Source organism: Scomber scombrus, chromosome 19, assembly GCF_963691925.1.
Source record: "Scomber scombrus chromosome 19, fScoSco1.1, whole genome shotgun sequence".
Taxonomy (NCBI): Eukaryota; Metazoa; Chordata; class Actinopteri; order Scombriformes; family Scombridae; genus Scomber; species Scomber scombrus.
The window spans coordinates 15,142,578-15,209,850 of record NC_084988.1 but is presented as its reverse complement, the minus strand read 5'-3'; the positions used below and the strand labels follow the sequence as shown (position 1 = coordinate 15,209,850).

Below are 67,273 nucleotides of genomic sequence, written 5' to 3'. Positions count from 1 at the left end.
CTGCTGCCAGGTGACTCCCAGGAGCTGAGACAAGTACAGTATAATGCATTTCTAACCATCCTGTGTTAGCTCTCTTAATATCAACCCAGAGTATTATTATTATTAGTAGTAGTAGTAGTAGTAGTAGTAGTTGAGATTTTTCCATGCTAGTTTTCCATATGTTATCTCTTCCATTTTATGCAAAGTATATTGAATTATTCAGATGTACATATCACAGCCCTTAAGACAGGAACCATAATGGTCCACTAACAGCTTTCAACATTCATCCCTTACCATCAGTGATCTTTTGGTACTCATCAGTTGTAAACATTTTAAAGGATGTTTTATCTGTAAAACTACCCCTTCCTTTAGTTGATGATCATATGTAGAGAAAATATGTCTTGGGTCTCCCAGCAAATCTGTGGCTCGCCTGATGCATTCTTCCAATACTGTGCAGTGCTAACATTGTTATCCTAGAGACAAAATGAAGGAAACCAGCTGATGTGATTTTCAGCACCAAGCTTAACTGTTCTATAAAAGTGGAAACCTACTGTTCATCTTTCCAACCTCAATGTGAAAGTTATGGGTTGAGTATAATAGGCATGTGGTGTGGCCACTGTGACAAAAACGTAGGCTGGAATTTATAGTTTTTAAACATTAGAGTTCTGTCATTAAGTAGGGCATTTAGACGGGGAGGGCTGTGTTTATTTTAAGCACTCTCCATCCCTTTGGTCTTTAAATTTACCTGACAAGCATCAGTGGTGTCATTTTACAGTGGGACTGACTCTCAGTACGAAGAATACTTTTGACAAAGTGAGCATGCTCTATATTTAGGGAGGCTTTTAATAGAGAGCAACTCCGTGGAAACAAACTGGCATGCAGATCAATCAAAAGGAGTCTGTACAAACGATGAAAACATGAGATAATAAAACAAACGTTAGAATAGGAATATGACACACTGCTATGACGTGTTATCAGATACTGTACAGTAAGACTCAGCATCGGAAATTTGTTTTGCATCACTGTTGCTCTGTTTTCAACAAGCACAAATACAATGACTCAGACACCAGTTCTGGGAATCCGTATTGGAAAATCCAAACCTCAGTATCATCAGTCCACTTTGGACACATTCTGTTTGGCTGTGGTGGTCATTTTCAAGAAGGGTGGGGGGGGGGAAAACAGCAAAAAAACAATGTTGAGATGAGGAATAAGGCTGTTTTTAACTTCAACAAATGACTAATCCTGTTGACAACTGAGACTGATCCTTCACCCATATAAACAGATGGGAAGGCCCTCCAGTTCATCCAGGCTGAAAAAATGTTCTATGAGGTGGCACTGATCGAGCTCACGGCTCTTCAGGGGAGCACAGGCAAGTACATTTTACATTATGAATACTTCCCGGAAGAAGCGCATATTTTGCTTGTACTTGTGGTATCTCAATTTGAAGATTTTGTTTATTTTATTCAGTTTTACGGCTGAAGCACCAAATAGCCAGTCGATCCAGTGAAACATTATTAGCTGATACCGGAGTATATTTGTAGTAGTCAGTTGTCCAAAATGACGTACATCTACAAACTAACCTGCAAATAAGATATAGATTTTTACACTATATGTTTTTATGACAGTCTGAAGATCTTTTCCTTTCTTTTTTTTGTTTTGTTTGTTTTTTGTTTTTTGTTAATATGAAATGACGACACATTTTACCCTGCTCCATCTTTGTTTACAATATACCTGGTGTAGCTTTAAGCCAGCATTCACAGCAAGGCAGGTCATTCATCACCTGCTGCTCCAGATGTCTGCCTCTCCTGCTGCTCTTCTGTCTGCTGCTGAGGCAGCAGCCCAGCAAAGCGTGGGCATGGTGGTGATCGGGGACAGACATAGTAGAAGACAAATGGCCACGATTTGCACTATTTCATTAGGAGCTGTGTGTCACTATAGTCCCTCCAGCATTTTACAGGTTTTTTGTTTTTTTGTGTGGATGTTTTGATCAAAAATGCTGTATTTTGCAGAGGCTTTTCTCAAAAATTGCAAAGCAATATGCAAAGTTTTATGTGATTTTATATTTTTTTTTGCAGTAAAATTGTGGGATTTAAAAAATATATATTTTATTAATTGTCATGATAAGACCACATTTCCGAGAAACTCCAAACTTACTGTTTTGCTGTCTTCTCCAGTCAATTTGCATGAGGTTGGTTGGTGCTAGATTGAGAAGGGTCCATCTGCAGACCTCCCTCCTGAGGCTCCTATTTCCATGAGCCAATAGTGTTTCAGAATAAGTAAGATTCCATTCCATAAAGTACGTAAACTTTCGGTTGTTTCACCTTAGCAGTCCACCAAAATCTGTTTCTGACGATTTAAGGCAAGAAATAAGTTATCCGGTTGCTGCATCTTTACCCTACTTTAAAAGTTTGTTACGACTTTCATAAGGCAAGGGGCACTACTACATTGCTAGTTGCTACTGTTTTCTTGACCACGCTTCAAGCATGTGCGGGACACCGAAGAGAAGCAGCAAAGTCACTAATGACTACAACAAATAATATTTTATGACAACACTATGATTAGTGTCTGGTTAGGTTTAGCCACGGGTAGGGAAAGATCATGGTTTGGGTTACAATGATCACTTGAAATTTGGTTAATACTTCCTTAAAGTTAAGCAATCTTCACCGTCATGGCAACTGTAAACACAATGACAATATTGTAACGTAACGGGAAGTGAGGGGTGGTCTCCCCCAGTGGTCTTTTTGCCAGGGTGATAAGACTTGCATGAGAGGGGCCTAAGGAGGGAGGTCTGAAGTCCTGCAGTTACACCCTGTTGGCTAGATCACATCAGTCAGAGAGACAACAACAAGTCTCAAGAGATTTGTACACATTGTGTTTCTTCATTGTGCATGTAACCCTAATCCTTATCTTGACATTTGCTAGCCCTAATCCTAACCCTAACCACACTTGAGAGTTAGTCTCTCCAGCTGATCCAACCTAGTATTTACCCATGTGATTTGTTTTGATAATGAGAGGAAAGATTAAAGAGGTTTTGTTGATAAAGCAATATTTAATTTGAAAGGCTTACTTTATACCATAATGCCTAGAGGTTATCAAAAGGTTAGTCGCAATTGTTTTTCATTCTCATTGCAAAGTATGGACTTTAAATTTCCAATGATATATTGATGTCAAAATCTTTCCAGTAGCACCTTTAATGTGGAGAAATTGCGGGAACTTTGCAAGATTGCAAGCCCTGCAAGTAGGTGGAATTATTATAATCATTATTATTATTATTGCGAACACAAGATCGTGTTTTCCTAGAGGAACTATACTGAAGCCTGATTAAGCATTCACTTGGACTTCTCCAGGGGCAGAGCTGGCACTCTGTCTGCAGCCTACAAGCTTTCTCTCCCCCATGTCAAATTCACTCTTCTCTCTATCTCCCTAATGACAGCTGAAATAATGGTCATTATGTTGTTTTTGTAATGCAAACAAAAGTCTTTACCTGCTCGTGGCTTGTTACAAGCCAAATTCATTTCCACTTCCACTTGTTATATGTGTGTTCATTGTGTACAGTATACACTGTTTGTGGTTTGTCACCATGTGCATACGTGTCAGTGGGCGTGGTGAGTATGTTGTTTGACTCCCTTATCCGCTGTCACCTGTCCTTATCTCTGCTCTCTTGTCTCCGGTCCTCAATTGGCTCCACTCTGCTGTTCAGGCTTAAAGTCCGCAGCAGTGCCAAACAGGCTGGTAGTGAGATACTCAGGCTATTTGGGTCTTATTTTTCAAACCCGCTGCAGCAGTAGTAGAGGTATAGAGAACAAGGGGTAGTAAGGAGAGAGGGATAGATTGACAAGCAGAGGGAAAGTAGAGTGGTTTGTTGGCGGGCTGACTGTGATTCTATGCCCTGTGTTTGTGTATCAGGGCCTCAGGAGGAGGTTACACTGGGCTCCGCAGGATGGACAATCCCAGAGGAGCTCTCGGAGCAGGCCTCCCAGGCACAGCACCTCGAACGGCTGGCCCAGCTCTGCATCATGAGCAAAAGGTAAAACTGTGTCCTGCTGTAGCTTCCTTTGTGGTGTAATTAATGGGGCGTTACATGTTCTTTGAGTTTAAGGGCTCAGTGGGCTCATTATGAGTGAATTTATTGTTATATAAATTCACTTTTATAACTGTTTTATCACCAGTTTTCTACACTAATATCGAGCTGTATGCATGTACTGTACCTTCATCATTCCACAGCAGTGATCAGCGCTGAAGTGAAAATTTAATGCTACTTGCATTTGTGTCAATTTTGTATCAGTTTTATTAATCAATCAATTTTAGTGTGACAAACAGCTCATTTGTTTATAAAGTAAAACCCTCAACTTTTAAGATCAGGCTGAAATTAGTTAAATTAGAAGTTATTTAATGAAAGTGAATGGTAGGGTAGGTGACATTCAAAACTCAAAACTCAAAAATCAAAACTCAAAACTTCAAAACCAGTATTCATTAAATTTACGAGTCATGTTTAAATATTTTGAACACAAATTAAGATAGATAGATAGGATAATGATTAAGATATTAAAGATGGCAAATAAATGCGCATGTGCTTTGCACATACACATTCACCTTTCTGAAATGGAAATTTTTTAGACTAGATATACTCCAGTTTCGAACCTTTTTGGCCTGAGTTGAATTTCCCTGTAGATGTGGAGAAAAGAGACACCGCACTCTATGTGAGTAGAGAGGAACGCTTTAACTGGATCTGGTGTCTCTTGTTGCAGGGGTACTTTGTTAGGCCATAACATGCACCCATTTTTTGTGCCTGTGTTGTCATTGTTTGGATCAAGTCATTTAACCTGATTGCCAGAGAGGGTGACGGAGGGTGGAAGGTTGGCTCGGTGGAGAGTTGGTCACGGTGCTTCATTAATGTAAGGAGCATACAGTAGTTAAACTTAAATGAGATGGTACTGATTGTGTATGATGGTACTGAGAGGCTCGGGTTTCAGGATAAATAAGGACAAGCAGGAATTTGATTCTGCTCTTTGATCTTCCTCCAAGCACTTTAGAAACCCTTGAAAGACAATAAAAGTTGTGCCAAATGATGAACACAAAAAACATAAATTGGCGTTGGTTATTTTAAGTAAAGAAATAGTCTTAAGATCCCAAAGCCCTTACTGCCTCCACCGTAAGCCTCAGTGCCAGTCTTTCTATCTTGTTGACTGGAAGTTGTAATACTTCCTGACTCTTTCAGCAAAGTCATAGGAAGTCCTTTGGGACAGTGAAAGGCTTTTTCTGTCTTTGCTGATCAGATGTCCCCTAAGACGGACCTTCTAAAGCATTGCAAACTGACACCTGGCCATTACTAATTGAAGAGAAGTGTGGGTTTGGAACAACGAAGCTGACATCTGTCACACTAAACAGAGCTTGCTCTACATCTAAAGGCACATGTGAGGGTGTGAGGGTGATGAATGTCCTTGGCTGGCCTACCGGGCCAGATATGAGCTGAACAGCTGGTAGATCCTCAGCGTACCGCATCTTGTTCACCTAGCTTAGCACTAAGTAGAAGAGTGGTGGAAGGACATGGGTTGGTAAACCAACCTGTAAGCGCCATGCCTTGTGTAATTCATGCTAGAGAAAAGACAGGTGCAGCCAGTGTTGGCAGGACTAGAAGGTTTCCACTTCCTCCATAAGGCGCCAGAGCCCCCACAGCCCTGCTGTCCGTGTCTAATCACAGCACATGCATGTTTAGATTTGTCATGCTGCTGTGCTCCAAATACTGAAACAGATATGCTCACCTGACAATCCAGCATGAGTCACTAAACTTAAGGTCAGGCATTGTTGTTATGTTTGAAAAAAAATATGTATTTATTTATAAATTTTGCCTGATAAATGTTAATTATTCTGCTTTAGTTTTCGGCAGGTATATAATATTTGCTATCACACAGTGTGTATCACATTTGTTTAATGGTGATATTTACCTTTCCTTTTCTTTCCAGACCTCATCTTGCTCTAGAATACAGTGGTAAGGTATGTAGATTTCTTTTTCTTTTTCTTTTTTTTTTTTTAACAAATAAAACATTTTAATGGCACACCTGTGTTCACTTTAACTTCCCATCTCATTGCATCTTTCAGGCTACAAAGATCCACCAGAGAGCCTTTGGTAACGACCACCCAATTACAGCCAGAAGCCTGGAGCTCATGGCTACTGTCTATGCTGAGATTGGCAAGACAGAATATTCAGGTAAAGACTCACCTGTGCCACTTTGTGTCATCCTGACTGTCAGGTGATGTTACTTGGATGACATACAGTACAGATTAACTGTATACACATTAATAGACAGTGAATACATGGTGCACCTCTCTCAGCAGTAACACTACTATATCAGTCTGAAACATAAGGGTGGAGACATGGCTGTCTCATGAGGCTTGACAATACTATAACTGTCTTGTTAATCTGAAGAACAAGCAAGTTAAGTCCTCTGCGTTAGAGAGCACACAGCACAGTGTGCGTGTGGTTTAAAGCACTTCAGTTAGCCTTTAAAATATGTTAGCCCTTAAAAATGTTAAATTAATAAACACTCCTAGTCATGTTGGACACAAGAGTGGTTTTACAGAGCAAAAAAAAGGAAAGGGCTTTTGTGACAGTTTGAGGCCACTGTTTTGTTGCACTACTGTATGCTTGACTTGCATTAAGCGGGAGCAACTCTCTGCCCAATTCTGAACTCTGCGTTTTTGTGAAGACTGCTGTGCTGTGGTGTTAAAAGCAATACGAAGCGTTGTAGTTGAGTCAGCTTTCAGAGGCAGTGGTGCTGAACAGGACCAGCTACAGTACATGAAATCCAGAGTATAGATAAAGGCAAAGCTTTAGAACGTTCCTTGTTATACAGCTTGGATGGTCATAAGCTTTAGTTAAAAAGAAAAGAGAGACAGAGAGAGAGAGAGAGAGAGAGAGAGGGAGAGAGAGAGAGAGAGAGAGAGAGAGAGAGAGAGAGAGAGAGAGAGAGAGAGAGAGAGAAAAAGAGAGTCAGAGAGCATCTGCAATTTCACAACACACGATAGTCCCTCTGCACTTTATGTGACCTTTTTATTTTGTATTGTACACAGAGGAATTCTCATTGAACCACAGTAAGATGCTTCAACAGAGGCAAGTTCAAGTGTTTACAGCTCTTGTCCTCTAGTCTAGATAACCTTCACTGCAAACTGGGTCAGTCACAACCCTCAACTAATAAGCTATTTTGATTATCTGCTAGCTCAATTTGAATATATTAATTGTAGTTTGAACAGTGTGAACCGTAGCAGTAGTTTTTATTTTTATTTTTTTTAAATTACCTAAACTACTAAGCTGTTAAGGAAGATTTTCAGCTATCCCTAAACTAGCAATACAATTTTAAAAGTGTGTCCAAAAACCTACAAAAGTGTTCTTGGCCTTAGCCCATGTACTGTAGCTTCCTCCTGTCTGATAAAAGTGAAAATCGACTAAATGAAACAAGGGTTTGTTTTTTTTACCATTGGCCTCATTGGGAAAATAATTCATCAAGCATTGGTTATAAAATTCAGTTAGTTTTATAAAGATGCAAAAAGGTTGTTCATTTAAATCCTTTCATTGTTTTTAACAGATAAAACTGTTTGCTTTTGGTTACTCGGTCAGTGAAGTTGTAAATCCCCCAGAACAGATTGAATTATCAGATGATTACATCACTGATCTGTCAGCAAGTGACATCATCAGCAATTGTTAACAGGCAGTGTTGGCAAAACACCTCCAGTATTTAGTTTGGGGAATCCACAACTTTTAGACAATACAAATGAAGGAGCTGAGACAGAATTTTAATGGTCATACACTTTTCTTTTCTTTTTCTTTTTTTTTTTTTAGAAACTATGTCATCAATTAAAAATGCATTTGGTGAGTACCACTAGAAGGATTATTATTGATGTCTTGACTTTATAGTGAAAACATGGAATTGGATGGTTTTTGACCATCTTTGCATCAGTGTTTCTAACTAAGCTCGACCTGGAACTGACAGAGTTAACACTGGCGTCTTCTCTCAGACAGATTTGCATATTTAACTTTGTATGTTTAACTGCGTCTTCAGAGCAGACTGCTGTCTCCAGTGTGAAGCAACACAGGATTGTTATACACATGTTTGGTCATGGTTCTCTTCTTAGACTCCCTGGGTGAGTGTGTGTCTGCGCTGTCCAAACGGTTTGCTGCTGCAGAGTCCATCAGAGATACCGTCAACTGTCTTCCTCATTCCCACCGGGAGAAACACTCAGAGGTCCGCCACAGAAAGGACACCCACCACCAACAAGAGGAAACACCAAAACCTATGGTAGAGAGAGCAACACCTGCAGCCATCTTTATCATTGTTAATGAAGTTATGAGCTGCTTGTTTGTAAAAGATCTGTGCCCTTTTTACTGCTGATTCTTTGAAATGTCTTGTAATGAGTCCTACTCATCCTGTATTGTATCTGATTCAGGTAACCAATGGCAAAGTTCCCACCTCCATTCTAAAGAGGCCAAGCCCCAGCTACGGGTCAGACACAGAACCCACCCACAGACGGAAAGGCGAGCGGAGGGTTCGATTCAGGGAGCCAGAGACCACAGTACATGGTGAGAAAATGTAAACAAGTAAAACATTTGTACAGTGTACAGCCTGCTCAGTCACAGTCAGTCCAGACAAAAGAGGATTTGTATGTCTTTGTACAAACCTGAGAGACCATGCTGCCCTCTGGTGCTTTAACATCTTTACCAAAGTACAGTGACTGACTGTGAACCACCAATATTTTCTGCAGCCTGTCTATGTCAGCCCTGCATTTACAGAAACATGAATATGTAAATGAAATCATACAGTAACCACATGACTTTAATTCTGGTTGTTTGTAGAATTTTCCTCGAAATCTGTGCTATAACAGCTGCAGCTGGGCTCCTTAACCCACATGTAACAGCAGTATACAGAATGAACAAAATGCATTAAAACATCCAGAGATTGCATCGTTAACTATTTTCCTTCAGGGATTCCGCACTATTTAAAAATACTGTAAGAGATCTCCAAACATGAGAAAGTGATTTACTCCTCATAATTAATTATACATGCAAATGAGGCACCATGGAGTCTGTCCCAGAGAGATAATAGAGTCTATAGGAGAACAGTAGCCCCTTGAAGCTGCTCTTGTTGACTGACTGGCCTCTTTTCTGTTGGCTTCACAGACATTCCTTACTGCGACTGTTTAGGTGGTAAGTCTATCTGGAAGAGTCACAATATGCATGAGGAAACAGCACTGCACTTTGTGATTTTGAAAGAGCACTTGATCTAGTTATGTGTGGGGGGAAAAGGCACCAAAACAAAGCTTTTAAGTTTATTGTTAAAACACAGGTTCACTTTTACTTTTGCTTAACTTTGTTGCCATGCGATACGGAGTGTAGCATCTCACTATCACACCCTTTTAAAGAATGTCTGAGGCACAGAAAGCACAGTTTGCGTGACAAGGCACAATCACATGAAATACTCCATCAAAGATTTGCCTCTCACTTTTAGGTGAGAGAAGCATGTGCCAATTCAAATGCTCGTTGTAAAACACTGGTCTTGATTGTTTGTGTGTGTGTGTGTGTGTGTGTGTGTGTGTGTGTGTGTGTGTGTGTGTGTGTGTGTGTGTGTGTGTGTGTGTGTGTGTGTGTGTGTGTGTGTGTGTGTGTGTGTGTGTGTGTGTGTGTGTGTGTGTAGCCTATGAGACAACACCGTCCCGCCCCCACCTCGCCCTGTTCACTTGCCTCTTCCTGCTGATGTCATTCCTGGGTGTGGCCATGTACTGCACGGACCGCCAGCGCCCACAGAGGGTATGCGAGGAGCTGGAGGCCGCTCTGGCTGTCTACCTGCTGCATATGAAACAGCTTCTGTGGGGCTGTTGGATATGGCTGACCATGCAATGACTGAGACCGACCACAGGTGGAGACATGGAACCTCCTCATTTCTTTCTTTTTTTTCAGACCCCTCTTTTTTCCTATCTTTGAAGGTGCCCAGGCCTATAAACACCTCAGCCATTTGGCAAGGCTCTGTAAGTTACACTGTCTGTGGTCTCTGTACACTGTCACAGTGAAAAAGGGAAAAATGTGTAATCCTAGAAATATGTAGCTTCCATGTCCATGTATCTATATACAGTAAGTACTTAAGTGGTGGGAACGCCACTCCTTATTTAAGTTGTACTGACGTTTTTGCACATTTGCAATGTTATTGTTCACATATAACGCTCACTCAAATACCACAACATTTTCAGTTCATGTCACAGTCTATTTTATGTGAGTGAATGTTTCCATGGAATGCATATTTATTTTGTTATGGTACATGGTTTCTGTATATCAGATATTACACAGAACTGAATGTGTATATGTGGTTCAATATACTAAGGACTATCACAATATTCAGCCTTGTAATTGCACATAAATGAATGTAGATATATTTGGGAACAGCTTTGACCGGCACATGCAAGAGGAGGAGGAGGAAGAAGAGGAAGATGGAAGAACAAATGTGTAAACTGTCCGATAGTGATCTGTGAGAAAGACAACACAGGGCTGCATCACTTCCCAGTCGAATGACTAACAGATGAAAAAACACCTCTTTCTTTACGGACTTTATTTTGTCTGCTCTTCTGTATGGCTGACTGTCTTCAGCCTATTCCTAGTCCCACTGAGGAGAAGATCTGCAGCACAATATTACAAATCCTCTCTCTTTAACTATCCTCGAAGAGAATATACTCAAACTGAATGAATGCTAATGCTTTTGACAGTGTTTCTCTTTATAACCGCTTGAATCCCACCAAAATATCCTCCTCTCTTCTAAATGTTATTTATTCTTCTATACTGTGTATCTGCATCTACGCAAATATCCAACTTTAGATTCTTTTAAATTTTTTTAACTTTTTGTTACATTTCTATTTCAGAACAATATTCAGGTTTTAACCGTGATGTCAAATGCTAATCAAGCTTTGGACAAATGTATGGATTGTGTGCTGGCTGGAGGACTTACGCCTTATATCAAGTTCATTACTATTATTTTGAGGCCAAACATCAAAATACAACAGAACAGGATACTGTATGTCCATGATGTGGGTCCCTTTATCAAATGAAGTGAATAAAATATTCAATAAGCCAAACCACCACACAAATGGATTAGGAATCAAAGGGCGCAGTGATGCACATCCTACAGACCTCTCATTATGAGCAATAACACACATCACATAGATTCCAGTAAAACATTATTCTTTATATAACAGGTTTCAGGGAACTCAAAGGAAAGCATAGGATTGATGAGGTTTTCGCATTTCAATGTCAAAGCAATATGAGGCTAATAATGCCTGTATAGAAGAAAGAAATACTCTTGACTCTGTACTGTCAAACTAAATTGTCATTAGCAATAAAACAATACCCAGTGAACTCATGTCCTGTATATGCACATTTAGCTCAGTAGCTGCATCTCACAGCTGTCCAAAAAACATTTATGGTCACTTTGAAAGAAGTGCCTTTATGGAGGGTTTTCTTAGTTCCTACCGTTTTATGATTTCAATTGTTTTGAATAAAACTGTCATTGCCTATCAAAGTCAAGCAGGTGACTTGTTTTCTTCCTGTAATCTCTGACAATAACTGAGTGTGTGTTATGTGTACATAACAGGGAGAGAGATGCATGCAGGCATATTTGTGCGTCTATTAACAGTAATACAGTTTATATAGGTTTGTAGCCTATAGAGTGTGAAGGAGAAGCCTGAGTTACTATATGGCACAAGATAGGATTTGTTATTTATATCTCACACAAGTCGCTAAAAGCATTTTTGGACTGGCCGCCTGATACATAAATGCTCTGATTTTTTTGATTTTTTTTTATATATAAAACATTTTTTGTAACTTGATAAAATTGTGAATACACTGCAAAAGCACATATCATTTTACTTTGCTGCAGCATGCAAAGAGTTTTCCCTTCATCAAGACGCAGTGTGCATCCTACCAGAAAAAGATGAACACATTTATTGGTGTATAAACAAAATAACATCTCTTTACATCTAAAAACCACTGTATTAATTTGTCATGCATTAGGTCCATGCAGAAGTTTCACAAAGACAACATGATCCATCAGACAATCTGTCCAAGCCATTAATACTGTGTAACTGAATATTAATTCATGAAATGAGAAAAACTGGATTTCCTTTAAATGGTTTAATACTATCAGAACTTAACTAGCGTATTGTTATATGTCTTGAAGAGGAATGCACACACAGTGGATGAATCAACTCAATAAAGCAGGACTCTTCAACGATTGATAACCATTGATGGATTTTTTTGAGAGGAAATCAATTACCTTTGGAGAACAAAGCAAAAGCCTTCAGTTTGATTCAATTCAAATGAGAGCAGAAGCCAATTGATTTTGATTGTCTACATAGGCAAACATTGGTGTTTCTTATGGCAGATGAGGGGACTGTACGGTTGTTTGGGAATGTATGTCTTTGTATGTGTGTGTGTGTTTGTGCGTCCTCTGGCTTTCTAGATGAGCCCAGTCTTGAGGTCAGAGCTGCGGCGTGAGGAGCGGCCGAGCAGCAGGTCCTTCTCGTGGATCAGGCTGTCCAGCAGATCCTCTTGTCTGTAGTTGTGGTAAACTTTCAGGAAGGCCATCACTGCAATCCCAAGCCAGGTGAGCCAGGCAGCCCAAAGGCCGAACTGCAAAAAGGAAATCATTGTAATAATGAAAGAGATTCAGGGATTTATTTGGATGGATGGATGGATGGATGGACCCAGTCTTACCTGAGCTATAGCAAACTGGTCATAGAAAGCAGAGTTGTCCACACCAAGTTCTAGATCAGTGTCCTGCAGATCCTCACAGCTAAAATACAATGCACATAAACAATAGCTTAGGAGGGAACACTCCACTTTGTAATGAGATTCACTGAAATGGGTGCTGGTCCCTCACCTGCTGGGCATGGTCCCACCCTCGGTGATGGAGTCGCACCACAGGTTGAACCCCACACTGACGATGGTGCTAGACAGGAAGACTGTGAACACGACCAGTGAGCTGATCAGCAGGTTGAGAAAGGCATTGAAGACTGAGCTGCAGGTAGGAGAGAACAGAAACATCTGAAACATGTGATGTCTCAATTACCAACATATTATTAAGGTTTGATGACATGCTTGTCCTCTTTTTCTGTCATTTGTAGGCCCATCACTGAAACATAGTTAGGCCTGTTATAGGCTGCAGCACTGATTTGTTGATGAATGACTCCTTTCATTCACACATGAAATACACTGTTGCAGGATGGATACATATCAGAAAATATGTAAGACAAGATTTTTTTGAGCCGCCCTGTCAGGCTACGGTAGCCTATGTGAATTATTCAAAGGCAACACAACACTATATTTTCCTCCATGTTTCTAAAGGAGGACGACAGTGACTAGTCGTTTTTATAGGTTAATTGAACAGCCGATCATCTTTCATAGTCTAAAACACACAGTTAAAGATGATGCTGTGATTCTGACAGGGCAGCATGCAGACAAGGGCGTGGGAAATGGATAGAAATGGCACATTTATTAGCTTTATTAGAGGGTCATATCGAGCTGTCTATGGTGGTCTAATTGTGTTGAACGATCACAAGTGAAGGGTCACTCACTCGTCGTGTCCTTTGCACAGGAAGAACAGCAGCCTCCAAGCCTGCACTGCGGACAGTATGAGGGACGCTATCCCAACAAAAGTGATGAAGCTGCAGGAGGACTCGGGTCCCCACTCCTCCACGATGAAGCGCTGCTTCGACACAGTGATGTTTTCATTTTGCCACATCCCCCGCGTGAAGAGCAGACATTTCCCCCCGAAATCCTCCGTGTTCTCCGACAGAGGCACCACGGCGATGAAACCAAATACAAAGGCTAAAAAGTAAAGGATGCACTGGGCGAAAATTAAATTATCGAGGGCCATTTTTCTGTCTTCCTCTTCGGCTTTGCGTCCTGGAGAAAGTGCGCCTGCGCAGTGGAGGCAGCGATGAGCGGAGGCGCAGCATCCGACGACGCGCTCTGCCGCAAATTAATGAGCAGACTGAGGCCTTCAGGGGCCAGGGCCCTCCATCTTATCTACAGGCTGTGGAGATTCCTCTTTCCCAAGTATTTAACAAATACCGTGTTCCCCTTAGGTAGGTGACAGTGCAGCAGACATAATGTTGGGAAAAAACAAAACAACTTCAGTATCGGGTACCTGTGCATTTCTTTATCCATCTTATTTCAGCTTGATGCGTTTATGGCTGCATTATTCCATCTAATGCACTAGAAAATATTATAAATGGCTTGTGCATCATTTTATGCAAGTTAATACAAATACCCACAAACAAAAAGAATGTACATTCACTGGGTATAATGCAACTGTGCCCTTGTACACACACACACACACACACACACACACACACACACACACACACACACACACACACACACACACACACACACACACACACACACACACACACACACACACACACACACACGGATCACACATTACTCACAAATTAGAGTAATGGTTTGTTTATACACAGTGACGGGAAGGGCAGGTAGCTGTCACATCCGTCTAACATGCTAAGCCCATCTGGTGAGTCGGCCCAGGTGTCTCTCCCCTTCCTCAGCCACCAACCCTCTGCACCACTCACACTGCCCTCCAGTGGGCAAGGTGCCTGCTGCCTGCCACCTCACTGCATAGTCTAAACCGCCCGTTTTATGTTTGAAGTATGATTATTGCCTTGCACAGCCTCCACATGCAGCCTGCTGAAGAATGGAAGGATGGAAAAAATAAAAAATGTAAAAACGTTATTAGTAATTTTGATATGATGAGGACAAAGTTGTGAACAGCACCAGTGACTCATTTTGCATTTTTCAGAAAATATTAATAGTCCTGCATTTTCCTGGGGGGGGGGGGGAACCCATGGAACACAAAGACAATAATTAATACGAGAGCTTTACAGACATCAGACAGCTATTTGTATCCATCAAACAAACGGCAGTATTTTGCATTCCCTCCCCTGCACATGATTTATGTGCCATTTTGCTGCACCATAGCACTCTGATTTCCATGATGTTATCACTTCTTAGATTAGCTTAAGTTATTGTGTGTGTGTGTGTGTGTGTGTGTGTGTGTGTGTGTGTGTGCGTGTGTGTGTGGTCTTGACCAGAGTCGCTTTCATTTCAACACTCTGAGCTGATTTGCTTTTTAACATCATTAGGTTTTTCTACTTATGCTCAGTGAGCATTTTTGCTGAGAGATCTTTTTTCTTGATAAATTGCCCAGATTATTATTTCCTGTAATACATCACTTTGCTGTTTTTATGATGTATGATATACCAGGAGGACTATACTGCTTATAAAACAGTGTTTTCTCCATTTCCTAATAGAAAGATCAAAGCACAAACCTGCAAAAAAATCTAAAAAGTAAAGCTTAATTCTTTACTGTGCTGACATACTCATCTTGACGCTGGTTAGACCCAGACATCATCTGGTATCAGAAGTGCAGCCACACCTGCAAGGTCACAGGGAAAGGCCCAACAACTCCATAAGGTATTCCCAATACACAAACAGAAGATTACATGCACATCCACACACGGAGAACTCCAAACCCCACTTTTAAATAATACAGCATGTGTGGACTCGTGAACTGGACACCCTGGGGAAACCCAGAGCAGAAGTGTGTCAAGCTGAAATATGTGTTAAGTTATTCACCCCCAGAACAAGCCACAGAGGGAGGGAGGAAGGGAGGGAGGGTTAGGGTTAGGATGCTAACCAAAATGCAGTCCCTGGGCTCTGTGCAAATATGGGGAGCGATGGGCAGCAGAAAGCACTGGGAGGTCATCCATTTTTCATGAGGTGCAATGGCAGCAAAGCAAACATCCGTTTTTCAAGAGCAGGAAACCAGTGAAGAATCTAAAGTGCAGAATCATTTTCAAGGACACCATCAATGCATTGTAAATGTTTATGCTTCAGGTTGCCCACCATGCATCCTTGCAGTGTTGGCCAGAACATTATAAAAACGCACAATGTACCCCAAAATGGTCTGTTTTATTGGAGTTTAAATTAGCAAAATATTCAATAATTTATGTTTCATCAATAATTCCTGAGAGATTTATTATTGAGTGAGCATTTTTTTGAGAAGTGCAGTGTTTTACAGTGGGAGAGAAAGGGTGTGGCAGGACAACACTGGGTGGGAACAGTTACTTATAAAAAATTAGCAGCAGCTCTCAGAATCTGACCAGATGTTTGATGTAGAGTGGATGCCTCACATCAAGGTGAAAAGTCTTCATGCTGATGATCATGTCTGTATTATGACCGGTAAATTCATTATGAGAGGAGTTAAACCAAATCAAAAACCAAACATATCTCTGGATCATCGCTGATAGAAAGTTATGTTTCTCATTTATTTCAGTCCGCTGGCCTTTGTATTACGTTCTCTTCACTCGTTTTCCTTTCCTTCTTCCACTCCTTATGGCACCCTGTGAAACCGTCCAATCTGCGAGCTCCACTTTGTCTGCCTGGAAGACAAAACAACAGCAAAAACAGACACAATTACAGCCTCATATCCTGGGCATTGATACAGAGGGTCTGATGAAATATCCTGTACCCATTAATTTTCCCCAGGGGGTTTAGGAGACTGGGAGCACTGGACCAGCCACTGATTAAATGCTCATAATAGAGGCCATTCATCTCCCCTTGAGTCTTGAATGTTTCAACATGTATCACCCAGTACTACGCTCCCCCACTGCTCTCTGTACAAATATTAGCATTCTGTATTCATAAAGACAGTAAAGTTGATATTTCATTTGGTGGTATCTTTTTTAAGTGGATGCAGTCTCTTGGTGAGCATCCAGGATTTGATCGGTGACTTTATTTTCACCACTGAGACAAAACTGTGCCACAATAATGACCATAAACAGTCATGCGTAAGGTCATATAGTACATGAACAAAATGTATACTAATAACTGTTTCATATCCTGATTTTCTTATCCTTATCTCCCTTGGCATTAATAAATGACCATTTGATCATGCACTTAGTCTTAAACTCATTTTCACACATTACTCATTACTATCTCTCAATCTGCCAATTAAGAAAATCCTTCACAGCTTCTTTTTCTGGCCTGGATGAACAATTAGATAATACTAACAGCACCTCTTTCTGCACTCAGTGTAGAGTCACACTGAGACTGAGAGGTAGGTAATGAATGTAATGCCATCACTGCAAACATGTACGTACAACCAAAATAGATAAGCCGTGAGAGACATACACTGTTTGTACAGTATGGACTAGTGAGGCCGAAGGTATAATCATCATAAATTAACACAGGCTAATTACGTTTCACCTGCCAAGCTCCATATGGTCCCCAATTTTGAACAAAATAATTAGGTGACTGCATCCCAATTAAACAATTATCTAGTCAAACCTCTGTAAAACAATTACCTGGTCATATCCATGCTATGCCCAGGCACTAGCACTAATTTGCAAGAAAGCTGTCAAATCTGGCCTTATAAAATTGACAAATAAATAATAATTGTGTACATTCTGTAGTATTTCATTGACATTTTACTCTGCATTTTACAGATGATACAACTGACTCATGTCCCTTGAAATACTAGCTTCATATTAAAAAAAATGACATCATTGTAGGAAGAGAAGCATTGATGTTTATGCTGGAGGACAGAAGAGAGGGGGGATGAAGGGTAGTAAAGAGGGCACCTGCTGGGTTGTGATGAGGCAAAATCCTCAGGGATCAAAAATGAGATCATCCAAGAGGAGACAGTGACAAGCTTCTTAACTGGAACAATAGTGACCCCTACTGTCTAATCTGGCTTTTACTGTATCTTATGATTAATACACGACAGCTTGTGTGTACTGTATGTGTTGTATGATGAGAGGGCCTTACCTGTGTGCCATCTCTGCTGTCTGCTTTTTGCTTGGAAGTGACCAGACTATAGGAATATGGTTGATTTAGTATAAGAGAAGGCCTCTTATCTGAGAATGGACAGAACACATGAATTAAAAAATGAAGATTGTCAGCACTGCTTTTTGTTGAAATGTCATAGGTTACAATGATCGCACTCAGCATTTTGAAAGAAAACAATCATATAAATGGGTGTCTGGCTAACCACCTAACTGAGACTATTCGTTTAATTTTATGCAACACTGCTCCGCTGTTATGTCTTTAACCCTTGTCCCAGTGACAAGGTTGGGGCATCAGTGTGGGGCAATAGGCTGTTGATCCCAGTGGTGATCAGTACAGCCTGGCAGATGGAGGGAGGTCTGCTTGAAGTGGTAGACAGTAAACCCCCCACAGAAAGCGTGGAAGGGGGGAAGAGGGTGTTGTTTTACGGATGAGTGACTGCATCAAGGTTAAGGGAGCCAATCTCTGACACCTCACTTCCTTCTCAATGTCCCCCTCTTAGCAGCCAAGGCCCCCTGCTTTTAATACACGTACCTGCATCCTGCACCCTGCAGGGGACAGCAGCACCTCTGACATACAATTATGTCTGGCCAAAGCACACACAAATTATTCATCCTCTGACCATTTGCTGGCAATAACATAAATGGATTTTTTCAATTAGAATATTGCTAATGACTATTTACTATAATTTAGGGGCTATAAATGTCAGGAGTATCCGCAATGACCTCTGTACACTGTATGGTTGTATATGCGCAACACTAATTTGTTTATTTGCATATACTAAGAAATATCCCCCCAAAAATCACCTGATTTGATAGCTGCTCCAGGCTCCGTGGAAGCTAAGAGTCTAAAAGATGCTCTGTGGGTTTCCAGGTCCTGCTTCCACCAGCTGCCCATTTTGCAATGATATGAGGTGCTCTGATCGCAGGCTTCTACTGTCTTTAAATGGGCTTTGAGGAAGCTTTCTTGGTTAGTGTCACAAGGAGCAGAGCTGGTCTGTGTGTTGCAAGATGTGCTGGAGGTACACAATTTACCAAGGATCAGAAGCTGTGTGGAGCTGCACACAGGGGTGAGGAGGGAGCTGCCTGGCTCACCCATCCTTGCTGAGGCCCCTGAGCCACAGGCTGCATTCTCCTCCAACTGAAGGCTCTGGCGAAGGTCAGACAGCAGATCCTGAGTGGTTTCAAACAGGGCACAGGAGGTTAGTACATAAAAGCGGTGCGCTACATAGTGGAATCCTAGAGTAAAGCATCTCCCTGCTGGTGATGCTCACATGCTTCCAGGGCATAGACAGTGAAAATCACAAGACATGAAAAGCCCGATTTGGAAAACAGGTACTGTAACAATCAACCTACAGTATGTACTGTTTAGGTAAAGAGAGATATTGCCTACCTGATGAGGTTCCTCTTCCAGGAAACAGTCAGATGTGGCTGCTCCACTGAAGCTGAAAATTTGAGGAGGGATGCTATCTGATTGGTCGTCTCGGTTGAGTGACACTGCGGAGCTCCATGAAGTGCTGATATTTGAGAGAACTTTAACATTTTCTTCAGACATGCTTTTACAGCAGGCCATATTCTCTGCAGATAAAAGTTCATGCAGTGATGTAAACATTCAGTAGATCACAATTTATCCTGAGATATCTGTCACTCGAGCAGAATGTAGCTGCGTACCATATTCAGGTGAGGGGAAACTGTGACTGTCCACCTGGGATTCAGAGAAGTAAGGTACCAATTGGTTGTCATCATCACTGTTAAACTGAGAGGGAAGATTCATCCTGAAGGTGTAAATTCAGAAAGAAATTATTTTTTATTTACCTGCCAGTTATTGTGCATGAAAAGGGTTCTGCAAGGTAAAATGAACTCTGACCTCTCATTTAAAAGAAGGACTTCATCCATGAAAGTAGTAACACGGTTCTCTCTTGGGAACACACATGTTTTGAAATCTTCGTCTCCCCCTAGTAAAAACAAGTTTTTTTGTATCTTTTCTTACTGTGAATGGTGTGTAAGAAAAATGCAACTCAGCACTTACCCTCCCCAGAAAGCATCAGCTCAACCAGAATGTCTTTGTTCAAGTTGCTGAGGGAAATGGAGTCTGTGGTGCCATCTAGTGTCACTGCCAGCTCAGAACAATCTAGCAAGACACCCACTGATGAGGAGGTTGTACTTTCTACTTCTTCCTCTTCCTCTTCTCTGCTTTCATTCTCTCCATCAGTGAGGAGAGACGAGATCCTCTGCAGAGTTAAACTACTCTGATACACATAAGGATGCTCCTGTCTCAACAGAGGCAGGGAGGAGGCCGACGTAAAAGAGGAGACAGACTCGGAGCTCAGATCCTCTACAAGTGGGGACTCGGAGGAGGAAACATGCTCTGGTGTCTCAGGTTGCTGTTGGAGACAAAAACACATGTAAAGGTTAGGATTTTTAAAAAAAATCAGAAACACATATTGTAAATCATTCATCAGCAGGGACACTGTATCTGTATACATTATGAATGATGGGTTTTACCTCCTCTGGTTTATCTGCTTGTGCTGTATGCTCTGCTTCCCCAGCCATGTCCATTGGGGAGGGGTTGGGTGTGAGGCAACACAGAGCCTGGGTTGACAGAAACATCTCTCTGCTGTTTGATTTTCTCACTGTGTGCTCTGGCCACACCACCTCACTAGAATAAAGAGAGACACCCAGAAATTAGTCACTACGATCTCTGGAGCAACACTTTTGAATGTTTTTAATATTTTTCTCTATCTTCTACAAGCTCAGTACCTTATCTTGGGATGTAGTTCTCTCACTTCCATCACACCCTCTCTGACTAGTTTGACAAGCTCCTCTGGGGACACAGAGTTGACTTTCTGAGCCTGATACAGTTTGGCAGATAGCGGACAGGGTGGGCTCCCTGCTGAGCAGTCTGGTGAAATAAATTCTCATTGTGAGATATAATGCACTTTCTGTCCTCGTGTTATTCAATATCCTCTGCATTACCTTTCTGTATCTTTAGCAAAGGTGAGCCTGCAGTCTCAATCCCACCATTGTCTCCTTCACCCTGAAAAAAAGTGTTTGACACGAAAAAGTCATTTCTAAGCTGTGTATCTTTGGTATGTACAATATGTTTTTGTGTGTATGTGTATTACAAAAGAGTCACTCACTTTGTATCCTACAGGAATGTACTTTAAAGCCTCTGCACACAGACCAAATCCCTCACACGCCTGGAGGAAGTACATGACCATATCGTCACTTTCTGTGTGGCTTTTCTTCAGCAGAGCCCAGGCATCAGAGACACAACTGTCAACAACACACAAAAAGCCAGTCAACCAAATGTGACTTTATAATGTAGGAAGCCATTAGAGAGCCAGAATATACCTGTTTTGTAGTAGCACGTCTGCACAGAGCTTGGCATCCTCAACACTCTCCATTGCAGGCATGGTCCAGTGCAGGTACCTCAACGCCAACCGAGGTTGCTTCCTCGCCAGCAGGCAGTGGATGACGCAACGATGTTGCCAGGAGAGCCAGGGGACAGTGGCCCTGGGGCTCAGCAGCAGCTCCATAGAGGCCTGTGTAGGATGTAACATAACATAAAATAGTTTCATGAGAAGAAGTGTAAAGCACATGCACAAAAAGACAGGACATCTGTTCATTTCTTATTATCCATGAAAGCAGTATACTGAGCAAGAAGGAGAATCAGTAACAAGCTGCAAAGTGGAGCATTATTACATAAATCATATTTACCTTGATGTGTCCATGATCAAGCATCCACAGGGCCCTAATTTGTTGGGAAAAGCTGGAAGGAATTGTGAAGGCATGGCAGAAAGATTGTAGGAGGTCATCTTTGCACTGCAGGAAATTCGCCATGTCCAGGGTAAAATACATGAGCTGTGACATACATAGATTAAGGATTATACAATTTATATCAATTATACTGTGTATCTACAATAAATCACAAAAGTAGACAAAATAACAAACAGAGAAAGCTGTACTTGGATGGATACAATTGCCTGGACTGACATGTGGTCAATATGAGGCACCAGTACAAGCTTCAGCAGGGCCTGCAGATTAGAGGGAGGGTAGACCTGGTCTGTGCAGTCCTCGGAAGTCCAAATGCAGCCATGCTGTTTTTCCAGTTCAGTCACCATACCTTCAATGAAAGACTTCCATCTTTCCACTCCTACCTCCTCCCATCTGGTCAATTTTAAAAACAAACAAACAAAAAACAAAAAAAAGAAAAGAAAATTGAAAAGGGCTTTCAGAAAGGAAATAAAGAGCGAATGTTCGGACTTAGAGAAATTGGAAGAATGTCTTACCCAGATGTCTCAAGACAAGTTTTCCGATGGCTATGATCCATTTCCTTCCACATCTGAGCAATGCGCTTCACCTCGTGAGCCTCTGACAGCAACAGCAGAGAACAAACAAACATTTAGAGGTGTGATAACAGTTCATCACATCAATATAATGGTGTGAGATTATATCTGTACCGGGGTATTTGGGCAAGAGCCCCATGATGCCCCACCACTGAACCAGCTGTCCAAGCAAGATGTGTTGCCTTAGAGCACTGTGCGCTCGTTTCCAGCAGCCATGTCTGACTTCCGAGGAGCCGCATGTATCCCTGCACATCACACACGGGATGCCCACACCTACATGTGAGAGACATATAAATTCTATTTAGGATTACAACTGCAAACCATCATATTGTTCCATAAGGTGTATGCTGTGTGTGCTCAGAAGTGTATACCGTGCCAGAGGTGGGCTGAACTGAGCTGCCTCCTCGCCCACTGGGCCAGGGTGAGCAGGTTCCCCAGTCTCTGGAGCAGCATGTGCACCCTTGTGAAAGAACTTTTGTCCAGAAACATCCACAGTCCCTGACAGCAGCTGAAGCCTGGGCAAATAAACAATATACAACAGATATTAATGTCTCATATATGCACTTGAAATTACAGTATATTTCCCATTTTGACTGATGGCACTGATCAGCTGAGATGTACTTGCATAAGGTTAGTAACTCCTTTTTGGCAAACTCTGACATCCTCTGTACCCAGCAGCTGAAAGTCAGAAGGATTTCCTCCACATCGATGTCACCTTATTGGAGATAAAATGTCAAATCAACCAACATACTTTCAAGTATTTCAGTTTTTACAATATACATGCACAAAAATCCCCTGATCTACCTTCAGCTGTAAGTTTCCGTAGCCAGCAGATGATGGCTCTGATGTTGTTGCCGGCCAATGCCTCGGACCACTGGCTTTCCAGCATGATGCCTCCGCCTCTATCCTCAGGTTATGGGGTCACATGTAGGATCATGGTACTGTTACTGAAAAAATACATAAATTAAAATACATGTGGTTCATTACAGAAAAATAAAACAAGTCTGTATTTCTTATTTTCACATGTATACTGTATGTATACTATACATACTAACATGACAGCTTCACACTGTGTATACTAGTGTAGTTAAATAACTTGTGTATTTAAGCCTAGAAAACGAATGTCAATCATGTTTCCATAATTAAATCAATGATCATACAATAACAGACTAGAGCATTACGTGGTAGACATTATTTTGAAGCTCAAAAAAAATCTAAAGATTTGATGTATTCTCAAAACTTACTTGAAGCAGTGGTGTAGTTGTCCAGCAGCTCAGGTAAACTTCACTCTTGTTCTGTACTGCATGTGGACCTGGTAGCCACAGTAACGTCCTCTTCTTACACAAGCTACTTTGGTACACGATAATCCACTAATCTCAGTTAACATTTCATTGGCTGATTTGCAGTGTGGCGAGTCTTTCTGTGCGTGTGCGTTTGTGTTTTGAGAGAAGAAACAAAATTGGTGTGACCTATAGGGGTGAGATGATAGGAAAAGGTACAGAGGTTGAGAAGGAACTATTTTGAATTGCTGAAGGCAGAAAACTATTTCTGAGCTTGAATCTTTCAGATATGTGGAACTTTTGGTCAGAACAGGTTTTCATCAGTTGAAAAAGGCAAAACACATGCTGTAACAACACTGAGCGGTGTGTGGCCAAAAGCACCAAAGCCTAGAAGGTTCCCACCATTAGTAGTTTGTTTCTTTTATATTTGTTTAATTTGTTTTATTGAGTATTTACCATTAGTTTTCCCTTCATGACTTAGACACACCTTTTGGGTGCATTCATAAAAAGCACTGAAAGGCAACATATGTTTGCATGAATATAAATTCATATTTTTTCTTTATGTTTAAAAAAATGCATTATATTTATTTTATTTATTTTATTTGTCAACACAAAACTGTCTTAAAACTGTGTACTCATGGTAATACTGTACATTATATCATCATTTTCAGAGTCTACTAGGCTTTTTGATTTCTTTTACTTTTGACTCAATGGAAAACACACACACACACACACACACACACACACACACACACACAATGGCCGTCAGCCATTACTTTCACAGTGCTCGGACAGTCAGATTTGCGTAGGTGGCAGAAGGTGGGTCCAAATCCCTCGTGGGGCCCAGGGCTGATTAATGGTTAAAGGGGATTAGAAAGAGGGTCAGGACTTTTCTACGAGTCTTACACTGATGCTGCTCTGGCTGCCTTCATACTATCTGTGTCACTACGACTACTTGCCTCCCTTAAGGACTAAATCTGAGGATGTCAGCAAGAAAACCAAGGAAAATTGGAAGGAGAGTGATGTCCAACTTCCCGGGTTAAGGTAGGTACAGGGGACTTGTACTTTCATTGTGTCTGCTTTTTCTTTTACTCTGTCCAGACACATATGCCAGACACTGAATTTTGAAGGAAGTTCAGTAGGTTTCTTTCAACACCAAATTACAGATCTGATCTTGTTTCTCAGTTTGCATCAGATATTGATTGTTTCCTGTTCTTGTAGAAAAACTGATGACACTTCATTGCATTTTGTCTTGATAGTGTTTTCTTTTGCAAGAGATTGTGCTGTTCAGCAAGTATGGTAAAGATGTGTATTTTTTTCATATTGTCAGGTTTGTAGTTGCCAGCACTGACAGTATAACCATAATGCAGCGTCTACAAAATATCGATCACAACTACCTGGCTAAGCTGCTTATGAGAGGACCTTCAGAGAACTGCACAACCAATACCCCTCCCCTTGGTCCCCCACATCCCCCACAGGATAGTTGGTTCCTCTCCCCTGCTCTACCTGTATCCCACCTTTAATCCCCTGCTGGACTTAAAAGAAAAAACAGAGAGAGAAAATACAGGATGGCAGTCTTGCGAGTGAAGTTTACCAAGACTAAGAGGGACAAGTTGGCCCAAGTGCTGTGGATCCTCAACTGGATCTCAGTGGTAACAGGGGCTATACTCTTCAGCCTGGGGCTGTTCCTCAAGGTGGAGATCAACAAGCGGGGGGAGCTGATGGCTGAGAGGGACATCCAGTATGTGCCCAACATGCTGATAGCTGTGGGCCTCATGGCTTGTGCCATCAACTTCCTGGGGGGCAAGATCTGCTACGACTGCGTGGATACCACCAAGTTCTTACGCTGGAAGTTGATCATGCTGCCCTACATTATATTTACCTTCTTTTTCACTTTCTGCGTGCTGGTGGGGGCTCTGATGTGTTACACCATGCGCGGGGAGCTAGATGAGTCTCTAAACCTGGGGCTGACTGAGGCCATGAGGTTCTATAAGGACACGGACACACCAGGACGATGCTTCCTGAAGCGCACTGTGGACATGTTGCAGATAGAGTTCAACTGCTGTGGCAACAACGGTTATAAAGACTGGTTTCAAATACAGTGGATCAGCAGTCGCTACCTGGATATGTCCCAAAAAGAGGTGACGGAGTAAGTACAAAGTGCAGAATAAAAACACTGACGTCTAACCAAAGACAGGCCCTGAAACTCTTTCTTTTTCTCCCTCTCTAGCCGATTGAGGAGTAACGTGGAGGGGAAGTATCTGATGGATGGCGTCCCCTTCAGCTGCTGCAACATCAACTCCCCGCGGCCGTGCATCCAGCGGCATATAGCTAATAACTCTGCTCACTTCAACTATGAACACCAGACAGAGGAGCTGAACCTGTGGAATAAAGGGTGTCGCCAGGCACTGCTGGAGTACTACACCCATATCATGCAGTCCATTGGCCTCACAGTCCTCATCATCTGGCTGTTTGAGGTCAGGAAATATAAGTTGTTGACAACAGAAGGCCTTAAATACTTAAGTTAAAGTAGACAGTTTGCATTACTTCAACAATTACAAGAAATTATTGGCTATTGTCTTTTCTTTTCTCCCCCACTGTATTAAAAAAGGATTTAGAGACAATACTGGAGAGCATGATCAGTGTCACCTCAGTCTTTACATGGACATTCACTTCACTCACTTGCAATACTAATCCTTGAGTAATCTCTGTCATATTATCTCTGGGTCATCCATGCAGCACTTGCATACATGCATGCATGCAACAGTCTCCTGTTGTCCTCAACTTACTTTTATGTTATTTTCCCAAATATGTGTCAAAAAAGATGCACATACTGGTGGTCACAAATTAATTACAGATACAAAATACACTACATCATATGGAGGAATAATATCACTCAACTTATTTGACCTTTTGTAATATAGTTTGCATTCATGTTGTGTGATCCTGTCAGTGATTAGTGCCTGTGTGTCTTGTTTTAGCTGTCGGTGTTGACGGGGGTTCGTTACCTCCAGACCTCCCTGGAAAACGTGCTGAGGCAAGGAGACCCCGACTCTGAGTCTGACGGCTGGCTGCTGGAGAACAGCTTCATGGAGACGGCCCGCACCAACCTGAACATCATCAAGAGCCTCAGCAAGAACAACCACATAGACACAGCCAACAATGGAGACCCCAACATTAATGTTCCCTCTACTTCCAAAGCACACTATGGGCCAGACAACGTGCCGCCCAAGCAAATGCCTGTAACCAGCTGACCCTTCTCCGGCCTCTGTGAACAACACTAATAGGTCAAAGGGGCTTTCAGTGATTACCCAGGCAACTTTATGAAAGTTATTGACATTATGTTCATGGATTTTTATCTGCATGAGTTTGGTCAAGAGCTAAAAACTAAGAAGACGCTATAGAGGAGTTTAGAAAATGAAATATTCAGTTGCAATTCTGTGAATGATGGGGTACATCTTTTTCTGAAATGCAGATTATGCCTTTTTACATCCACAAATGACATACCATAATCACCATTACATACCAATACACATTTTCTGGACACCTGTGCCCATCTGTACTGTAATCTACTGTTTTAACTTAATATCTTGTTGCCTGTTACAGTTTATCATGTGGTTTTGCAACAGGTGTCCAAAACAGTCTCATACACACATGAGCATGAGCGTTAAAAGTAGCTTAAAATATATTATTGTTTGATGGAGACAAATTAGTGATGTGGGTCTGAAGTTGAAGCAACCCTGCTTTTTTTTCTTTTTGACTGATTTTGCCTCAATGCATGATAGAAAATGCAGTTAAAACAAATTAGAATCATTCTATCAGTTTCTAGGAAATATAAATCATATTTCACGCTTTAAGGCACATCGAGATTTGGCCTCAAGTTAAAAAGGCCTTATAAAACTTGCAAGAACAGTAGTTTTTGGTGTTTAGAACAAATATAAAATTTCTGGATTATTTCTGTGCATTTTTGCTTGATTTAAATCAACAGCAAATGTACAAATTACCAAAATACAGCTTCAAATACATGAGCAAATATGTTTTACTGAGAGTAGAAAACAATATGATAAAATCTGTGTTCATGCTTTCACATTAGTTCAAAGCACTCAACTAGACAGAAATCCAGGAGTAACATATATATCTTCCAGAAGCCATCACAATATGAATCTAATGTGCCTCAGCAATGCCATCACGGTCTATTAATCTAATGAAAACACCTAATTCATCGCTGCTGGAATGAGCTACCAAAAGGGTGACAATGAAACTTCTGGGCTGGTTATGGCTGGGTTTTATTGTTTGTCATTATTTTAGGAGGTTTACGGACTGGTACACTGCAAACTAGGCTACTGTGTTTGTTTAAATGTAATTTGTTTTAATGGTGAAGCCTTCAAAATGTTGGCTTGTGGCAGGTCAAAGGAACTGTCTGCTCTCTGCCTTTATTTTCAGAAATTATAGTGCATATAGCAAATGAGAAGGAATATTATGGCTTCAGCAACTGGAAAAAAAAGTGTCACTTGGATACGTTGGATACTTGGAGGTTTCTGAATTAAAGCTTGTTTTAAGTTAATTATGCTGCCGTTTTGTCTTTTTCATGCTAATATCTTAAAATGTGATCTCTTATAGACTTGTGAAATAACTATTAAAAAAAAACAAATATTAACAGATAAGTTAACATGCCCTTGAGTATAATTAAACTGATATTGCTCGCTGTAAATACTTCTGATCACTTCTGCTTTTCATACTGGCTCTTTAGAGATCCTTTTATGATATGCTTCCAATGTATGTGACAGGAGGTATGATTTTAGCAAGCAAAATCGGCTTCAAGATACATGAACACCGGCATATTGGTTTAAGACAGACATGAAAAATTGTGTACCTATCTTTTAATGACAAAAAAATGGATCATGGGCAACACAAGAGGCGATGTGATCTCTTCCTGTCAAACTGGTGTTTCATGCTCTGTGTTTCTATGCTTTAAGATTTATTAGAAATTGAAGTATTACACTCAGTGGCGTGCACAGACAATTTGGGGGGCAGGTGCTCAGTGAAAAATAAGGGCACTTTGTGCGGCATGTGGAACTGCCGGCTGCCTTATTATAGCAGTGTGAGATTTATCTACCTCATCTTCCATGCTAGTAGAGCTGATTCCTGCTGTAGCTGCCTAGAATAGAATAATAATAGTTTTAATAATAGCCTATTTTTTAAGTTTTAATAATAGCCTATTAAGGTAAATACAAGATTATTGCAAGTCTTGTAACATAGAAATAACTTAATAATATAATTAGCTAATATAGCTTCATGCCTGATTTAGTACCGACAAACCACTTTGTGTAGTTAAAATAAAATGTGGACAGCTTTTAAGATATTTCAATAGAATTAGAGGAACTGTTCAACTTTAAAATCTGAGCTTTAAAAGGCCCTAAACAGTTAACATGACTCTGACCTTTCATCTTCATCTTCCTCTTCCTCCTTGCTGCTGGTGGATGCTTTTATCCAGGAGAGCAGAGAGCTGCTTCCCTGGGCAGCCTGCTGTAGCTCCCTTTCTTTTTCCTTTCTTACCCTCTCCTTTCTAGGCATTATGCTGCAATTAGTAAATAAAAAGAGACCAAAAGTATTAAGTTTGGTGACATTACAACAAGGCAGAAGGCTACTTTTTCTGCAGGAAACTGGGAATTGCTTGTTTGTAATTTAGCAAATAAATTAGGCTGCTGCAAGTGTTAATGATCTAGCCTAATGTAAACCTACACAAGACTAAATATTCAGCTTAAGTATACTGATAGATTCACTTGCTGTACCAACGGCAAACTCTACCGACATTAGTTGTGTGGTGGTCATCTCGTCATATCTATTATGAATTTGGGATAGCGTCGCAATAGCTTGGTAACTGAGGCTTAGGGGGCAAACAATACACTCGACTCGATTCATTTATGTGTTACCTGGCTGGTGGGGCAGGGGAGGAGGTGTGTGTGGGGGCTGCAGCTGTGCACTGCTGCTGCAACGCACCTCCGTTTGTGTCCGCTCTGCGCGTTCACGTTGACAAAGGAAGAGAGGTGTGTGCGGAGGAGGAAGGAGAAGGAGGAGGGAGGGCGTATATTGGGGCATTATTATTTATCACACGCTTTTAATCGTCGAGTATTTATAGATGATCATGTCAACATGGGCCACTTACAGTACACTGTTAAAAAAAAAACAAAAAAAAACGAACTTTCAAAAGGGCACTTGCTTGGTCCAGAGGGCAAAGGGCAGGTGCTATAGCACCACCTGGTGTCTATCTGTGCACGCCACTGATTACACTCATATTGATTCAGGGCACAGGAACAGTTTATCTGCTGATAGGCCAGTGTCTTTATTTCCACAGCCTGGAAGTCATGTAGTACTGTCAAACAACACAAAAAGGAAGAAATGATAATATTCACACATTGTTTCCTGAAAAGGCTGAGCAATAATGAATGGCGTAACTGAAAAAAAGATAACATGCTACCTTAGATTTTGTCAATAAAATTTACATTTCTTTCTTAAATAGAATATTGACATAGTTTTCAATTTGTGCTTAGTGAGTAAACACTAAATGCTGAAATGTGATTAATAATCTGTCTGACAGTGGTCCCTTCAAAAGGTTTAACTAATACGTTTTTTTGTTTTGTTTTTGTAAAGGGGCATCTCACATCATTTGTGATATAAATTCATATAATTCGCTCACTGGTGCTGGTGCTCAGTGAGGGAAAATATCTAAAATATTTTTTTAAAAACCCCAAAAAAAAACAACTTTAAATGTGCCAAAATGGCTACTTATCCGTAACTGTATCTGAATAAGGAAAACATGGAAGCAGGGTACAGTACATCGCTCTCAGAATACTCGATTTGTTTTAATACAATTTTGAAAATAATATATATTCGATAATAATTTCATCCATTATATATATATATATATATATATATATATATATATATAGGTTCCATAAATTGGACCATCTATATAATTAACGGGAAAAAGGTAGGATCTCTGGCCATCCCAAAACATTTCCATATAGGTTCCATATATATATATATATATATATATATATATATATATATATATATATATATATATATATATATATATATATATATATATATATATATATATATATATATATATATATAGGTTCCATAAATTGGACCATCTATATAATTAACGGGAAAAAGGTAGGATCTCTGGCCATCCCAAAACATTTCCAAATGGATGTACCCTCCACAACAGCAGAAATCAACAATTATAACTTATGACAAATAATTCATAAGATTCACAGCATTACTGAAGACAGAAATCAAATCCATAAACTGATAACAGAAACATGTTAGAGTGTATCTGATGTTTGTCTTTATTTGAATGAGCCTCTTTGCAAATAACATTACTCTATGAGAAACTCATTCTCAGAGCAGACAATCAAATTAAAACAAGGCGACTTGGGTTTTTCCTCATAATGCATCACCCTCCATTATCCTTCATCTTCCACTTCCTCATCTGACCATCCCACCTCTCTGGACTCCAGCAGGGGTTTCATCAGGGAGGGGTTGGCTACTCAGGCCTCCTTTAATAATAGGAGGGTTGGATGTTTGTGTGTGTCTATATATGTGTGTGTGTGTGTGTGTGTGCCTTAGGAGCACTGGAGCAGATTGTGCTCTATGGCTGTGCTCTTTATTTCCCTGTCACCGTAACTGGACCAATCATCACAACATCTGCCACTCGAATGCAAACATGACGTTGACCACCTCCAGGCTGCGGGCGATTTCTTCCAGGATGCAGTGCTGCTGCCACAGCTGGTTCAGCTTCCTGTAACGCTCTGGACAAAGGTGCAATGGATTGCCCCGTCTGGAAATGAAAAAGACAATGGTTCTAGTTCACTGAACATTTTAAATGACAAAAATATGTACTTTGTGGCTACATATTTCAACAGTGTCAATTAAATGAATATTCAGCCCACAAAAAAGAAAAAATTAAGATTCTTACACAAGGTGAGGATCAGTCTCCCCATAATCATCCAGGTAAGGAGCAGGATATGTGCTTCCTCGAGTTTTACTGGCCATCAGTACAATTTCACACTCTCTTATCCTGTCAACATCAAATCAATAAAAATCAACAAAAGCACATTTTACAGTTGAAAAATAATCCTCTTGATCTCTAGGTCCCAGTGACCTACCTGAGGAACATGCCCACTCCTGCACCACAAGTAGCAGCGTGTGCGGTGCAGGCTCCAACGTCTTCCCCATCCAGCTTGCTAAGACAGCAGGAGCTCTGAGAGCAGAGCATGGCGCCACAAAACAGGCACAGGGTCGGGTGCTTCCTCTCATCATCTGTAGACTTGGGACACCTGAGGACAAAATGTAGAGAAGAAAAGACGGGTTAACATCAGAGGCAAAAGGACTGAATAAAAGGTATTTTTCCCACTTACTGAAAATGGCTGGCTTGATTGAGGAGAGCACTGTAATCCTCAGGAAGATCAATTAATCGATTCCTTCTTCTAGGATATCTGTAGAAATATAAGTTTATTAATCAATAATTAGGAGATATTCAATTACACAAAAAAAAGTGAGACTGAATTTACACAAAGATACCTGACTGTCTGGGTTTTGCCTTTCAGGGCTTTGGTTATAGCTGGGCTCCCACACCACCTTAGAGAGCAAATAAAAATGTTTAAAACAAAACTAGTCAACAATCTATTGTATACTAAAACATCACAGATTAAATACATTGACCTTGCTGCAGTGTTTATCACTTACGTGGACAGCAGTGGAGAAACAGTGTCTCTGTGCTCCTGGAAGAGCTGGAACACATTGGAGGGTAGTGCCAAATAACTGCATAGTGCCTCCACCTGTCCTTGAGAAGTAACTGCAATAGACCCAAAATGTCAGCCTGAATTCACTGGTATATACAGCATGCTGTGGTAATATGATAGTTACCCTTCACTTACCAGAAGTGCTAAAAAGATCCTCAGGAGGATGTACTCCTGTAAGGCAATTGAAAAAGAGAGCAGCACTGCGCAAGAAAGGTTCAATGCCTCTCTTCACTCTTTCTGCCACAGAACTGCCAGACACATCTGGAATCAGCCTGAAGAGGAAACCACACAACAATCTGTCAAACAAGCTACATTATCACATATACATCTAAGCATGCAGCATGGAAAAGGAGCAATGCCTGTGTGGGCATGAGTGGGTATTTGTTTCCATCACAAACAGGAGAAGTCAATTACTGTCGAGTTTGATTATAGAACAGGCAAATGCAAAATAACTGGTCCCCTCAGCCTGCTATGACAAACTTTCTCAATACCCATGTGCAATTATGATGGAGCGTGTATCAGAATATTTTTCCTTGACAAAAGATGCCTGTCGCTTCAACTCCCAGGGAAAACCCTTAGCAACGGCACTGGTTTCTGTAATAACACAGACATTTTGAGCTTGCTAGTGTGACTTTCCTCTCCTCTTTATTCCCAGTAAAAGTATTCCGCTCCAGTATTTTGGCAGATAAATGACAGGATGATGTGTAGCATTTGTACCTTCCAGCGTGTTGTGACACTGTGAAGTAAAGCTCTGCTGCCACTCTGGTCTCCTCTGTCTCCTCTCCACCTGCTACTGCAGGGAAATCTGCACAGAAAGTCATCCTTTTATTTAATCATCATAATCATGTATATCACTATATATTGTTACTTGTAAGCATTCTGTACAAGTTCAGTTAATTGAGGATATCAGCAGTACTAATACATCAATTTGTGTTGTTGAGTTTTCCCCGTTTGTACCTGTGGAGGAAAGGAGAAGCTGCAGCACATGAGCCATGGTGACCAGATGCAGGATGTGCAAATGGTTGTAGGCAGAGCTGACAGCAGACGGTTGTAAGTCTACAGCCTCCTCCTGATACAGTGAGGGTATAGACAACACCAAACCCACCTGACAAAAGACACACACATAAAACAGAACAAAGGTTATCAAACACCAATTCTGACAAGTTAACAAATCCAAGTAAGACCCAAGAGCGATTAAAAGAAATCAATTTTCAGTCAAATTTGAGAAATGTATATCATAATTATATTAAAATATAAAATGCTTATCAACAAGTTTCAGTATTTTATTATATTTTATAAGGCATACCTGTGTTCAATAAATGATATTTATTAACTGTAATTTACACATAAAAATACATGAATTAAAAGTTACTGTATGACAGAATAAAGAATAAAGTCAAATAACTCGTTCTGAGATTAAGACAAGACAAGTTGAGTATACTTTCAACAGAGACCTACCAGAAGATGGAAGAAGTCAACCTCCAGAAGAGAGGGGGTGGTCTTTCTGCTCACGACCGGCAGCAAGGCTGGGAAGAGAGATCAGTTTTAGACAAAAGAGAACATTTCATACACATGGGAGAACTTCATGTGCTTTATAAAGCATTTTAATGATGATTATATGGACCATGTACCTCCCAACATATCGGTGAAATGCCTTTGGATGACAGCCTGGGAGCTCTTAAGTCTCTGGGCTGCTGAAAACTGAACAATCGCCTTCAGACCTGCAAGCTAAGGTGGAGACATATGTCACATAAATGATACCTAATCAAACTCAAACCTTGATACTCATTATGTGTGAGAATTGTGTTGTAGTCAGTACCTGTCTGTTTTGCAAGGACCCAAAGAGTGGCTTGCCCTCTTCCTGCAATATGTTTTCTGTGAGGACACACAAATATATATTTTGAGAATTTAAAAATAAAAGAAAGGGTAAAGAGAAGCTAACATGACATGTCTTACCAATGGCCTGAATAGTGAAGGCACATGTGTTCCAGGCCATAAGGGGCACACGAGGGCACACCTCATTGGGTGCTGTCTGCAGACCCACCCTGTGGACAGTGGTGGCGCACACAACCAGCATCTCTGCTATGCTGTCTGAGAATTTTCTCCTAAAAACAAGTTAAAGAGACTTCAGACCGCTGCACTATAGGAAACATCATTTTGGGTAACACTGACAGGATGGATAGTGTAACTCACGGTTCTTGTACACCATAGCTCAGAATGGATCTGAAGTCTGGCTGGCCCTCTCCGCACAGCCCTGTGTCCACATCACTACTATTGCTTTCTGTGTTGGAATCTGCAAGAAAGACCAAAAAAATTACTCGGATTTACTGTATTTTCACATGATCACCAGCTTTAAATTAAAGAGTTTCAGTCGTCTTACCATTATCCTGAGTGATTGACTTGAGTCCTTTAATCCTGGCAGAGAGGATCTGGATCCAGCGTGGCATGGTCAAATGCTGACCAATTATCTCTGCATTTTCGCTACACACGGTGACAGAAACATTCCGTTAACCTCTACGTATCTGTATCACCGACATATCATTGCAGATTGGCCTAAAGAAGGTGGACTGGACTTACTAGTTGAATGTTAGCTGTTCCAAAGGGATGAGAGGGACAACAGTATTGCACAGTGACTTGCACAGGGGACACAAGTACTCCCCATTCTCCAGGTCAATGATCAGCTCAGCGTGGAGCCGGTTCCTGGTCGTATTCTGGACTGCCTCAAAATATCTAAAAAATAGAGAGGATGATACCCACATGTTCCTTCCAGCAGACCAAACAAGAGGAGCAATGTAAGAAAAACACTAGGTCAAAACTTTGTATATGGCTGGAGTGTGTATGGTTAAAGTGTGAAATTGGACAAATTGGTTTCAGCGATAGTCAGTAGTAGTGTCTATAATGTGAATTCTTGGGTATTAAATGTTCTGCAATTTTATGTAGTGGTCCCAGTAATATTTGCTGGTGTACTGAAGTAACATAACACATAACATGGTTGAGCTACCTTTGAGTCAAATAAAAGGTTATAAATACAGTTACAGTTGGTTAAAAATACAGTCGCAAGAACAACACTTAGGATGTTTGATTTGAAAGAGAACTTATTTATTTTGTGCGCTCTCCCTCATGCCTCTATGTGCTTTTGTGCTTGTTCTTTCCTGGTCGATGATAATGGAGGCTGCGGTAGAAATTGTACCACAATTTGGGTGCAAATTCAGGAAGCTTATCTCTGCCCAGTTACTGCAGTTACAGTCAAATCAAGCGCACCTGCTGAGCTGTCCCTAAACTGATGTAACAGCCTACATGATTTGCATGTTTTACATGCAAGATTCATGTTTTATTGTTGGTTTTATTGCATCCTTTGTGAGAAATGAAAAGTTTGTGCCCTGGTATTAGTCCAGCTGAGCATCTCTGGTCAAATTTGTTTTGTAATGACTCACTTCTGCCAACAGGTGGCATGCATGACATGTCCACAGCTGCCAGTGTGGGTCCCCACAGCCAGTTCAGGAGCCATGAAGAGGGGATATGATGTCCCTGTCCCTTTAAGAGAAAAATACAATAAACATAAGACTCAGATGAGTTTGAGTCCAATTTTTCCTATGAAAATTACAGTTGTTACGAATTAAATGACATAGAAAGTGAATGAAACTGACCATCTGCTCTGTGGGTTGGTATCTTTCCTCTACACTGAGTCAGCACTGTGGACCTCTGGACACACGCAGTCAGCACCATGGCTGGAGCCTGGGCCGCCACTTCCTGCTCCTCCTGGCAAAGAATGCAGGTCAGCAACTCCCTCTCGGATGGGGTGGAGCCTCGGTGGGGTCCGATGGCTATACACAGTTCCATGTGCTCCATGGCGCAGCTAGATGAATAAATATTATCCAAACTGCATTTAATCAAATTAATTCTGGGTAATTTATTCAGTTTCAGCACAAGAAACACATCCATTTGAGTTTTTTAGGATGGCTCACCTCTCAGTAGGTGCAACAGTCTCTCCATGTGCACCGCTCTCTGGCATGTTGTCATACAGCATCTTGTTGGACTCAATGAAGTTTTTCTGCATCGCTGACATCTGGGCCATGATTTTCTGCCGGTGGAGTTTGGCTGCCTCTGCCTTCCTTTTCCGCTCAGCTTTTTCTTTGTCCTGAACAGTCTGGACCAAAGCAAAAACAAGTCAGACGCTTATATTTACACTTATATTTACATGCTTGATTGCAGCGGGTAACACTGATAAATTAATGTCTTTTATAATGTCAGAAGAAACAAATCACTTCCCATGGCCAGGCCATTATAGAACTACACCTAAAAGGTCCCCACAGCACAAGAAGGAAGTAAAGTCATGTCAAGTATATTGATAAACTCATCATTCATTATTGTTTTACCTCCTCTGGCCTGGTTGTCTCCATGCTCATGGAGGCTGTTGGACTGGACTTCTCTCTGAGGCACTTAACAATCTCAAACATCTAGCAGAAAAACATTGATAGTTCAATAGTGGAAGCATTTACAAAGATAACAGAACCTGTTATGTGATGCAAATGATACAAATCCAGATTGGAAATTGTTAATTGACAAGCCTACCTGTAGAACCCATTTGACCATGTCTTTTTGGGCTTCCAGGGAAGGAAGAGCCATAATTTTGGACAACAATAAGAACACTGACTTGCTGTGCTCTGAACCAATTCCTAGAAGAGACATTTAAGTCATAAACATTTACCAAACCTCTGATAGCAATGACAGTTAGTGAATGATAATAACAACAAATGCTGCTTTGTTTAGGGATGCACCAATCCGACTTTTTCAGTCACAACACCGATACCTAGGCTTTGCGTATCAGCCGATACTCGATACTGATCCAATACCATTGTTGAATTAATAAACTGTATACCTCGCCATATGGAAAAGACTGAAGGCAGGAGGCTTTACTTAAACATTACTTTCCTAACTTTATCAAACAAAATGTAACAAATTAACACAGATAAAAATATACTGAATTGTTATTTATTATTAAAATAATAAACCGTTCTTTCTTCCTTTGCAGATATTGCAAATAGCCTCTGGTACCTTTTATTGCACTTATAGTATGTTTATATGTGTTTATTAACTTTCTCGTTGCCAGTGCTCCCTCACTCCGGATTATATAGAACAGCGAGGCGGAATAAAGACGCAGTATTCTCACCTTGAACAGACTCGTCTGAGAGCAGAGGAGAGCAGCGTGACGAGATATGACAGCAAAATGCAGCAGAGGCAAACGTTAGCTGATCCTCTCCACTGTCTCAGTGGGGGCGGAGCTTAGCCCTCCGCACAGCAGACACAGACAAACAAACAGCAGTGAAGAGTTGTCACAACTTAACTCAGTAATTTAAATACAGTAAGTGTCTGCTTACTTCCAACACCATTTTAACAATTTATTGATATTTAGAAATTGACTTGCGGGCCGCCGATTTGTTGTTTTTGTGAGTCAAGTCTACCGGCATGCTGCTCGTGATGCTGACGCATGACGTAGCACGGGTCACAAACATAGAATTGAAGTGATTAGATCGGCCCCATTATCCGATACCCGATTTAGGTATTTAGTCAATATCGGATTGGTGCATCCTTAGCTTTGTTATCACTTACCTCGGGCCTTAATACTAAAATCAAAGGTCACTTCCTCCACAGTGCTGTCCTCAAGCTGCATTTTCTCTTCAAGCAATGCCTGACCGATCAGGTGCAAGGCCTGTGTCATAACAACATGCATTTTGTTACTAGATGTGGTCTGAGAAACAAATAGTAATGCTGGAGAGATTAAAAAAAATGCAGTGTTTACCCTCTGGATCATTGCTTCTGTCCAATGAGTCGCCCGGTCCTCTGCAGCTCTCTGCAGGACACGTCTGAGGATGTGGACAACAATGTCGCAGCAGAGCAGACGCACAATGCTGGAGAAAGCAGGGCAGAAGGTGGGGGGCACTGGAGGACGCAGAGCTGAGCACAAACACAGACAAAAGCACCATTTATAGAGTTTATCAATGAGTAAATAATGTAAAGAAGAGGGTCACTTCTTGGTGCAGGAGGGCAGTCACCTTTATCGTTGCCTTCCTGAACTCTCCTCTTCTTCTGAGACTCTTCTGCCTGGAAAAGGTCAAAAATAAGAATGAAGTGAGAGACATCTAAAAGAAATTGTGTCAATTTAAAGTTGGTGTTGGTGTTTGAATTACCTTGCTATGCTGGGACCTTGAATAATGGTAGTAGAAAGGGTTGAATTCTACCAGACGCTCTTTTTTCACTTCATATAATCCATGTCCTGACACTCCTGGTTTTCTAAAAACAGAAGCAGAATAAACAGATTAAACTTGCTCAAAAATGACTTTCAAGATGAAACGATGAGCAGTTTCACAGTCTTTACGTACTTGAAGGTGGCGACTTTGGTAATTACAGTCTCCAGGCCTGTTTCATGACTCTCCTACAAGGAAAACATTTTGTGTTTGTTCTTTTTTTTATGTCTTTTCACATGTGAAAACTAAGAATATAATTAATAATTTATAATTAAACCATAACCTTACATTCTCTGGCAGGCCTTTGACCAGGCTACTGTGAGCCATGGGCTCAATGCACAGCAGGTGGACAACCTCCCTCATTGTCACATCCTCTTTGGTCACATGACTGATCCCGGGGACATAACGCTCACCTGTAAATAGATCAGACACTATTAAGCCGGGCATACACTGTACGAGTAAATCTCTTGCAATTTAAAGCCACGGTTCACGATTTGTTTATTTTTTAATCACACTGCACGGTCCAATGGTCTGCTGCTACTTGACTACTCACACTACACGAGTGACATAAACACGATGACCCCCCAAGCCCGGAACTGTGTTACTATTTCAAAGAAGAAGAATGTAAGAAAGAAGAAGTTGTCGAAGTTTGTAGTCATGCTGTCCAGGGAGAAATGCGCTGTCTGGCTTGGAAGACATGGGCAATATGGTTTATCGATTTTGCAAAAAGAAATGGGGGCAAGCAACAGTTTGCTAAATTACATTTTGATTTCTTTCCATGTTTCAAACGACCAAAATTTCTGACGTGTCAGAAATTCAATCCGACCATCTGATTGCTGGTCGGGAGCCGTTAATTGCCTGTCGTTACCACCTGTACACTGCAGGACAAACGATGGCCAACGAAACTGAAATACGGCCCGGCTCAAAATTTGATTCAAAATAAGACTGAAATCACACAGTGTATGGCCGGCTTTATAGGTTTCACATCAACTGAGTAACATCCCAATTTTGATTAGTAGAATGTAACACAGTACCTACAATGACGATCAGGAGGTACAGCATCTCTTCTGTCAGTCGATTCCACTGTATCAATTCATCCTGTAAATTAGTGCGCATGTCATTGAAGATTCAGTGGCATAAAACTTTCTTTCTCTGAATGATTACTTGTTCCTTACTTGGTCTTTGCTTGAACAACTTCCATTAAAATAATCAAAGAGCTCAAATCTCAACAAGATCAGCATGAGGAAGTGGTTGGCATCCATTTTGGAAGCAGCGATCTGTAAAGAATGTGCAGAAGGGGGCAAAAGTCATATGATAGCACCAAATTACGTGTATAAAACGGGAAAAGGTAAGAGCATGAGGAAAACTGACACCAACCTGAAGCATGAGAATATCTTTATCGTACATCTCATCCCTGCATTTCACATCCTGATAGTAGTAGACCTGATGATGTGAAAAAAAATGAATTTGTTAATTATTAGTCAACTAAATTATAATACACAGAGAGAATATGAACAATGACAATAATGTCTTGAATTGAAAAACATATACAAGCAATATACCTGGCTGACCAATGAGAGCCCGTTTCTCCGCCACATCTCAGCTGAGACCTGTGCAGCCAGCACCACACAGCGCAGAGGATGCTCCACCAGCTGGGTGAAGTCATAGCGCTCCTGCAACAAACAGGCATAACATTAATATGAAATAACACTGGCAATTAAGACATTTTATTTAATAAGGACAAGACAAGCACAGTAATTATGTATTTGCTTGATGTCTCACTGGCAGTGGTAGCTTACTAAACATTTATCACTAGGGATGAATAAATGGTGATAAATCACTTACAGGATCATGCAGACGTTCAATTGCCCCTGTTCTGCAGAGAAGTACGTATAGGCCTAGAGAAGAGTATTAAGAGTGTTAAGTTCACAGTAGACAGAAAATATACAGTTAAATGACAGAGTTTGAAATATTAGTTCTCCTACCAGCCAGTAGCCTAGAAATGGGAAGGTGTATGCTGACAGGCTCCTGAGACACTTTGTATGGACGAAGATGAACAATGTGCTTGCACATGTAGTAGTCATTAGCCTCCTTGTGGAAGGACTGGTTATTGCACTGCATCAGGACTTTGTGGCACTCTTTAAATGCAAGCATCATGACCTCCTCCTAAGGCAGGGGGCAAACATAAGGAGTAATTTAGTGCAGCAGCAATAACTCCAGATGCAATCCCACTAGTTGTAGAGTTGTGCTATGGTTTGATGGATGCAATGCATGACAACTCACATCAGATGAGCACCAGTCCTGAAACATAGCAAGAATGTGGCGGAGCTGAATCTGGAGAGAAAATCCAGCCTCCCATTCTGGCTCCACTGCAATGTGTTGACCAAACTGGCGCTTCACTTCCTCCATACCCTGACAAAAAAGTGAAAAAAGATTATTTATCTGATTTACCACAACCTGATGTAGTAGTCCTGCTATTAAAGACTAAATCAGCATTGTGATAAGTACCTGCATGCATTTGAGAAGCCCAAGAAAGACTTTCAACCCCTCTAGGAACTCTCTCCGCAGCTCTTCAGTCCACATCGAGGGTTTACTGATAAGAATATACCTAAGAAAGAATTTACATTTTATATAAGGGCCAAAACAGTTGGGGACAAAGAACTTGTTAAAACGGTCTCCCATTAAATCACCTGAGGTCGTGGAAAATGACCTGGATGCGAGAGAACTTGTCAGAGTTGTAGCCCAGGAAGAAGAAGCGATTGTTATCATCCAGATGTTCATGCAGCAATGCCAAGACTGTGTCAACAATGACTTTGATGACATTTCCTTCTTCAATCAGCTGCCTGGCCTGGAGAAAGGACGGGAACGTGTGGACAGAAAAGTGTGACCAAAATGTTACGTTAAGGCACAGATATTTACTATCTTCTTTAAGAAGCACAATTACTATAGATATACCATATTTAGCATATCTCTGATGCTCCTACAACAAACACTCACCAGTGTGGGTACAGTGAAGATCTGAACAGACAGCGCAGTGATGGATATACTCCTCTCATGATCATCATTGATGAAGTCCTTTTGCAGCTGCTTATAGTGCTAAAAACACAAAGATGGGGCAGGTACTCCTTTAATTGTGTAAAAGAACACAAAATACAATTTTAAAATATCTTTTTTTTTTTTTTACCTTTGTGAACTCGATTGCAAAAAGCCTCTTGAATTCTGTCTCCATTAGCATACTACAGAAAATCAGCTCATGTACTGTTTTGCGAGCTCCTTGAAAAAATAAGGAAAAAAAACCCCATGTGAGTGTACAAAATCATTTTGAGATTGAGCTGCTATTATGTGTGAAAATCAGTCTGAGATGTACTTGCCTTTGTACATCTTGGCATCATGAAGCATGAGTCTGCTGATGAGGCAAGGACTCTCTCCATCTGTGTTAGACTCCAGTGCCACCTGAGAGAAGGCCTGTCTGAAGCCCACTGCACAAGATACACAAAGGTTCCCAGTCACATGACATACAACAGTACACATGCAACTGTGCACTATAGCCATCAGAAACCAGCCCAAGCTGACTAATTACAGTAACTACATACTCCGCAGGTATAGAAAATATGTACATCAAAGGTACACAAAGAATGTTAAGTTGTGAGACTACTTTAAGTCGAGTGGCGATGATGGCAGCACCTGAGTAACCGATGATCTTTTGGAACCAGGAGCCGAGGCGCAGAGCAAATGTCTGATGAGCCATCACTGTCGAGTGAAGGATCTCCACACGTAGTGGCTGCAGGGATATGTGCTCGGAGTTGGACTGCAACACAGCAGTGAAAGAATTAGAGATCACTGAGAAGTGAAAAATTTAACAATAATGGCCTCAGGCTGAAGAATTAACATAACATACATAACAAAATTATAGTTAAATTGTGTGAGCCATTGGTTGATATTTACCCTGATGAGGTCTTTTGCTTGCTGGCATGATCGTAGAGTTCCTCTCTTTACTGCCCGCCGACCCTGTGCAACAGTTAAAAGCATTTACAAAATGGGATTATCTGCTATTGATATGATAAGTGCAATTATACTATGTAATAATACCTAGTTTCCCTTAATGTAACGTATAAGTCACAAGCAGATGAAACAGGAAAAATACCTCTTTGTCAATAAGTGTTGTGTGTGTCTGTGCTTCAGCCTGATCGCAGTTAACAGAGCGCTGTAGGGTGTAGATCACATGGTCGTATGAGTGGTGCTCATCATTGTACAGCACACAGTAGTATGCATTGTCTTTTGCCCTGCATGGATGGAGACATACACTGTTAAAATTAAGCTGTGCGCTTTGCATATGGATTTCTATGTGTGTGTGTGTGATCACACTGGCCGTACCGCGGCTGGAGTTCAGCTGGCAGTTCAAAGGTCTCTTCCCACACCAAGAAATCGGCGACGTAGCTCAGCAACACCCGGAATATCTTTTCAGCACGCTCGTATAACTCAGGCTCCAACACACACTCATCCTGCAAAGGAGGAGAGAATCACACAGGACCATTTTTGAGCACATCACCAGCGCTCCCCAGAGCTCCATTTCTCCAAAAATAACTTCCTGGAAATGCTGTCTTCCATTTTTCAGAAACATTTCTCACACATTGCATATTGTCAGTTGTTAGTTATGTCATTAATGAGCCTAAAGTGAATGAATAAAAATGCTGTATCATTACAGGCACATAGCTGCAAGGACAGAAAAAAAAACCTTCAACACAAATATGCAATTTCACAGACATGTTTGCAAATCTAACATTCCCATAAATTGCTTTAATAACCTTTACTAATCCCCATTTCCTGTGACACTAGCAGTGACTCCAAAACGTGACTAGGAACTGGTCTCATATCTGGCTTTATAAGAGGAAAACAGACAGTTGGCCTTGCAACGTTAATATCAAATCCCCTGAGAGCAAACATTCCACATAGCAGCTCAGTATTTCATACAAATGTCTGACATTTAACACACAAACCAAACAAAACATACAATGACTCTGTATATTTACACCAGTCTCTACGTCACACTTCTGTGTGAGAACAGACAATGGAATCTACCCAAATCTAAACAACAAGAGGTCTGGAACAGCATGATGGGTTTTTCATGTTCAGCGTGGAGATGCTGTTGTGGTCATGTGATGTGTCACAGCTTGTTAAGCATAGGTTTAGATCTGGTGTAGAAAACACAAAGCAGCCTGGCGGACTGGGGCCAGCAATGTGTCTGTTAATAGAGACACCTGCTGTTTACGGAAAAAGGCACAGAGCTGACAGGCTGCATGTCTGCTTAAAGCCCCAGAATATGATTTTATCAAAGGAAAGCTCAAACACTGTGATCAGCAAAGATAGGCCTGACAAACAAGTGCTGAACAGCAACAACCAATGCTTCCAGGTGGCAGTTTGATGGGAAAAGCTGTTACCCAAACATTAAAATGAATACACCCCTGCTCTGTCAATTGTAGAAAAAGCTGCTTTCAATCTGTCTCACCCCCCCAACTTTTTCCCACTGGTTTATTTGCTCTCAGTCCCCCCTCCTGATCTCTTAAAGTAGTTATACATTTTTCTCAGTTGGTGCAGGTCAACAAAGTGTTTTTTTCTTTCTCATTTCCGGAGCTAAAGCTGCAGCTAAGAGAGCAGCACCCAGCCTAAGATGGGAAAATAAGCATTCTGGGGTTCACTGACACAGAATGGGACAAGTACGCCCCTCCCACGTCCCTCTTTCCGCTCTATTATGTAACTCACCGTTACCATGGCAGTGGCTGCCCCTGGGTCGTGTTTGGAGCAACAGGGGCCAATCTTCCAGGCTTCTATGTCCCCACAATCACAGAACCCCCCACCTGATGATGCATGCATCTGGGAAAGTCACATATACTGTATGTCACTGATAAGTAATGGACACACACATCAGCGATTAAGTTATGCAACTGCTTTTGCTAGGGAATGCTTTATTATGTGACACTGGGTTGCATAATCATTATAAAGTCAGTCACTAAGTCTGAAACAATCATAACTTTTTGAAGTGTTTTTCCCAAAAAATTAAGGGGGATGCACATGGCTAACAACGTTGAGATTAAAGGACACTATGCACAGAAATGATCCAATAAGATTACTGATTGACAGATAGCAACATAGCAAGCTGGCTGTGACTGACTCATGTATTCAAATAAAATATGTTGACATAAGGCAAAATCATAATTAGCGTCTTTTAAAATTAACTAACACGTTTTGAATTTCATTGCATAAATGTAAACATATACATTGTGACTGACCTTGTAACGATGGCTTTTATGCACACTATCCTGGAAGCAGTCCATGCACAGGACACAAGTGGGATCTATCGCACAATCCCTGTAATAAGTTGAAAAGGATTTGTTACCTGATTGAACATATGTCAACAACTTGTACCACCTCTTATGTGCAGATTCACCCAAAATGCAATGAACAAAGTGAAGTAATGACATCTCAAGTAAAGTGAAAAGTATAATGTCAGAAGACATGCTGCTTGATTTAGCTGGCATGGATCAAAATGAGCAATTCCATTGTATTCTTATTATTATTTTGTCTTGTCAGATAATAGAAGCATACACATACAATCACATACATGTCTCACTGTAATGCTGCCATCCCGTATAAAGGGCTGAAGATAGTATTTGGGCACTGGAATTCTTTAAAGGGATTTAAAAAAATTAAAAAATTTTAAAAAGCAGGTAGGCAGTCCAGAGTATGTGCGCAGTGATATTTATTAACAAAAATCTTAATGAAACAGATGCAAAAATTAGGGCAGAAAAGTTTTAAAAAGTACCTGAACCCATAGCAACAAACAAATAAAATCTGCAGCCTCACGGCAAGTTGCCTCCTACTCTCTTCCCTACTCTTTTATATAGAGCGGTGACTGGCCTAATGCCTTCTCAGCCTCACCTAACTGGAACATGTTACCACAGGGTTACCACGCTTTAAAAACATAAAGAACACCGACATAGTATTTGTTACTGCTGACAATCAAAATGTTATATGATTACACACACACACACAGAGCTATGAGTGCAGCACATTATACAGAACATCACTTACTACAAAGTGGTCTCATCCTAGTGAGTCACTACTCAGTGCAGTTAATGATGAAAACCCTTTACTACAACTGATTAAGCCAAGGATCTGCCCACCCTCACAACTTTCAAACAAACTGACTAAAATATCACATTGTGAAACACAAAATACTCAACTGAAAGCTGTATTATATTTGTGCAACATGACTGAAATTGACATAAACATTAGACCAACATTAGTGATTTAACACATAAACGCTCGTAATGTCGGGAAGCAGGGCTTAGAGAAAATGGAGAGGACTAATCATTTCACTCACTACATATTACATTCACATTTCACCTTATCCCTTGTGTTCTTTAAAAGTACTTATTGTAGTTTTAGTGACCCATTACTAACTTTCCACAAGCACTTTGTTTATAGTTATCTATTCAGAGCTAGCCCTGACAGTGATTTTACACTGCCTTCCTTCTTCATACATTGCACATATCTACTGGGATTAACAGCAACTTCTTAGAATGTGCCTTTTATATCTACATAGGGGGTGAGTCCTCTCCGATGGAGCCCACCATGTTTCTACAGTAGCCTAGAACGGACAAACCAAACACTGGCTCTATTTCTCATCTTTTGCCGTCACTATTGGTTCTCTTACATTCTTAGAAGGGGATGGTGAGGGAGGGCTATTCAGTAAAGAGTTCTCTACTGATTTGGTACTGTACCCTTATAACATGATGTTGTAATTTATCAAATTGTGTAGCTCCCACTGGATCCACAAAAAACTTTAATTTATTATTGCAGCTGTACTCCCCAAGACCTGTGAACAGACTTTGTTGTGTAAACTTTGTGGAGTTCACTTTAAATAATGTTGAGATAAAACTTATATGGCAGTTTAGGGAGGAAAAATTGCTATAAAAATTCAGGTCCACTCACAGACTGTGCCATACTGAAACCTGAGGGTCCACTCATTAACTATTGATTATTAACACTTAGCCTAAATACTATGGTGTTGTAGTGTAATTGGAGCACTGTAAAACTAAAACCTATGGAGGGAAGACACTTCCCACAAGAAGTGGCTTGATGATGTCAAATATACACATGATACACATGTTCCTATCTGTGAACTCTATGGCTTCATATTCATCCAGTAACCCAGACTGCACTGCAGCTGAGTATCGTTAAAATACATTCTGATATCTGCATTTATTGCATGCCTAAATTAGTAACAATCAAAACAATAGTTCTTGGATGTCCTATGGCAATGTAAATCTTGATTATTATCACCTTGTCATCAAAATAACAAATGAGGGCAACTAAAATGAATATTTTACAATAACTACTATCTGTATTGCTGTCATAACTTCACAGAAGATCAGAATATCTATTCAGACCTGCAGGAGTACACAGTCTCTCCCTCTTTGAAGACACGTCCACAGAGCTGGGAGGAGGTGCTACCCTGCTGGAGCTTCTCCAGACCCTCCTGAGGGTCCTCTCCAAACAGGAAGCACTCCAGAGGGTGGAGGAGTCGGCTCTGCATGAGCTCTTCTTCCTCCTGAGGGCTGGACTCCTTCTTCAAGCAGAAGATCTGAGGCACCTGCTCCTTCAGGTAGCGGAGCAGATCCGCCCTGCTGTCAGCAGCCTCCTGCCATTCCTGCAAGGCAACAGAGGAGAGCGTGACTTGTTTTGAAATGACTCACATCTGTCTCCACCTAATGACACACAACTGCACGGATTAGCCTTCATCATAGGGATCACATACTGATAAATACTTACCTTTAACATTGCATCATATTTCCTAATCACCATAAGCTTTGAGTGTTACTTGTGATGAAGGCAGAAATAAAAGTTATTTTACACTGACGGATTATGACACCACAGAGCAGGTGTTTCTCTTTGTTACATCTTAGAAATCAGCAGTGAGGAAGTGCGCACCACAACCAGCCTTGCAACATATTGATTATGCTTCAGTTTATTCAGCATGCAAGAGAACAAATACAAATTCAAAGGAGGTGACTTATTACTGAAGTTATTAGTAAGGAATGAATCACACTGCTTCATCCAGGTGTCTACACAATTACACAAGTACATAGAGTAGTTTTCACTGTTGGACAGGCAATATACTAATACTGCTACTCACATATCAATAAAATATACTATGTTCTACATAAATAACTGGTAAGTGGAAGGTGATCTTTTTGGGGGTTCTTAATTAGAAGTGCCAATAAGAGATGGACTGAATTATTTCCATACAAAAAGACAAGAGACCAGTTGACTTAGAAACATGCTTTCTTCCTCTTCTTTTTTACTGCATTTACAGCTGTGCCTGGTTTGGAGTTAGACCGTTTTCTTTGAGCAGGGTCTGTTTTAGTTTTTAGTTAAATCAGGCAACATCACGTGTTCAGTTAAACAGCATTCGTGCTAGCAATCACATATTGTATTGGCATACTGCGCATTGTGCGTGGATGCTAGTTACACTAGATAAATTGCTTGTTTCATTCTGCTGTTTCAGCAATAACTTACAATATACAGTTCGATATAATACACCACGTCTGCTATGAACAATGGGTGTCATTTCTATGTTTTGTTAGCTGCAAAATTTACTCCATTAGGTCAACTTCCCCACGAAAGTCAAGCTATAAATATTTAACGACATAAAAACCCATCTACATCATACAGTCTATGATCTACATAAGTCTGTGTCGTTTTCATACAATGGCGTTGGAAGAGTTAGCGGCCCAAAAGAAAACAAAACAGTGAAGCTGAAATTGTATTCACTCACGGCTAACTTACTAATGTTGAACCGTGTTGGACAAAAGCGGTCATCAACATAGCTCAGGATGGAGATTAACACAACACGGAGGACAATGCCATGTTTACACCGACAGCACTGTCTGCTGAAGCGAGTCCTGACTCCTAGAAAGCCCGCAACATATCCGCTCAGTTTCGGTGAGCAAATCTTTACGGAACCGCAGTGACATTTTAACCATTTTAGGCAGCTAGCACAGGAGCTAGCTACAACTGCTAGCTTGACAAGTCGGGTGTCCTTTCACTTTACTATCAAGCTATATTGTATAAAGTTACTAACATACTTTACTGTATTATATTTTGTCCCCGACTCACAGTGTCCACTGTCAGCTGTATATCAGCTATTTGAAAAATCATACCTTGCTGAGCTCCAGTCCACCGAGGGATCGCTCACCCTCCGCCATATTCAATTTGCCGTAAAGGAGGAGGTGTCGCTAGGAGACTGTTTTCCTTCTAATAGAAACCTTTTGCGACTCTTTTAGTACACAATTGTCAGGGGTTAAATATATTTATATGTAATTAACACATTTATTGAACAAACAGCATACTCCTTTGGCGATGTGTCTGTATTTCTATAAGTGATGTGCTTCTGACTGCATATTTGAGCATACTTTACATGCTGTACATAAACAACATGTTTTATAGAGTAACGTCATTTTTTACCATTTAATATTTACTTCAGCACTCCTCTTTACTTCTTCTCTCCACTCTGCACTATTTGTGTTCTGTTTATAATTCACAAAAACATTTTCACCTTTATATGGGTAATTTCTGGAGATTGTCTTGATGTTACTTTTGTGTAAGTACAATGAGAGATACTACAATTTCGTATATGCGTAGCTCAACATATTTGGCCAATAAAGATTATTCTGATAAAGTCTCAGGATTATTCTGATTAGGATGTGTTGTTGCCAAAACATCCAGCTGGATGAGGGGTAGACGCGTCCTCTGCTGGTGATATGTAAGTACTTCATGATTTTTTGAGTCAAGAAGTCATGCACATTGTTTTTGTTCATACTTTGTTGTAATATGGACTAAATTCAACCTACTGTATAACGACAGTATGGGGAATGTTATGGTGAATTTAAATGAAATGTCCATTTAATTTAGCACTACTTTCTTTATTTCATTATTATTATTAGCTTACTCTTGTATTGTATTGTATTGTATTGTATTGTATGTTGTGTTTGTGGGAGCAATTGCCAAGACATATGCTGCATAATCAGCTAGTAAACTACAGAGCCCAACAATTCCAACAACGGGAACAATAACTGGTATAAAAATTATAAACTTGTCAATTAAAGATCCCCACCAAACAGGTTTTAAGATACATTAGAATTTCCCTGCTTGGAAAATATATATACGAACTCTGCGTAAAAATAGGTCTGATAGTCCCATTAACTCAACTAACTTAAAATGACTCCTATTCCTTCTCCCTCACTGAAAAATCCAGAAGCTATGAAAATGTAAACATGTTCATTTCAGAGGTTTAACTGCTAAGTGGCAAGATTTCCCCTACTTCACAGAAAAATACCTTCAGCTTTCTACACCAAACATGTGTAAGTTGAATACTGGACCATGATTAGCTTCCAAACTAGTTGTGATTTCACAAATCGTGCTCATAGGCATACACCCCTTAAAATCAGTTTTTCAGTGAGCAATAAGAAACCTTTCACTTTAAGCAGATGAATGTGAAAATATCATTCTTGTATTAAACTGCACAGTGAAGCTCAAACATCCAAGTGAGGGCACAGGAAGAAATCAATGAATCAAACTTTATTTGTATAGTTCTTTTCATACATCATAATGTAACACAAAGTGCTTTACATAGTCAAAAAACAAACAAACAGGGTGGGAAAAATCAATAAAAACAGGAACTGAGGAAACGCTATCATAACTCTCATAAATCTTCAGTGAGGAAACACAAGACGCAGGATAAAAATTTCAAAAAAATAAGAATACCCAAATAAAATAAAGATTAATAAAAACATTAAAATATATATAATAAGGATAGAATGAAATGAAGTCACTATAGAATAAAGTGGGTAAAACCAGAAATGTTAGGAGGGGTATTAAAAGGAAAAAAGATAAGAGTAAAATAAAGTTTTTTAAAAAACCAACAAGAGTAAAAGTGATGAAGTAAACCAGACATAAAAAGTGGGTTTATGAAGAGGAAAATAATCAGGAAATGAGATTTTTTAAAAGATAATAAAAGAATAGTCCAAGTAGTAAACCAGGCTAAAATATAAAAATAAAAGACAGATTAATCAACAAATAAAGTTCAATTGAAAGCCAGATTAAAAAGGTAAATCTTAAATTTGCTTTTAAAAATATCAACACTCTCTGCCCTCAGGTCTTCAGGAAGACTGCTCCAGAGACGAGAAGCATCAAATCACTGACTGTACATCCTTTAACCTTAATCTCTATGTACAGCCTGTTATTTGAACGGGGATCCTAGCCGCTAGAGAGCGCTGCTAGAGACTCTCCTCTCCATGGTGACGAACACAGAGGAGCTGGAGGTCAGAGTTGAATGTTTGACAGAGAGCTGAATATGGATTCCATATTTCATGAGAAAGTAAGTTAAAAACGTTTAATTTTAAAGATTTAACCACAAGTTGTTCGCTGTGTTTACTCGTTAAACTTTGAGCTTCGTGCCGGTGACCTTTTAACCGGCGCTATCGAGCCGGTTTTACGAGATCTTTGGTGCTGTTTGACAGTATTGTTGCCCAGACAGCTAACAATGCTAACTGCATCTGCTATTCACTGATAAGGGAAACGTTTGTTTTCAGTCAGGAGTAATAACGCAAAATCGTTTGTTAAAGCCGCAAGCGTTTTATTTTTGTCAAGTTAGTAAACGAAGTCACTTGCTACAGCTATCTGGCATGACAAAGGAATAATAAGATAGTTGTGTTTTAAGCTAGCTGTATGTAGCTACACTAGTGTATAACTGTTACAGGAAGCGATATTTCTTTCCTAGGATGGCCAAGTCATGACCCGCCCTACTCGGCCTATGATTGGCTTACCATGATATTCTTACACTATTCCTAACCAATCACACTCCTCGTGGCTAAATCTAACCAACGGAGGCACTGAGTCATAGCCAATCACGGGCTGAGGAGGGCGGGTTGTCAATTTACCCTCCTAGGAAAAAAAGCCAAAGAAGGTAACAGACTAGATGCACAATATCTTAGTATTAGCTTACTCCTAAGATAAATTGTGAAGAAACCTATTTAGTCTTGTTATCATGTCTTAAGTGTCATCTGTGCCGGCTTCTTAGAAAATAACTAATCCTTTATTTGTAGCAAGAGGGCTCCCTCTGCGCCCAGCACTGTCTCAACAACCTGCTGCAGGGTGAGTATTTCACTCCCGTGGACCTGTCCTCCATTGCTCATCAGCTTGATGAAGAGGAGAGGATGAGGATGGCCGAGGGAGGCATGGGCAGTGAGGAGTACAGGACCTTTTTACAGGTGAGGAGATACAGAAGGTCAACTTGTTTTATACACGCTACAACCAAACAATGTCATCATTTATGTTTTATGATTGCATTTCAAGCAACCGTCTGGGAACATGGATGACAGCGGGTTTTTTTCAATACAAGTAAGTTTAAGACACTTTTTATGGTTACTTACAGATTAATAAACTTTTCAAGTCAGTAATATTAACTTTCTCTTCCGTCGTGTAATTCCTCCAGGTTATTAGCAATGCTCTGGGAGTGTGGGGCTTGGAGCTTATCCTCTTCAACAGCCGCGAGTACCAGAGTCTGATGATAAATCCCATGTAAAGATTCTTAGTCACGATTATGTATCGTCTTCGTCTATTTTTACATAAATGCTTTACAGTTTGTTAGTTTTCTTTCTTTCACTGTTCCTACTTTCATGTTTCAGAAATGAGAAAGCCTTCATTTGCAATTACAAGGAACACTGGTTTACTATACGCAAACTTGGACAGCAGGTATGAGGCACTTGTCTTCTTAAACAATTGTAATATAGCCAGTGGTGGGGAAATTATCAGATTATTTATTTAAGTAAAAGAAGAAATACTGTAGTATTGTATTATTATAGTTTATTATATTGTTTGTTTTATCACTAACAAATATATGTAAGAACATTTTAATGCTGCATTGTCAATGTGGAGCCAACTTTAGATTAATTACAGCATTATATTATCTGTTTTTATATTATATTATATCACAAGTGTATCATATGTTTTCATCATAATAATAATAATCCACTATTTTATATATATATATAGCACCTTTTATACGCTAATGCACCTCAAAGCACATCATAATTTAGTTTTTGTATTTTTTTGTTTTCTAAGTAAAGAGCAAACAATTTAAACAACAGAATAGTATAATATATTATGAAAAGTAAAAAGTAACTATAAGTGGAAAATAAATGTGGAGTAAAAAGTACGTAAATGTGTCCCTCCAAAATACAGTGGAGTAAAATTAGAAAATAGCAAGTACCTCAAAATTGTACATAAGGACAGTGTTTGAGTAATTTACCTTGTTGTATTCCATTACTGAGTATACCTTGATTTACCAAAAAAAACACTGTTTTGCTTTCATTACAGTGGTTTAACCTGAATTCACTTTTGACTGGACCGGAGTTGATATCAGACACCTATTTAGCCCTTTTCCTTGCCCAGTTACAGCAGGAAGGTAAGTTAGAGTTGACTTATTTTTACAGTGTTTAGACTATTTACAGATCAAATATAAAAAATATATATATATCAGTGCAGAACCACTAATAGAAGTTGTGTTGTTACAGGTTATTCCATATTTGTGATCCGAGGAAACCTCCCGGAGTGTGAAGCGGAACAGATTCTTGGGATCATGAGAGTGCAGCAGCAGCAGCGACCCAGGCTTATTGGAGAGGATGAGGCCCAGACAAGTGCAGGGTATGAATATACAGATGGTACAGTATGGAAGGTCCAGAATTTCATCTTCGTTTATATTTCATGTTGTTTAAAAAAGTGTTTGACTTACCATTGATTAAGTCTTTTACTCCAAGCAGCAGGTCGGCAGCTATGAACCAGGCAGAGATGAGCTTTGGTGTGGAGAATGAAGTTGTGGATGATGATGAAGAGCTGAAGAAAGCTCTGGCACTGAGCAGACAGGACATAGATGTAGAAGATGAAGAGGCTGATCTTCGCAGGGCCATACAGCTTAGTATGCAAGGTAAAACAATGAACCATAAGGTTTTTAAATATTCTGAAATGTATTTGTCCAGATTATTTGCAGTTTTCATATACATTGCAGTATTAATTAGGCTTTTACCACGGATCATTTCAAGTTAGTCCTCAGTTTTATTCTAATAAATTAAATTCCAGCTTTACATTAAAAATTGTTTTCAAGAGTAATATATGTATATGTATACAGTATGTATATACAGTATTTATCATGATTGCCATTTTGCCATTTTCAAATTGTCAGTATTGAAAATTAGATTTTTTTTTTTTTTAATAATATAGGTGCAGTGATGAGCAACAAGTCTTCAGAGTCTGAAGTGGGAAATGTGAAGTCAGGGAGCCAGGCAGCAGGGAGTTCTGCAGGAGGACAAAAAGAAGGCCAGAATGAGACGCTTACAGCCGAGGAGCTGAGGAAGAGGAGACAAGCTTACTTTGATCGGTAGGTTCAACAGCCTGTTGACTAATGTACAGGATGTGGACGTGTGTGTGTCTATATATATATAAATTCAAATACATGAGTATGTGCAGTACATACAAATGTGTACTGTTTATTGCATTAATACAATTGATTTTGTGTTCATCCCCTTTAAGTAAATGGAAAATAATAGAATGCATTTTCATAAAAATCCCGTTTTGACTCCTTAGGCAGCAGCAGCAGGCTCAGCCGAACATTCCTCAACAACCAAACACAAGATCAACAACTGACTCAGGTTAGCACATGATTTAACCGAGTTATATATAAATGTAATTTAGATTGCATGTAGTATTACTGTATCCAGATTAGACATTTAATATACTAACTTGAACTTTCTTTGCTCTTCTATTTTTAGAGAATACTGGCTCTGAGGTGGACAAACAACAAAAGCCCAGCCAATGAAGTTATGATTGGTTTGCTTACATTGTTTACCAGCTGCCTGGAATGGCAACCCTGTAAAAGGGGTAGCTTTGCTCCTTCCTCTAACCTTTTGCACATGCGAACATAAGGACAGTCAGTAGACTGACACATTTCCCCTGGTTAGTTCGCTGACAGGCTATAGAGAAGAGAATGACAACAAAGAAAAGGCAGCAGTTAGTCTAATCTAACTCAGTGAGGCACTGAGGCTGGGACGAGGTGACCACAGAACTCATGATGCAGTTAATCCAAGTTTGCAATTTGCCTTTTTACCATGGCGCCTTCTATTTCTATTGTATACTGTTTTTTATTCTCGTTTTTTCTCTGGAAGAGATGGAAAGGAATCCTCAGCATATAATGGGTGTGCTTACTTGTTTGGAGGTGAATACATACAGAGATTGATGTTCTGTGGAGGCCATAGGAGACCAGTTCTTAGATCACAGATAAAAGTTCACAAGATGCCCGAGCCTCCTAGCTTTGTATTTGACTTGGGTTTGTAGGACATAAGATGTGATCCCAAACCCCACCCCCATCAGACCTCCAGTGTAGTTTTAAAGTTTTTCCTTGTTGCAATCTACTGAAATATCTTTTAGCCAGCACTAACACATGGGTAATTTAATCATGACATCGTCAATCATTTTACTTGTGAACTCCTAAGGTATTTAGACAGCAACATATTTTCGATGTTGTGGCTTTGTTATTACCTTTAAGTATATGAGTAGACATAATGACATTTAAGATTTCACATCCTACAAACACATGTCCATTTTGGATGGACCTTGAACAAAATAATTCTATAGAGCTATTTGCTGCATCTAAGAGGTTTTAGAATAACGCATAATTTTTCATATCTTGTCCAAAATAAGTGGGGAACACATGGGGAACAACGTTTGCAGTCTGTAAACTTAATGAAACTGCAGCTGATAAATGAATACACTTCAAACCAAAAAGAGTCTGACAAATAGCTTCATACATCATTTCAATTCATCAGTATTTGTCATAACATTTTAGGGACTTTATGATAAAGAAATGACTGTTAAAGTTATGATTTCGGTTTTGACACCGCCGCTTTACAAAGTACAATCAATTGTTTCCTCAATTTTTTTGCAGCCACTGAAATACTCATGAAATTGCACTGATTTGAATTATCACGTATTCCAGTAATACAAAGCAATTTTGTGCACATTAGTTGTGCAAAGATACATTTGTTTGCACTGAGGTTGCTGTGGGTAAAAACTTTGGCTGATTGATCACAGAAAAATAGCGAGAATTAAAGGGTGACTGTTATTTAACCTAGTAATTTGAAATCCAAAGAGAGAAATTGGACAACAAAAACGTCACTGTGCATACAAGTACATTGTATTTTTTTTTCCGCATTTGATCCTTGAATCCCACAGCTGGTTTAAAATATCTCTCATTTTTCTTCCACAAACTTCATTGTGCAAGCTGCAATTTGTTTAAAACAGAGAGTGTTAATGAAGAGACCACGTTACAGCATTAAAACATTTAAGTTTGTTTACAGTGTTTTCATGGAACCAATTATTAGTTCATAAACCGTTTAGCGTAGATATATCTTTAAAACAATTCCTCCACAATCGTATTGGACGTTATGTAAAGTTTGACTTCTTGTGCTGGTTGATTCCAGGAAGATCCTACAATTTCATTATTGTTTTCATTTCCTTTGGATCTGTTAGGCTTTTTTTTCTATTTAAAATGCAATTATGAAAGAATATAAAATGTTGGTAGTTGGGTTTTCGTGATTGCATTATTTTCACTCACTACATTCTTACAATAAGTACTAATTCATCTTTTTTTTTGTTATATTTCACGTTTCCACAGCACATTCTTTCTTTTAATGTATTAGGTAATGTTCCGGGATTAAAGCAACATTCACTCCTCCAAATATTTCTCAAGTTGTCTCAATTCTTTTGATATTAATGTCCTGCTATTGATTTTGGTTATGTGGTTTTGGTCTTGTGAGGCCCTGAATGTTCAGAAAACAGCTCTGACTCCATTTGGATCAACACCACAGGCTGTGTATCATGGTTAATATGTAACACCGAGAGCACACTTGCACTTTGGTTCCCCAAATACTAGATGCTGTTTTCAGACGTAATCTTGCCCAAGCTGGATGGTACGTATGACAGTTAGTCAATCCTGGAGAAAAAAAAATTATAGTATGACTTACTTTAGTCAAAACTGATATTTAAGAGACATAACCTGCTTTTTCATCTTTTGTAGTGTTGGGTTAGTGTTTGCTCAATTGTGCTTTCTTGATATATTTTCTTCTATGTACTTGTCTTCATGATTCAGGTTGTGCACCAAGACCTTCCTCAATACAAATTATGGTGGTAGACAAAATTAAGATGGGATTTATTTTTATCCTAACCTACATGTGCTTCCTCACTCCTGTCTACCAAGCGCAACCTCAAAGCGTCACCATTTCGGATCTCTCCTCTAAAAATATGGACTTTGCGCTGAAACTTTACGAGGAAATATCTGGCTATCACGACGACAACATCTTCTTCTCACCTCTGAGCATCTCCACTAGTTTTGCTGCCCTCTTAATGGCCACTGGTGGTGAGACACGTCAAGAAATACTTCGGGGATTCAAACTGGAGCAGCTGGAGCGGGCTGACCAGCCAGAGCTTATTCCACAACTGTTCCAGCTCCTTCATGAGAACATCACGCACAATGGAACGCTTAAACTGGACCAAAGCATGGCCCTCTTTGTCCGCCAGCACTTCGGCATAGAAAAGACGTTTGAGAACCAAATCAAGAAGTTTTTTTATGCGGACATCAAAAGCGTAAACTTTGAAGACACAAAGGAGAGTGTCAGATACATCAATGAGTATATAAAGCAAAAGACTGAGGATAAAGTGACAGACATGATGTCATCGCTTAATGCATTGACTCAACTCATGTTAATCAACACGATTTTCTTCCAGGGTAAGTTCTTTGGTCATTAACCCTCACATACTGCTCATATTCAGACTCGTCACAGTATCCCCTCACAAATAATCTCTACCAAATTTCTGCACAAGAAGTCATTCACGAATAGGCCTTGCCTTAATGAAGCTTTCAAAGAGGTGAGAGAGTTATCATTCAGTTTTTACAGTTGTAGTTTATGGAGAAAAAACATGAACTATAATAAATGTGAAGAATGCAACAGTATTTTTTGGAAGAAATATGGGTAAATCAGGTGCACTCAAATGTTTTAAGGAGAAGTCATCAAATTTCAGGCTAAAAGTAAGAAGTATTCAGAGTGTATTTACTGCTTTCAAATGTAAAAATGGGTCAAATTTGACCCTTGACAGTATGTGAGGGTTAATAACTGTGCTTTGACTCCCAACTGTACTTTAACCTTTGACCTCCAGCCTACACAATAACACAAACACTATTATATCCTCCACAGGAAGCTGGAAGACACCTTTCAATGCCAACTACACAGAAAATGCACCCTTCTACATTGACAATTATAATATTGTGCAAGTGCCGATGATGTTTATGGAGGATAGTTTCTACACAATGGAAGATGTTACTCTTGGTGCCAAAGTCCTGAAGATGTCATACCAGGAAGGTGTTTCCATGCTTATCCTGCTACCTAACAAAGGTATCGACTACACCGTTATTGATGACGAGATCACTACTGAGAGGTTTCTTAACTGGATCAGACACCTGCGAAAAATGTAAGTGTACGTGACAAATATTGTGTCAGACCCACCTGTTCAGCTTTTACTCTATTATACTGCATCTTAATTGCATTTTATCTCTCTTATGGTGAAATACTTTGTGACATTTGCTGTAGAAGGTTGCTGTAAAAAATAAGACTTGCTTTCAGGAAACTGGAGGTCAATTTGCCCAAATTCAAGATGGAGAAGTCGTATTCCCTGCACAATCTTCTACCACATATGGGGGTTACCAGTATCTTCAGTAATTCAGCCAATTTGACAAGGCTGTGTAAGGACAAAGGCATCAAAGTGTCAGAGGTTTGTTGTCAATTACACTGTTCTACAATAACATCCTCACATTTTCCTGATTGTAGATGATTACTTTTATCTATTCTGGACAATCTCAGGTGCTGCACAAGGCTGTGATTGAGGTGGATGAGAAAGGGACCATAGCAGCAGCTGCCACAACATCTGGCATTATTCCATATTCCTTACCAAGGAGCTTCATCGTCAACAGACCATTTTTCTTCTTCATATACCACGAAGACACAAAATGTCTGCTGTTCATGGGCAGGGTGATTGACCCCACCAAAAACTAACGGTCATGACTTAGAGGTTAGAAGTGTTTACACATGACATTGTGTTTATTCAGGCTTCTAAAAGGCTATTTTGATGTATTTCTTAATCTCAAATTTGGTTTGAGATGCTTTTGTTGTTCTTTTGAAACCCTACCTATATTTGATCCATATTAATAAAAACTTTACAACAACATTACTGTGCCTTTCTTTAGCATTTAATGAGTCACACATTTTTCCAGCTTTCACATACACAATAGTCATACAAAATGTGAACAATATTAGGTGTATAAATTAGACAACCGCAGTAATTCAATCATTCTAAATATATTAATTAAACAAACATATTACTTCAAAGGATCAAATAACCCATGAACCTCTTTTTGATTATTTTTGTGCAAATGAGAAAACAGTAGTTAATAAAGATGAATAATCTCCTCCCACTATCCTGACAGCAATTACTAAACCAGGCACTATCACAACAGAAAAGGAATGCACACATGTAAAGCAAGGCTAAGGAATAGACAAAAAAAGAAAGAAAAAAACCTCTCTGGATGTTGAAGTGAGTGAGCCTTTTGCCTTTTATAAATTACTTGTTTTGATGTATGACTAGGCTACAGATTTGACGGCTTATTAGAAATTGGGGAAACTCATTAACTCAATCATTAGAAATTACTTTATTAGCACGTATAAATGCGAAAATGACTGTTTATCATCTTGTATTAGTGACTTCTTTTGATTTCTAACTGCAGACTTTATAACTAACTCATGAACCTTAATTAATGACTCGTCGATTAATACAGCAATATATTTCTCGCAAAGTGTTTATTAACCATAAATAAATCCTCATGACAATGTATAAGCCATTTATTAAGATGACTTATGAGAATAAAGTGGTGCATAACATCCTCTAAATATCAGTGGAGCTGGAAATGAAACGAGGCTGTTCGCATTGTTCGACTAATAAAGTTTTTCAAAACCACGTGATCAACACTGTCATGGCAGCGTCCTCGTGCCATGTGTAGTTGACATTAAATTAAGTCATTTTTTGATGTGTCAAGGAACCAAACTAAGTAAAGGTAAGAGTTTTTTTCATCGTATAATTGTTATATAATAGTATATGATTGACAAAACTAACAGGCTTTTATATATATATGTGTGTATATTTTATACGAGCGACGTTTAACAGTTGTGTGCCTCGACACGTAGTTTCTAGCTAACCTGAGCAAACATTGAATAGTTGGAGAGACTTTCTCCCATTCAGTTTTAACGTGACCTGGTTCATTAATACCTGTGACTATTTGTAGGAAAATGAAGACAAAGAAGATGAATCCGAAAAACAGGCGTCTGTCCTCAGGGCTGCGAAAGCAAACAAACAAACAGAGCATCCATGTGAAAGGTAATTGGAAAGCTATCGATCTGGATCCCAGTCTGTTCTCTGAGGAGGGCTTGGAGGGTCTGGTGTGCTTTGAAGAACTGACAAGTTACAGTCTGATAGACTCTGAAAAGGCTGCAACTAAAGCAGCGAAAGAACTGAAAAAGGAAAAGAAAAAGACTAAGAAAAGGAAAGTCAGTGAGGGAGAGCAGGAGAGTGGAGAACAGGCAGATGTGGAGAGCAAAGAGGGAGGCAATACAACTGAACCAGCCAAGAAAAAAGCCAAAAAGAAGAAAAATAAGAAACTGGCTGCCAAGGAATCAGTCCAACCAGGTGATGCTTCTGTAGAGGATGCAAGTGTAGGTGAGGAGGGAGAGAAAAATGAAACAGCTACTGAAGACACTTCAAAAGATTCCTCTGCCATTAGCTCAGAGCATGACGCTCAATCAAAACCCTCGAAAAAGAAGAACAAAAAGAAGAACAAAAAGAAGAAACAGAAGCAGCAGATAGAGAAGAAAGCAACCCCAGAGGAAAAGCCAGACTCTGAGTCTCCATCTTCTGAGTGCCAGGTTCCAGAAAAAGTTAAATCTAGCCCAGATAAAGTGACGAAGGCACCCAAAAAGCAGGTGAAGAATTGGACAAATGCTGCACTTTCTGGTTCTGATGTCAAAAATGCTGATGTGAGCGCATGGAAAGACCTGTTTGTTCCCTCCGATGTGCTGAAGGCACTGAGCAGTCTTGGATTTGGCTCACCAACCCCTATTCAAGCCCTTACGTTGCCTCCAGCTATCAGAGATCGTATGGATATATTGGGGGCAGCTGAGACAGGTGAGAGCACATTTCTGTAATTCTTAAGTTGTTGACAAAGTTTTTGTCTTGTAACAATCCATCCTCACATTTCCACAAGTTAAGCTAATGTTAGCTCTGTCATTTCAGGAAGCGGTAAGACATTAGCTTTTGGTATTCCCATCATTCACACCATCCTGGAGTGGAGGAAAGGTTCAGAAAGACGTGCTGATGACAACAAGGAGCCAGCCACAGAGCTGGAGAGCTTGTATTTACCCGCTGTTGATGAGTCCACAATAGCAGAAAGCACAGCAGGCTCAAGTGCCCAATCTGCATCAGAGCAAGACGGGGAAGGAAATGTGGAGGCTGAGGAAGAGGAGGGGGAAAGCAGCGCGGAGCAGGATCGAGGTGAGTCGGAGGAAGATGCCAGCGAGGGTGAGCACAGCGCTGAAGAAGACGATGAGGACACAAGGCTTGGGTGTGTTAAAGTAATCGAAAATGCAGAGTTTGACTTTGACACCGCTGCAGAAAAAGAGAAACCTGCTGGTGGTAAAAATCAGCCTCTGCTCGGACTGGTTCTCACTCCCACCAGGGAGCTGGCTGTTCAGGTCAAGCACCATATTGATGCTGTCGCCAAATTCACCGGTGAGCTATTCATTCAATCACAGAGTTGTAGTTGCTTACTCAAAATTGTTAGTTTATGTATGTTTTTAAAATTACTGTAGGCCAATGTATCATTGTCTGATTGTTCTTTAAATTCCGACATTTTAACATCAGCCTCAAAAATTCGGTATCAGACACTCAAAATATAACTTTTGTACAGATATCAAAACAGCCATTGTGGTGGGTGGGATGGCACAAGAAAAACAGAGGAGGATGCTAAAGCGCAGGCCAGAGATCATTATCGCCACTCCGGGACGTCTGTGGGACCTGATCAAGGAGAAACATCCACATCTGACCAACCTCAGGCAACTCAAGTAGGTCACAACTCCTGCTTGTTGGCCTGTTTGCAGTAACACTGAAATATAAAATGCTTAAAATAATGTAATCCCTGGCATGTAAAGAGTTAAGTAAAATATCTGGAGAGGAAGTGTGAATTAAGAAGAGTTTCAGCTTTGACTGCATGCACATAATTGTTGTTTGCTGGAGGGCTCCCTGTGCAAAAGTGTGATTGAATATCAACTACTATACACAGTTTCTTGTTTGTTCCATTGTTCTTCTGTGTCGTACAGGTGCCTGGTCATTGATGAAGCAGATCGTATGGTAGAAAGAGGCCACTTTGCAGAGCTCGACAGTCTGCTGGAGATGCTGAACACTGTTCACTTCAATCCAATGAGGCAAACCTTTGTGTTCTCCGCCACACTGACCATGGCTCGCAGCATGCCCATCCGCCTCTTGCAGAAGAAGAAGAAGAATCTGGACAAGAGGAACCAGCTAGAAATTCTCATGGAGAGAGTGGGGATTAAGTCCAAACCCAAAATAGTCGACCTTACCAGGAAGGAGGCAACAGTGGAGACCCTGACTGAGACACGGATCCACTGTCAGAAGGAAGAAAAGGACTTCTTCCTCTATTACTTCTTGCTACAGTACCCTGGGCGCACCATGGTGTTTGCCAACAGTATAGACTGTATCAAGAGGCTGAACTCCCTGCTGGTAATCCTAGACTGCACTCCGCTCCCTCTACATGCAAACATGCACCAGAAACAACGCCTCAAAAACCTGGAAAGGTTTGCTGAGAGGGATAGGTGAGTCTCAGTCTTGCAGTTGTAGTCAGGTGTCAGCCTTAGGCTTAAGTTTCCATTCATTATGAGCCTATGATGAAATATGAACACCTATGAATCAAGCCAAATTATATTTCCTCTAAGTAATTCCATTCATGTGTCTCTTCATATGCATATCAACAGAATATTTTCTGTAACTTGAACATTACACACAACAAGTAGTTTATCATTTAAACCATTATAGAAATATGAATATAATATAATATATATATATATTATAATATAGAAAAATAGAAATTGATATACACACCTTCATTGTAGACAAATGGTATCGATATGAACCCACACTTTAATCTGGCCATTTCATCTACAGTTGTATTTTGCTGACGACTGATGTGGCAGCAAGAGGACTGGATATTCCCAATGTTCAGCATGTTATCCACTACCAGGTACGCTTTTTGATAGTTACCAATGGCTCTTAGCTAAGACATGAGCATTATAAATCATCACACAAGATACAGAATTTTGGTCACCAAGTTAATTTGTCATTGATGGTCTTAAATTGACTTATAGAATAACATTATTAGTTATAAATGGTTGAATTATCGGTTTTAAGAATGAAAGTACATAGCTCTATTAACCGCTGTGATGTATTAGAAGCAGTTGTTGATAGCCTACTGCAACATTATTTATGAAGAAAAGTTTCCTGTACCTGATTTAATTGTCTATCCAATGCTTAAATGTAAATGCCAGGTTCCCAGGACATCTGAGACTTATGTCCATCGGAGTGGCAGAACAGCAAGAGCCACCAAACAGGGTCTCAGTATGCTGCTTATAGGCCCAGATGACGTTATGAACTTTAAAAAGATTTACAAGACTCTGGGAAAGGACGAGGAGCTTCCAATGTTTCCCATAGAGAGCAAATGCATGGAAACCATCAAGGTAAGATCAATCAGCATTAGGTCCTGTATTTATGTGCTGATTTTTGAAGCTGAAGAGTATTTTTTACTATTTATGCATGTATTGCTCCACAGGAACGTGTAAATTTGGCTAGGAAGATAGAGAAGGTTGAGTTCCACAACAGCAGGCAGAAGCAGCACAACTCCTGGTTCAAACAAGCAGCAGAGGCCCTTGAGGTGGACCTGGATGATGAACTTTTAATTGGTATGACCATCATAACATCTGAGACAAAAAAATCTGTTTTAACATGTTTGATCTGTTAAGAAATGTAGATGACTGAGTATTACATCTGTGTCTACAGGCAGAGCAAATGATGAGGACGCTGACAGGGAGCAGCAGAAGATGGTGAAAGGGATGAAAAAGCATTTGAAGCATCTGATCTCCTTGCCTGTGTTCAAGAATGTGATAAAGACCAGGTACCCCACTCAAATGGGAAAGCTCTCACTGCCTCACATGCCTCTCGCAGGGGTGGAAAGCGCCCTTACACACGTGTCAATGGAGAAGAATAGGCAAAAGCTAAAGAAACACGTTCCATCACAACGGAAAAACAAGAGGCAGAAGAAGGAAGAGCAGCAGCAGTGACCTGTTTATGGAAATGTGTATTAACAAAGGAAATTGTAACAGGATTTATGTAACTGTTTCATGTAATTTTCATATAAATTCATTTTAAAGTATCAAAGCATCGTTAAATACTTATTGATCAGTGTGCAGAAAATGTTTCCCGGATGTTTTTTGAATCATTTTACACTATCAGATTTCATTAAAAAAAATCTATTTTTATAGTGTCTTCAAGCCCAGTTGGGATTTTATTCAACTAAAAGTCAATATTCCTGAGTTGAGTTGAATCCTTGTGGATCAGTGGTCAGAGTTGAGGTCGTTGGTAGAGAATGTTATAATGTGATGTTTGGTAGAGGAGGTGCAGTGAGGGTTCAGCTCCCTCTGGAATGATGTGGTGAGCCAGCTCCTGTTCGTCGCCCTCCATGGAGACGATGTGGATGCAGATGTCTAGGGCCTGTGTCAGAGCCAGGATGTCCACATGATCGCACTCCATCGCCATTGCCTCCACTTCCTTGAATGAAGAGAAGGTAGACATAATTACATTTAACAGTTGTATTTCCTTTGCCAAAAATCATCTGCTTCTTTTTCACTAGAGGGCAGCAACACTTTGTTACTAACCTGATGACAGTAGGTCTTCAGATTTGGTGCCTCTACAAAGTTGCAGAAGAAGTCTGCATGGTTTTGCAGGTGTGCTGAGGTGAGCAGCCGGAGATATTGGACCACACTGTCAGAGGTCAGCTGCTCATTAAGAAGTCTGAACAGCGTTTCCTCTTGCTCATCAGCCTGGCACTGCTCCACAACATTTATGACCTTAAAGGAAAGAGAAAGAATTCAACAATGTTATATGCTAGTAACAAACAGTTTTTTCCTAGTTCTGCTACTGGGGCTTGAATCCTTAGTTGTTGTTTTATTATTATTATTATTATTATTATTATTATTATTAGCACATATTATCAGGCAGAGAAACCCAGCAGCAGAATTACCTACACTTAACCAAGAGGTTTTAATGTTCTTAGATGAACAACAAGAAGTCTCAAGATGTCAAATCCAGTTGGTTTTCCTTTACAGAGCCTTTACCAGATAGTCATTACTTGAATGGCAGAGAGTCTTAATGGGCCTGGTGGTGTGCAATCATAGGGCCCTTCCGATTTCAATTGCTTCCCCTCAAGACATGATTCAGTTAAATGAAAATCTGAATGAGGTGCAGCTGTAAATGTGGACTGACAAAATGGTGCGATCAAGTACAACTGTATTGGAATTCTCTTTGATCCATGAATTTGCAACCAGAGAACACTTTCTTACTTTTAACATCTATGTTTGTACTCTACACCTCATTCTAGTATTGAACATGTGTACTGTGTCATATGCACAATGTTATGTACTACCAAGAATGGAACTGAAATGATGGAGGTACCTGTTATCATGCCGGATGATTGTGATTGCATTGCCTCTATCAAAGTTGACCTGTTTGTCTGCCACTGGTTTGTTGCTTGACATTCATTTGAGTGGTTCATAGCCATATCTTAATTAGATTTGATGCTTCTGTCTGTGCAAAAGATGTATTTTAAGACAGAAGAAAACATGCTCTTTTATTTTTCTTCTTTATTAGAAGTTGTGCCTGAACTACATAACTGTTAAACAGACTATGTGATTGGTGAAGGAAATGCATTATTTACTGTGCTCAGGTGGTGCTTGAAGGAGCTCTCATCAAATCCCGTAGAAGATAAGTCTTTGCTGCTCTGAATCATTCGGTCCTTAAACCTGAAACTGAAACCAGTTAGTCAAGTGATCTTATTCCCCTTGATAATGCAGTATTTGAATTTTAAATGACTTTAGTGGTGATAACTGACCTCTGCAGAGCCCTGGCATTGTGTAGGACTGACTCCAAGTGTGCGAAGCAGAGAGCTCTGTAGAAGCAGTTTCCATCCCCGCGCACTTTTCTCACGGAGGAATACTGGCTGCTTAATTCCTAACAAAGGACAATAGGTCTGGTTATTATGCGGCGGGCATGTTTAAAGTTAATTGGAGTGGCTACGACCACCTGCAGTACACCACCACCCCTACCGACCCAGTTGAATAGCCTACATTATATTTGGCATCCGGCGTTTGGTCTGGGAACACTGCAGAAATGTCCTCCCTGCATGAGACAAGGCTGCCAGCCTCCATCTGTCGACAAACAAACGTCAATATCTGCGGGTCCAAACACTTTCAAGGGTCGACTGGCTGCACGTCATGCCGCCAAATTTCAGCTACATGGAAATCACGAAAGGACATGTAACTAAAATTTAGCAAGACACCGCAACGTCAAAGCTGTTTGTCAATACATTGTAGCAATTTTGTTTCCATTTTCCGAATACCGGATGTTTGCCAGTACCACGTGCTTGTGTTAAAGGGACAGTACTTTTTTTTTTTAAATAGCCTAGGATGGCGAAGTCATTATCCTTTTTACGCTGCCTCTGATTGGCTTATCTTGATGTTCTTAAACTAACCCTAACCAATCCAGTCAACGAGTCAACGAGTACTAGCCAATCAGAAGCACAATAGGGTGGGGTCATGAATTTGCCATCCTATCGCCAAGAATAAAGCCCAGTACAGAGTTTGTTTATGCTGGAGATGTTCATTAGTTTAAAAATTGTAACATAAAATGCCAACAAAAACAAAATTTTACAAATGTAAAATGTATCACAGTTAAAGCAGGCTAATTAAAATTCAAGCTAACCCCTTTAGAAGTTGTATATAATTATTATATGTAAAAGATTCTAATTATCATTGCATAAGCAGAATTTGAATATATTGACAATGATAATAATCATTTTGTTTATTGATATGTTTCATGAGTATAAATTAAAATAAAATGGAAACACTCAAGTAAAGTACAAAATTGTATTTGAGTACAATTGTTGAGTAAATTTGGCACTCCTCAAGGTCAGGCAGGGGGCAGACAGTCCATAGGGGTCCTTAATGATTAATGAAGAGGCAGCTAAAAAAAACAAAGACAAAGCAAGCTACTGTGGCAAAGGATACACACAACAACCAAGTATCTTTTACTGAAATGTTGGTGCACAATCTGACTACCCTGCTAAATCCTCAGGAATGCAAATTGCTGACAAA

The 67,273-nt window shown here is 40.1% G+C and overlaps 10 protein-coding genes across 13 annotated transcripts in view; 6 read left to right on the top strand and 4 right to left on the bottom strand.

Moving 5' to 3' along the window:
- Window positions 1-1,486, top strand: part of LOC134001319 (consortin-like) — a 5,170-nt gene extending 3,684 nt beyond the window's left edge. Inside the window, exons 3-4 of the mRNA XM_062440884.1 lie at window positions 1,262-1,352; window positions 1,447-1,486. Coding sequence (XP_062296868.1) covers window positions 1,262-1,352; window positions 1,447-1,486 — 131 coding nt within the window. The remainder of the gene's footprint in view (window positions 1-1,261; window positions 1,353-1,446) is intronic.
- A 2,313-nt stretch (window positions 1,487-3,799) lies between these two features.
- Window positions 3,800-10,899, top strand: c19h14orf180 (chromosome 19 C14orf180 homolog). Its single transcript, XM_062440699.1, has 6 exons — window positions 3,800-4,006; window positions 5,943-5,973; window positions 6,079-6,187; window positions 8,110-8,273; window positions 8,422-8,554; window positions 9,666-10,899. Exons 1-6 carry the CDS (start codon window positions 3,864-3,866, stop codon window positions 9,869-9,871), a joined length of 786 nt encoding a protein of 261 aa, XP_062296683.1. The 5' UTR covers window positions 3,800-3,863; the 3' UTR covers window positions 9,872-10,899.
- A 1,309-nt stretch (window positions 10,900-12,208) lies between these two features.
- LOC134001212 (transmembrane protein 179) lies at window positions 12,209-13,904 on the bottom strand. The gene is made up of 4 exons (XM_062440781.1): window positions 13,588-13,904; window positions 12,894-13,031; window positions 12,728-12,806; window positions 12,209-12,643 (listed from the first exon to the last, which is right to left on the bottom strand). The coding sequence occupies exons 1-4, from the start codon at window positions 13,887-13,889 to the stop codon at window positions 12,470-12,472; spliced, it is 693 nt and encodes a 230-aa protein (XP_062296765.1). The 5' UTR covers window positions 13,890-13,904; the 3' UTR covers window positions 12,209-12,469.
- Window positions 13,905-16,062: 2,158 nt separating this feature from the next.
- LOC134001318 (uncharacterized) lies at window positions 16,063-22,891 on the bottom strand. The gene is made up of 18 exons (XM_062440883.1): window positions 22,855-22,891; window positions 22,601-22,744; window positions 22,344-22,502; window positions 22,173-22,254; window positions 21,861-22,050; window positions 21,601-21,744; window positions 21,235-21,425; window positions 21,021-21,156; window positions 20,857-20,917; window positions 20,641-20,782; window positions 20,386-20,539; window positions 19,910-20,264; window positions 19,748-19,835; window positions 19,552-19,655; window positions 19,274-19,458; window positions 18,688-19,054; window positions 17,864-17,952; window positions 16,063-16,476 (listed from the first exon to the last, which is right to left on the bottom strand). Exons 1-18 carry the CDS (start codon window positions 22,889-22,891, stop codon window positions 16,387-16,389), a joined length of 2,718 nt encoding a protein of 905 aa, XP_062296867.1. The 3' UTR covers window positions 16,063-16,386.
- Window positions 22,892-25,077: 2,186 nt separating this feature from the next.
- On the top strand, window positions 25,078-26,763 carry prph2la (peripherin 2-like a). Its single transcript, XM_062440384.1, has 3 exons — window positions 25,078-25,658; window positions 25,740-25,986; window positions 26,491-26,763. Exons 1-3 carry the CDS (start codon window positions 25,078-25,080, stop codon window positions 26,761-26,763), a joined length of 1,101 nt encoding a protein of 366 aa, XP_062296368.1.
- A 3,881-nt stretch (window positions 26,764-30,644) lies between these two features.
- ubr1 (ubiquitin protein ligase E3 component n-recognin 1) lies at window positions 30,645-48,853 on the bottom strand. Of its 2 annotated transcripts, none has more exons than XM_062439954.1 (47): window positions 48,791-48,853; window positions 47,018-47,277; window positions 44,855-44,933; window positions 44,328-44,438; window positions 42,942-43,069; window positions 42,712-42,850; window positions 42,513-42,575; window positions 42,252-42,375; window positions 41,939-42,046; window positions 41,752-41,840; window positions 41,565-41,663; window positions 41,258-41,415; window positions 41,076-41,175; window positions 40,851-40,979; window positions 40,553-40,733; window positions 40,413-40,465; window positions 40,130-40,240; window positions 39,945-40,010; window positions 39,743-39,844; window positions 39,602-39,665; window positions 38,856-38,980; window positions 38,703-38,755; window positions 38,511-38,613; window positions 38,376-38,424; window positions 38,123-38,277; window positions 37,933-38,032; window positions 36,895-36,998; window positions 36,699-36,779; window positions 36,288-36,469; window positions 35,970-36,178; window positions 35,757-35,856; window positions 34,900-35,052; window positions 34,703-34,803; window positions 34,516-34,615; window positions 34,279-34,427; window positions 34,142-34,197; window positions 33,954-34,050; window positions 33,781-33,848; window positions 33,280-33,427; window positions 33,040-33,127; window positions 32,458-32,594; window positions 32,267-32,375; window positions 32,102-32,158; window positions 31,939-32,016; window positions 31,687-31,857; window positions 31,497-31,598; window positions 30,645-31,358 (listed from the first exon to the last, which is right to left on the bottom strand). In XM_062439954.1, the coding sequence occupies exons 1-47, from the start codon at window positions 48,833-48,835 to the stop codon at window positions 31,217-31,219; spliced, it is 5,226 nt and encodes a 1,741-aa protein (XP_062295938.1). In that variant the 5' UTR covers window positions 48,836-48,853; the 3' UTR covers window positions 30,645-31,216. The 2 variants fall into 2 exon arrangements, with proteins under 2 accessions (XP_062295938.1, XP_062295937.1); XM_062439953.1 differs by having other exon boundaries at window positions 35,757-35,850; window positions 48,791-48,841.
- Window positions 48,854-50,938: 2,085 nt separating this feature from the next.
- Window positions 50,939-56,419, top strand: atxn3 (ataxin 3). The gene is made up of 11 exons (XM_062440983.1): window positions 50,939-51,006; window positions 51,734-51,898; window positions 51,984-52,028; window positions 52,123-52,208; window positions 52,316-52,382; window positions 53,007-53,094; window positions 53,204-53,333; window positions 53,450-53,613; window positions 53,907-54,063; window positions 54,270-54,334; window positions 54,455-56,419. The coding sequence occupies exons 1-11, from the start codon at window positions 50,962-50,964 to the stop codon at window positions 54,499-54,501; spliced, it is 1,059 nt and encodes a 352-aa protein (XP_062296967.1). The 5' UTR covers window positions 50,939-50,961; the 3' UTR covers window positions 54,502-56,419.
- Window positions 56,420-56,534: 115 nt separating this feature from the next.
- serpina10b (serpin peptidase inhibitor, clade A (alpha-1 antiproteinase, antitrypsin), member 10b) lies at window positions 56,535-58,958 on the top strand. Its single transcript, XM_062440982.1, has 5 exons — window positions 56,535-56,650; window positions 56,830-57,465; window positions 57,932-58,205; window positions 58,358-58,505; window positions 58,595-58,958. Exons 1-5 carry the CDS (start codon window positions 56,614-56,616, stop codon window positions 58,784-58,786), a joined length of 1,287 nt encoding a protein of 428 aa, XP_062296966.1. The 5' UTR covers window positions 56,535-56,613; the 3' UTR covers window positions 58,787-58,958.
- A 304-nt stretch (window positions 58,959-59,262) lies between these two features.
- ddx24 (DEAD (Asp-Glu-Ala-Asp) box helicase 24) lies at window positions 59,263-64,219 on the top strand. Of its 2 annotated transcripts, none has more exons than XM_062439914.1 (9): window positions 59,263-59,324; window positions 60,070-60,965; window positions 61,074-61,568; window positions 61,747-61,900; window positions 62,156-62,668; window positions 63,018-63,093; window positions 63,398-63,586; window positions 63,679-63,808; window positions 63,906-64,219. In XM_062439914.1, the coding sequence occupies exons 1-9, from the start codon at window positions 59,317-59,319 to the stop codon at window positions 64,184-64,186; spliced, it is 2,742 nt and encodes a 913-aa protein (XP_062295898.1). In that variant the 5' UTR covers window positions 59,263-59,316; the 3' UTR covers window positions 64,187-64,219. The 2 variants fall into 2 exon arrangements, with proteins under 2 accessions (XP_062295898.1, XP_062295899.1); XM_062439915.1 differs by lacking the exon at window positions 59,263-59,324 and adding an exon at window positions 59,763-59,841.
- A 239-nt stretch (window positions 64,220-64,458) lies between these two features.
- On the bottom strand, window positions 64,459-66,507 carry LOC134000551 (ubiquitin thioesterase OTUB2-like). Of its 2 annotated transcripts, none has more exons than XM_062439918.1 (5): window positions 66,248-66,507; window positions 66,013-66,131; window positions 65,839-65,929; window positions 64,781-64,972; window positions 64,459-64,673 (listed from the first exon to the last, which is right to left on the bottom strand). In XM_062439918.1, exons 1-5 carry the CDS (start codon window positions 66,326-66,328, stop codon window positions 64,467-64,469), a joined length of 690 nt encoding a protein of 229 aa, XP_062295902.1. In that variant the 5' UTR covers window positions 66,329-66,507; the 3' UTR covers window positions 64,459-64,466. The 2 variants fall into 2 exon arrangements, with proteins under 2 accessions (XP_062295902.1, XP_062295903.1); XM_062439919.1 differs by having other exon boundaries at window positions 65,839-65,923.
- Between the last annotated feature and the right edge of the window lie 766 nt (window positions 66,508-67,273).

Excerpts from the sequence above, each read along its gene's own strand:
- c19h14orf180 (XM_062440699.1), top strand. The coding sequence starts at position 3,864 with ATGCCCTGTGTTTGTGTATCAGGGCCTCAGGAGGAGGTTACACTGGGC. Across the intron at positions 4,007-5,942 it reads CTCTGCATCATGAGCAAAAG|ACCTCATCTTGCTCTAGAAT; the intron begins GTAAAACTGTGT and ends TTTTCTTTCCAG. Across the intron at positions 6,188-8,109 it reads TGGCAAGACAGAATATTCAG|ACTCCCTGGGTGAGTGTGTG; the intron begins GTAAAGACTCAC and ends TTCTCTTCTTAG.
- LOC134001212 (XM_062440781.1), bottom strand. The coding sequence starts at position 13,889 with ATGGCCCTCGATAATTTAATTTTCGCCCAGTGCATCCTTTACTTTTTA. Across the intron at positions 13,032-13,587 it reads CTGTGCAAAGGACACGACGA|CTCAGTCTTCAATGCCTTTC; the intron begins GTGAGTGACCCT and ends TCCTACCTGCAG. Across the intron at positions 12,807-12,893 it reads GGTGGGACCATGCCCAGCAG|CTGTGAGGATCTGCAGGACA; the intron begins GTGAGGGACCAG and ends ATTGTATTTTAG.
- LOC134001318 (XM_062440883.1), bottom strand. The coding sequence starts at position 22,891 with ATGTCAGAGTTTGCCAAAAAGGAGTTACTAACCTTAT. Across the intron at positions 22,255-22,343 it reads GCTCTTGCCCAAATACCCCG|AGGCTCACGAGGTGAAGCGC; the intron begins GTACAGATATAA and ends TGTTGCTGTCAG. Across the intron at positions 20,265-20,385 it reads AAGCAGATAAACCAGAGGAG|CAACCTGAGACACCAGAGCA; the intron begins GTAAAACCCATC and ends TGTCTCCAACAG.
- prph2la (XM_062440384.1), top strand. The coding sequence starts at position 25,078 with ATGGCAGTCTTGCGAGTGAAGTTTACCAAGACTAAGAGGGACAAGTTG. Across the intron at positions 25,659-25,739 it reads TCCCAAAAAGAGGTGACGGA|CCGATTGAGGAGTAACGTGG; the intron begins GTAAGTACAAAG and ends CTCCCTCTCTAG. Across the intron at positions 25,987-26,490 it reads TCATCATCTGGCTGTTTGAG|CTGTCGGTGTTGACGGGGGT; the intron begins GTCAGGAAATAT and ends GTCTTGTTTTAG.
- ubr1 (XM_062439954.1), bottom strand. The coding sequence starts at position 48,835 with ATGGCGGAGGGTGAGCGATCCCTCGGTGGACTGGAGCTCAGCAAG. Across the intron at positions 35,857-35,969 it reads ACCAACCCACAGAGCAGATG|GGACAGGGACATCATATCCC; the intron begins GTCAGTTTCATT and ends TTTCTCTTAAAG. Across the intron at positions 33,849-33,953 it reads TTTCACCGATATGTTGGGAG|CCTTGCTGCCGGTCGTGAGC; the intron begins GTACATGGTCCA and ends CTCTCTTCCCAG.
- atxn3 (XM_062440983.1), top strand. The coding sequence starts at position 50,962 with ATGTTTGACAGAGAGCTGAATATGGATTCCATATTTCATGAGAAA. Across the intron at positions 52,383-53,006 it reads TACGCAAACTTGGACAGCAG|TGGTTTAACCTGAATTCACT; the intron begins GTATGAGGCACT and ends CTTTCATTACAG. Across the intron at positions 54,064-54,269 it reads AGACAAGCTTACTTTGATCG|GCAGCAGCAGCAGGCTCAGC; the intron begins GTAGGTTCAACA and ends TTGACTCCTTAG.
- serpina10b (XM_062440982.1), top strand. The coding sequence starts at position 56,614 with ATGCTGTTTTCAGACGTAATCTTGCCCAAGCTGGATG. Across the intron at positions 57,466-57,931 it reads CAACACGATTTTCTTCCAGG|GAAGCTGGAAGACACCTTTC; the intron begins GTAAGTTCTTTG and ends TATCCTCCACAG. Across the intron at positions 58,206-58,357 it reads ATCAGACACCTGCGAAAAAT|GAAACTGGAGGTCAATTTGC; the intron begins GTAAGTGTACGT and ends ACTTGCTTTCAG.
- ddx24 (XM_062439914.1), top strand. Across the intron at positions 63,587-63,678 it reads AATGCATGGAAACCATCAAG|GAACGTGTAAATTTGGCTAG; the intron begins GTAAGATCAATC and ends ATTGCTCCACAG. Across the intron at positions 63,809-63,905 it reads GGATGATGAACTTTTAATTG|GCAGAGCAAATGATGAGGAC; the intron begins GTATGACCATCA and ends CTGTGTCTACAG.
- LOC134000551 (XM_062439918.1), bottom strand. The coding sequence starts at position 66,328 with ATGGAGGCTGGCAGCCTTGTCTCATGCAGGGAGGACATTTCTGCAGTG. Across the intron at positions 65,930-66,012 it reads AATGCCAGGGCTCTGCAGAG|TTTCAGGTTTAAGGACCGAA; the intron begins GTCAGTTATCAC and ends AACTGGTTTCAG. Across the intron at positions 64,674-64,780 it reads TGAAGACCTACTGTCATCAG|GAAGTGGAGGCAATGGCGAT; the intron begins GTTAGTAACAAA and ends TCTTCATTCAAG.